This window comes from Zingiber officinale, chromosome 1B, assembly GCF_018446385.1.
Source record: "Zingiber officinale cultivar Zhangliang chromosome 1B, Zo_v1.1, whole genome shotgun sequence".
In the NCBI taxonomy this organism is placed as follows: Eukaryota; Viridiplantae; Streptophyta; class Magnoliopsida; order Zingiberales; family Zingiberaceae; genus Zingiber; species Zingiber officinale.
The window spans coordinates 142,982,302-143,044,046 of NC_055986.1; the positions used below are offsets into that span (position 1 = coordinate 142,982,302).

Genomic DNA, 61,745 nt, shown 5'->3' on the forward strand with positions numbered 1-61,745 from the left:
AGTGTACCGGGAGATGAAAGCATTGCGCTCCCCCATTTATGATTTGGGGTAGGAGTACGTATGTACTCCGACAGCATCCCGTCCACTCGATCACTCATCAGGAGTAGTGTTGCTGAGTGCACGGTTGTCACAACCCTACCCACTTGGTCTCACTTTTGTTGTGAGTTGGCTGACTGGCGTCAGGGGTGACCATGACATTGGCATCATATGCATGATGCATTTATTGTTTGTGATTGTGTTTGCTGCATATTGTTTGGATACCTATCTTTGACATGCATACAGGTCTTCTATTACTTTCGGACTGTTTGTCCTTATACCGGGTCCTGGTTAGTACAGATTCTCTCCTGTCTTCTTCGGTTTGCATTTACCTTTATCTTTATCAAGAGACTGTACGCATGATTAGTGCTAGGTGTTATTTCTTTACTTTGCATATCAATTGTACCTGCTGAGTGTTGGACTCACCCCGCCTCCATTGTTGTTATTTTCAGGTTGATGCTGTCAGGAGGGAGTTCCAGTCGCTAGTCCCCACTGCACGTAGTGCTAGATCCCCTGCAGACCTCGAGGATTGATTGACTTTTGAGTTTTCTTCTCGTTTGTCTATGTTTAGACTTGATTTGTTTGATACTTGGACGTTGTATTTATTATTGTGATGTCGATGGATTTTATTTGGTCTTATTCTACTACATGCTTGCCGGGTCGGCATAAGAGGTGAGTTTCGTCGGATTTGAGTTTTACGAGTGTAGTTGAGTAGGGTAGTTTTCGAGTCAGAGTATTACTGCTTTGTTTGATTATATATAACTGCGTGGATGTTTGTGTGGTTGTGTCATATTTATTGTTATTATTCCAGCCGCATGTGGCTGAGGTATGGAGATATGTAGAAAGTTTCAGATTGTCCGCCGTACAGGGGAGATGCTGCCGAAATTTCTTCGGACGGGGACTCCTCTGGGGCGTGACAATTATCACAATAAATTGTGATGATTTTGGGCAAACCAGGAATCACATCTAAGTTCATTAGAAAGTTCCTAAGCCATACAACTTCTTTGGTTGCCTCAGAGGCTGCCACATACTCAACTTCCATGGTTGAGTCTGAAACACATTTCTGCTTAACGCTCCTCCATGCAATGGCTCCACCTCCTAAAGTAAACACATAGCCTGATGTAGACTTAATATTGTCCCTATCTGATTGGAAGTTAGAATCCGTGTAACCTACAGGGAGCAAATCATCTGCTTGGTAAACTAGCATATAATCTCTAGTCCTTCTCAGGTACTTTAATATATACTTTACAGCAGTCCAATGTCCTTATCCAGGGTTATTTTGATATCTACTAACCATGCCCACGACAAAACAGATATCCGGTCTCGTGCATAACATAGCATACATTAGGCTTCCTACAGCTGAAGCGTAAGGAACTGCCTTTATGTCCTCTATATCCTTTGATGTCTTCGGAGACATCTTTTTAGATAAAGCTACTTCATGTCTAAAAGGTAGAAAACCTTTCTTGGAATCTTTCATGCTAAAATGAGCAAGGATTGTATCGATATATGAAGATTGGGACAAGTACAACATCCTTTTCTTGCGATCCCTTATTACTTTGATCCTAAGAATATGTGTGCATTCTCCTAAGTCCTTCATATCGAATTGCTTGGACAATCATACCCTTACTTCCAACAACACTTTGATATTGTTTCCAACTATCAAAAATGTCATCTACGTATAGTACAAGAAATATCACCATGTTTCCATCACACTTCTTGTATACACAAGACTCATCCGAACACTGAATAAATCCATATGACTGGATTACTTCATTAAACCGGTTATTCCAAGATCTTGAAGCTTTCTTCAGTCCATAAATCGACCGATTGAGCTTATAAACTAGATGCTCTTTGCCCTTTGCTATGAACCCCTCTGGTTGTTTCATATGGATGTTCTCTTCAAGACTTCCGTTAAGGAAAACTGTCTTGACATCTATTTGCCAAACCTCATAATCTATATGAGCGGCAATAGATAAGAGTATCTAGATAGACTTAAGCATGACCACCGGCAAAAAAGTTTCCACATAATCGATTCTCTCTTTCTGAGTGTACCCCTTCGCAACAAGCCTTGCTTTGAAGGTTTCCACCTTCCCATCTGTCTCTCTTTTCCTTTTATAGATCCATTTACATCCAATAACTTTTACACTATTTGATGGTTCTACTAGCTCTCAGACTTTGTTAGAATACATAGATTCTATTTCTGAATTTATTACTCTTTGCCAAGATACTACATCTTTATCTTTGGAGTACTTCATCATATGTTCGGGGATCAGGTTCATGTTCACCAGGGATCAAGTCCGACGACTCTCCCAAAAACATGAATCTTTCAGGTTGCCTAACAATCCTCCTACTATGACGAGGTACTGTCTGTTGTTGTGTACGTGTTGCAGTTTCTTGTGATATTTCATCTTGCACTGTTGGTACTAAAGTAGGCATGTCCTCTCTCATTTCTTCTAGAACAATTTCACTCATGGGCTTATGGTTTATTACATAATCTTCTTCTAAAAATCGAGCATTGGTGCTAACAATGATCTTCTGATTTTTTAGGATTATAAAACAAACTAACTTTCATTCCCTTAGGATATCCTACAAACAGACAAACTTTTGTACGTGATTCTAACTTGCCAGTATCTCCCTTCAGCATATGTGTTGGACTACCCCATATCCGAATATGACTCAGACTAGGCTTACGCCTATTTCATAATTCCATGGGAGTAAAGAGTACTGATTTAGAAGGTACCATATTCAGAATGTATACTATTGTTTCCAGAACATATCCCCAAAATGAATTTAGTAATTCTGAATAACTCATCATCGATCTAACCATTTCCATAAGAGTTTTATTCCTTCTTTCTGTCACACCATTCTATTGGGGTGTACCAGCTGTAGACAATTGTGATTGAATCCCGACCTCTGATAAGTAATTCATAAACTCTCCAAAGAGGTATTCGCCACCACGATTAGACCGTAGTGTCTTGATACTTTTACCATAATGTTTCTCCACATCAGCCTTGTACTTTTTGAATTTATCAAAGCATTCAGACTTGTGGCGCGTCAAGTAAATGTACCCGTATCTCGAATAGTCATATATAAAATAGACGAAATATTCGAAACTACCTCTTGCCTGGATAGTTATAGGACCACACAAATCAGAATGAATCAGTTTCAACACATCTTTACCTCTATACCCCTTGGCCTTAAAAGGTCTCTTGGTCATTTTACCTTCCAAGCAAGATTCGTAAGTTGGAAAGTTTTCCAACACTAATGAACCCAAGAGTCCTTTGAATCCTACTCAAGTTAATATAACCTAGCCTTAGATGCCAAAGATATGATTGGTTATTTCTAAAGGTTACTTTCTCTTATTAGAGTTAGAAGATGTGTTATTAATTTCCATTTGTTGTATCATGAGAGTTATTGGATTTAGAATATACAAATTGTCAATGAACATACCAGAACAGATAACTTCCCTATTTATCTTAATAACACCTTTGCTATCATAAATAGACAGAATATTCATCCTTGTATTGTATAGAAACTTAAATCAAATTCTTTCTAAAACTTTGTACGTAAAGATAATTTCTTAAAACCAATATTTTATTCCTATAAACATCTTCCACTACAACAGTTGCTACTTCTATAGCATTGCCCATGTAAACAGTGATTTCTCCTTCGTGTATTTGTCGAATTTCCTGAACCCCTGCAATGATTTGTAGACATGATCAGTGGTTATCATATCTACACACCAGGTACCGATAGATAGCAACACTAAACATGTTCCAACTACTAGAGAATAAGATATACCTATATTGTTCTCTTCTTACGAGGGCAGTCTGCCTACAAATGTCCAGACTACTTGCAAATGAAGCACTTACCTTTCGGCTTCTTCATGTTGGGGTTGCAAGGTTGCAAACATAGTCCCATATTGGAAACACATGGGAAAGATCATGGGTTTATAAGAGAAAAGATATCTCCATTGGCATGAGGCCTTTTGGGGAGAGCCCAAGAGCAAAGCCATGAGGGTCTAGGCCCAAAGTGGACAATATCATGCTATTGTGGAGATATCTAAATCCTTTTCGATCCTACAATTGGTATCAGAGCCCGGACTGCTAGAAGGTTTAACCACCGACTATGCAAAAGAGCTATGGTCTGATTGAACCATGTGAGTACAATATTGACCTCAAATAAAGAAAGTGGGTGGTCCTATGTTCGGATCAAGAGGACCAGACACCAGGCAGGAAGTCCTAGTTGCGGCTAGGCAAGGAAGTCCTAGTAGGTCGGGTGGACCGAGGGGCAGGAAGTCCTAGTAGGTCAGGTGGACCGAGGGGCAGGAAGTCCTAGTAGGTCGGGTAGACCGAGGGGCAGGAAGACCTGGTGGGTCGAGGATCGGACGTGGGAAGCCTATGGTCCTTTGTTTGAGGGGGGGGGATTGTTGGGGTTGCAAGGTTGCAAACATAGTCCCATATTGGAAACACATGGGAAAGATCATGGGTTTATAAGAGAAAAGATATCTCCATTGGCATGAGGCCTTTTGGGGAGAGCCCAAGAGCAAAGCCATGAGGGTCTAGGCCCAAAGTGGACAATATCATGCTATTGTGGAGATATCTAAATTCTTTTCGATCCTACACTTCATTCCTGCTTTTAGTGCAGTACTTAGAGATTATACAGTCTTGCCTGTCAGCCTGATTCTAGTGTCCGAAGAGTTCCTTGAGATTGTACATCATGTCATGGCCAGTAGGCATGGTCTGATGCTGATGTTGCAGCACATTTGATATAAAAGTCAAATGTAACTTCGCGCCATCTCATATGCCTTGACCCATTTCCTATAATACTCAATCTCCTCTTTACTAGAATCTCTATTAGGCACATTAGGGCAGACCTCTAACAGTACAAACTTATAGCCTTCAGTAGTTAGGACAATGTCCAGGTTTCTTTTTCAATCTATGTAATTGGGACCAGTAAGTTTGTTCTCTTTCAGTATAATAGTCAGTGGGTTGAAAGTCATTCTAAGAATAATAAAATAAACTTTTAGTCAAGACTCTAAATTTAGAATAATATTGATTCCTCAAACAATACTATTTAAATTTACCAACACCTCAAAACATCGTGAATTTTGCATGTCACGTTAGTGTGGACGTATACAAATTCAACATTTGTAAGAGGAGGGTATTACCCATTAATTTTATTATCTTATCATTCTCAATTTATGACAAATAAAATTAATAGTTGGTATTCCTTTGGTCACACAAATAATAGCAGTGACTCCGTTGGGAAGGATACTATTAAATGTGCCTAAGTGTATACCATTACTTGATACTTAGTCCATTAAATAGAATTGTGCCCCTTCAGTTGGAGAAGATCACACGCTCCTAAATAATTTCCTATAACCATCCATAAATGAAGTTTAACCTAGTGATCTGCAAACAAACTCATCCGTTGTGGAGGGAGGCACTCAGAGCACGCAAGTTTGTTGCATCACTTACAAACCAGTAATGGAGACCGTGGAATTTATTTACTAATCCCTCTCCCACTTAGTTATTTAAGGTGAGGAATTTTAACTATGCACACACACATCACATCAAATAAAGCAATAAATATGGAAAACAATTTTCCAACTATTATGGCATTTTCCATCACTGTCCTCCGTGTGCTGCCAACCCTAGCTGCTACCATCTTTAGCCACCGCAATCGGGTCTAGTCGCCGCATCTATTTTGCTTCCTTTTCTGCTGCGCCTCTGGTCCACAAATAGTACCATGCCTTGCAAGGATACGATCCACAACAAAAATAAAATTTTACATTTATCAATCCTATATTCCACGAAGGAATGTACATGTAATCTAGATCAAAACAAAAATGTAAAATCCTAAAACTAATATAGCTCCTGCTGTATTTAATACATACAATCATGCACACAAATAAAATGCCCTTGACATTTCCAAGGGTCCAATCGCACACAATCTCTATAAGCTATAATAGTTGGAGCCTGCAACCACAGAGTTAGCATATCCTACTATTATCTTGTTTAAATTATGTATGACATGTGCATAATTAAACTGAAAACCAAACACACAGAGGCAAACCCTAGCTCTGATACCAATTGTTGGTTGCTATTCCGGAATATCGTACTGGTTCCCCAATATAAAAATTTTGTACAAGTCCTGAACCATTCCTAACAACCTATTGTGTTCTTTAGAAATTAAATTTGGAATTGTAAACAGAACTTAACATTATTGATTCCAAATTCAACTTATCTGTTCTTAGAGGTTTAGACTTGGATTGCAAACGATGCTTAACATTATTGATCCAAATCCACCCATGTTACAAATTCTATTAAATATTAATTTCAGAGATCGGCTTCCAGGTTAAACATGGTGAGGCACTAGACCTTCTTGGGTATGGGAGCATCCACCACTTCCTAGACAAAGCCTTTCAACGAAATTCAATATTTAATTTCCTTATAGTAACCCTAGGTTTAACCAAAAAGAACAATCGAATCACAAGTTTGAAAAACAAAAGAAACACAAATTGAAAACATAAATTCGATAACCTAGATTCATTAGCCTATTGTGTTTGGTATTTCAAGATCTAAATGAAAAGATGAACTAGTTATGATGCAGAAACTAATAACTAGTTATACCTTTTATAGCTTATAGACCTCACGATCTTCTGTCATATTCCTCTTCTTATCTCGGACGTCGTGTGGGCGACGATCTACCGAGATGAGAATTCACCCAAGCTTCCTTCTTCTTCAAGCAAGTTTTGGTCAATCAACAAACTCCTTGAGATGAAGAACTTCGGCCACCAACCAAGCTCCAAGGGATGCAAGGAAACAATGCCTCCAATCTCTTCTTCTTCTCCAAGCAAAATCCGGCCACCAAGATCTCTCCAAGAAGATGATGTCGCCGGCCACTTAAGAATAAGAATAGGGGAAGAGGAAGAAGAGAGGGTCGGCCACCACAAGGAAGAGAGGAATAGAAGATAGATTGTTATGAGGTGAGACACTTCTACTCTCTCTTTTATATTCCTTGGTCTTGGCAAATAAGGAATGTTTTAATTAAAACTTCGTAAATTTTCTTGCCATTGAAAAGGAAAATTTAATTTAAAATCCCTTTTATTTATTAATGTGGTCGACCCCTACAACTCTTCCAAGTAAGGAAATTTTTAAACACAAAATTAAAACTTCCTAATTTGTTTCAGTAAATTCTAAAATAAAAATTTCTCTTTTAAAAATTCCCTTCATGGTTGGTTATAAAAGGAAACTTTTATAAATTAAAATCTCAATTAAAACATGTGAATGATTTACAAAAAAAAAAAAGTTTTCTCTAAAATTAAAATCTTCCTTTTAATTACAAATAAGGAAATATATCAAATCTTTCTCTTAATCTTTTGTAGAAAGCTATAAAAAAAATATTTAATTTTAAAACTCTCTTTTAAAATCATGAGCATTGTTACAAAAGAGGAAAGTTTTATCAAAAATTAAAATCTTCCTTTTAACTACAAATAAGGAAAGATATCAAATCTTTCTCTTAATCTTTTGTAGAAAACTATAAAAGAAAATATTTAAATTTTAAACTCTCTTTTAAAACCATGGCTTCCACATAAGAAAATATTTTTAAAAATAAAATCCGTTTAATTTATTGTGGTCGGCCACCTAAGCTTGGGTTCAAGCTAGGGTCGACCACCTCTTTAAATCAACTCACCTTGGTTTGGCCGGCCCTAGCTTGGGCTCCAAGCTAGGCTTGGTCGGCCACCTTATGGTGGGTAAGAAGGTGGGTATGGGTAGGTATAAGACTTTATAAATAAGAGGCTACGATAGGGACTGAGAGGAGGAATTGGTTTTGGTCTCCCGATGAACTTGAGCTTCCCGTGTTCACCCCGAACACCCAACTCGAGTTCATTAATAATAACTCATACCACTAAAGAGTTATTATTGAACTACCGCACCAATCCCAGATTACTATATGGGCTCCTTTTTATCATGAGTGTGTTAGTCTCCCTGTGTTTAAGATATAAAATGTCCACTAATTAAATGAGTTACTGACAACTCACTTAATTAATATCTAGCTCCAAGAGTAGTACCACTCAACCTTATCGTCATGTCGGACTAAGTACACCTGCAGGGTTTACATGACAATCCTTATGAGCTCCTCTTGGGGACATTATCAACCTAGATTTCTAGGACACAGTTTCCTTCTATAATCAACAACACACACTATAAATAATATTATTTCTCAACTTATTGGGCCTATTGATTTATCGAGTTAAATCGTACCCTCTGATAAATTAAAGAAATAAATACTAAATATATGTGCTTGTTATTATATTAGGATTAAGAGCACACACTTCCATAATAACAAAGGTCTTGTTCTTTTATGCAGTCAGTATAAAAGAACTTACCTTAAATGGTCCTGCTCAATACACTCAGAGTGTACTAGTGTAATTTTATAGTCAAGATAAACTAATACCAAATTACACTACGACTATTCCAATGGTTTGTTCCTATCCATCTTAGTCGTGAGCTACTGTTTATAATTTATAAGGAATTGATAACATGATCTTATGTGTGTGACACCACACACCATGTTATCTACAATAAAATTAATTGAACAACTACACTTAGCATATAAATGTAGATATTTGACCAATGTAATTCTTTATTTCAAAATACATGTTTATAAAAAGCTAAGCTTTTAGTATACACTTTAACATCGAGTACACTCTTAGCTATTATTTTCAACTTTGATATCATCTTATCACATGTTGTATTAGAGTCATCATATATTTCACCTAATGCTTGTACTTCTACCTTCTTAAATATATTTTGCTTCACATCCTTTAACTTCCATGTATGTATTTTCTTTCTATTAATACTATGTTTGAGGCGTACATCCAACACTACTAACCTATGTTGGGTAGTTAAGCTTTCTCCAGGGATGACTTTGCAATCTTTACAAATCTTTATATTCTTATTCCTAACCATAAGAAAGTCAATTTGTGATTTATTATTCCTACTTTTGAACGTGACTAAGTGTTCTTCTCTTTTCTTAAAAAACATATTAGCTATTATAAGGTCATATGCTATCTCAAAAGCTAATATAGTTTTCCCTTCCTCATTTCTCGTTCCAAATCTATAACTCCCATGTACCCTCTCATATTCTTCATTTTTCACTCTAATATGCCCATTTAGATCACCTCCTATTAAAATCATTTCATTTGGTGGAATATTTTATAATATTTCATATAAGTTATCCCAAAACTTTGATTTGGTAGTTTCATCTAATCCTACTTGTGATGCATATACGCTAATTATGTTCATAGTTTCTTTCGTCGCTATTATTGATGGATCGAAAGCGCTAGAGGGGGGTGAATAGCGCTCGTAGCTATTTCGTTTTCCGAAATCCGTAAATCGTACGTGAGACTAATAGAGTAATAAGCAGCGGAATAAAGACAGTCAAACACAGAGACACAGGGAATTACTTCATTCGGAGCCTAAGGCGACTCCTACTCGAAGGCCTGCGATCCTTGATCGCTTCCGGTGGGCAACAACTATAATATCATGAATAAGTACAAGGAATTAAGTACAACTGGAATTGAAATAATACCGACAACAAAATAATAACTGAAGCTTTAGGTCGTCGGCGACTGTAACAGCACTTTAGAGTTGTTTCTTGAGCAGCGCACAGCAGAAGGAAAGCTTGTTGAATCGTTGTTTTTGAAGCTGCACCTCAACCCTCCTTTTATATGAGGTTCAGGGCGCCTGGATCCTTTCCGGGCGCCTGGAGTGTGACGTGGCCAACCAACCAGGATGCTCCACGTGGCGAAGTCGCGCAGGGGATAAAAGTTGGTCCCGGGCGCCCGGACCTCCGGGCGCCCGGATCCATCCCGAGCGCCCGGACCTCCGGGCGCCCGGATCCATCCCGAGCGCCCGAACCACCTTCTTCCAGCAGGTTCCTCACCTACAAACAAAGGTTAGTCCGAGCAAAATACCCTGCAAGACAGTGTTAGAATCTGATAAAACACAGTAAGTAATAACTGACAGTCTTCGGACTGTCCGAGTCTGACTTCGGATTTCCAACTGGAAACCCTAGGTCGACTCGACGCCTACTGTTCCCTCTACGGGGAACGCGTCCTCACCTACTCCCCTCAGGAGAGATTACCTGATACCAGTCCGGTCCTCCAGACCGACTGGACTTTTCACCTAGGGTTACCACCCCCTATGACCTAGGGTTACCGCCCCCTAGGGTTTTTCTCCACCTAGGGTTACCGCCCCCTAGGACCTAAGGTTACCGCCCCTTAGGGTTTTCCTCCACCTAGGGTTACCGCCCCCTAGGACCTAAGGTTACCACCCCTTAGGGTTTTTCACCTGCCTAACCATAGCTAGGACTTTCCTGAAACACTCATTCAAACATGTTAGATCACACACTAACTTAACTTTGAATCCTTTGCCATTATCAAAACTAAGGTTCGATCGTCGGATGCTTCCTGCACCAACAATCTCCCCCTTTTTGATAATGGCAACCGAAATTCAATGTTAAGTAAAAAAAATATGCAGTTATATATAAGCACAAGACACAAGATAAGCGTGATAGCAAGATAAGCATAAACATAGCACCTCCTTAATACAAGCTCTCAAATAATTTCTCTACTCTTTCTTTGAATTTGAATTTCTATTTTTATTTTTTTCTTTGAATTTCTCTACTCTCCCCCTTTGCCATATATCAAAAATAAGCTAGTTTTGAAAAAAAAAAAAACTTAATTTTTCAAGACAGAAATTAGCAGAAAACGTTTTAACTTAGTCAAGGAGCAAGTGAAAGGCAACACCTTAAAATAGCAATAGTTTTCAAAATTTTATCAATTGAGAAATTTTTAACTTCAAAAATTTTCAACCAAAATTTTCAACTTAAGAAATTTTCAACCAAAATTTTCAACTTTAAAAATTTTCAAACAAGATTTTCAACTTAAAATTTTTTTCCAATTTTAGCAATTTTTCAAACAAAATTTTTTAATTTCAGCAAATTTTCAAACAAAATTTTCAATTTCAGCAAATTTTCAAACAACATTTTCAGCTTCAGAAATTTCCTAACAAAATTTTCATCTTCAAAAATATTCAGGTGTTTTAAGGAAAATTTCCAAAAAAAATTTTTAACTTAAAATTTTCAAAGTTTTAATTAATACTGCTTTAAAAGAAATTTTTAACTTAAAAAAAAAATTAAAAGTTTTAAAGAAAATAATACTTAAAAACTTTAAAGTTTTAGAGAACACTTGAAAGTTTTAAACTTGGAGAGAGTTTTTGAGAGAGCTGCTTAAGACATGTTTTTGAAATGTATTTTAAGAATAGTTAAGGCAAAGGAGAAGGGATGACCTTATTTTTAAATAGCTTGCCCTTTGTTTTAGTAAGGTATCAGAGCCCTAAAGTCCAAGCATGAGTCAAGATTTGTTTTGATCAGGTATCAGATCTTTTAAGTACAGACATGCTTAAACTTCTTATTTCCTTCACCAACTGTCTAACCGTTTAGCTACTTGCTGATTGCCTAGAGGGCAACGGTGTTCACTTAGTTAGTCAAGTCAAGTCAATTGATCCAGTTAGATTTGACTAAGGCTGGAAGACTTGATTTGATTACTGTTAATCATGTATTTAACGCCCAGACTCATATTGATGCATAGAAATAAGCATTCTCGAGTCCAGACTGTACCCTATGCATCTCACACCGTTCTATGTTTTACAAACACAATCAAGGTAAACCTAGGTGTTTGTGAGATGCTCTGGCTGAGTCCTGGGAGAACATGATTTCTAGGGGAAATCCTAGGCTAAACCCAATTTTTGAAAGTCTAGTAAAGTAGGGATTTTGAAAAATCATGTTTTGCCTAGAATTTTGAAAATATTATTAAAAGACTGATCTATTAGATTAAGGTATAGTAAACAAGTCTGAAGTAAAACAGTCTATTAGATTAAATAGTCGACATAGATGACAGAGTCATAATAGAGCTGCTACATGCTGTACTAGAGTCATAATAGAGCTACAGTCAGAGCTACTGAGATGATGAGGGAGGTGGTCCGGAACCCAGCGACCGGAGTAGTGTCAGGAGCTCAGTGTGACGAGCCCGATCGTCCTCTCGTAGATCTCGGCGCAGGTCGGAGAGCTCCTGCCGTACGTCTCGTCGTAAGTCGGAGACCTCCTGTCGGACCTCTCGTCGAAGATCGGAGACCTCTCGCCGCATGGACTGATGAAACTCGGAGCTCTCGTGTTGGAGACTCGACATAGCCCTCTCTAGTCCGGAAACTCGATCAGCTAGAGTGCGGGGAGCTGGGTGTGGTGCTCGAGGTGGTGGTGGGGCAGGAGCAGCCTCCTCAGGAAATAGTGCCAACATGAACTCATCTTGCTCTGCCTCCCCTGTCTGCTGGTGCTGTGCCCCCCTACGCCAGGACATGGTACCCTCATTGTCTATATGGATATTTGCTAGGGAAAAGTTCCTAGCTCCTATGATGTCAAACTCGGTCATGTGGCGGATGTCACCTCCGGTGACATCAATGTGCAATGAGGACATGTAAGCTGTCAGAATGTGACAGTAAGGCATATGCACTCGTCTGCTGGTCACGTATCCAGCTACGTAAATAATAGTGGAAAAGATGTGTAGGCTGATGTCTATGTCTAACCTATGACACAGGGCATAGAGAAGAAAGGAGTGAAATGGACGCATCACCGCAATGTCGTGAGTGGTCAGCGGTAGAATACAAAGCACTAGAACCCTATAAAGGGCGTAGTCCTGAATTCTAAGGTTAAGTGACCTAAACTGGGTCTCAGTGGGATCACGCTGGTCCTCAAAGAAATACGAATAGATCGTATCAAGGGTAATATGTGAGTAGGGATCTCCAAAAGGTAGCTCCCTAGGAGGATAGCATAAAAAGGTGCAGGGTGACTCTCGTAACCCTAGAAACTCACGAATTGTAGTGGGAGATAATGTGATATCCGTGCCAGCTGCCCTAGTGGTATAGGAGTAGTCGTCTACTTTCACTAGGTTGTTGTAAAATTCGGCACATAAACTTATGTTTACTGGGCTGGTGCACTCAACAAGGTTTCGCAACCTATAGTGGTTTATGGCCTCGGAGACTGGAATACAAGAGCGTAAAAAGAACGATCTATCTATACATTTGGTTCTAATGGCCATGTAATTGGTTGACATAAACTTAATCCTAAGCTCGTCGGTGGGAAACCTAGGGTCAATGCTAGGTGTAGAGGGTCCAGCACCAGATTTAGTACGCTTCCTAAATTTGAAACTAATATTACACTAAGAAAAGAAAAAAAATTATAAGAAATAAAGTTTAGGAGGGGATAAAAATTTTACCGAGGAGCCATTGTTAGAAATTTTAGAACTGACGACCTCGGTTGAGTTACGACTTCGTATCAACCGCGGAAAAATTTAATTTTGAAAGTCTTCGCAGGGAAGCTAAGAAGAAGCTTAAGGAAGACTTAGGTGCAAGGGTAGGGGGCGCCTCCTGCCCCCTATATATAAGGGAGTCCGGGCGCCCGGACCTGTTCCGAGCGCCCGGGGTATTGTGAGGCGGGGCGCCCGGGTTCTCTGCGGGCGCCCTGAGTCTGAATACCGGGGGCGCCCGCCCCCGATTTTTGACCTTGTTTCGTTCGTTTTTTTTTTAATTTAATTTATTAATAACATTTAATTTGATTAAATTTATCAAAAATGTTTAGAAAAAAATGTTTGATCTAATTTGATTTTAAAAATGTTTAAGTTGAGTAGTTTGGAGATTTTTGAGTTAATTTAATTTTGAAACAATGTTTAACTTAACTTAAGTAAGATTTAAAATTGAGTTTGCTTAGTCATCTCACCCGATCTATGTTTTCAATCAGGGGCTCCTATTATTCTGTGAGATGAATTAGTTCAATTTATAGGATTTTGTTTAACTTTATGTTAGATTCGGGTTTAGCGTTGGGTTCAACAAGTAAGCGTTCTTTGGATAAACTTCTGGGCTATGGTGAGTCACAAGGAGCTCATTAAAGTAACCATGCCTTCGAGGTTTCCCAAATAGTCCTACCCATTGAGCTTTAATACTAAACCTTGGTCTAACTAGTTAGGATCCATTTAAGGGTAGCTTCGGTTAGTTCCACTTGGCCAAATGCACTAGGTCGAAGTCATATCTTCTTAGACATGCGATGCCCAAGTTTTCCTAACGTACTATCATCCAAAAAATTTCACCAGTACTGTGCTTCAAGTTAAAATTTAACCCTTTTTAATCTATCCCTATTTACCCATCCGGGTGATCTACTCTTGTTTACCCATTTCGGGTAGATTAAGTTCGGTTACCCTGTCGGGTAAATAGATTTCGAAGTTGCCAGCTATTCTGGACCCTCCTTCTATTTGATTTTTAAATTTTAAATTTTAATTACGAATTTTGAGTTTTGAATTAATTTTGAATTTTGAATTTTTAATTCCGAACTTGAGTTTTAGATTAATTTCGATTTTTTTTTTAATCTTTAAGTTTTAGATTAATTTCGATTTTTTTTTTAATTTTTAATTTTTAGATTAATTTTGATTTTTTAAATTTGAGTTTTTAGATTAATTTCAAACTTTTAAATTTGAGTTTTTAGATTAATTTTGAATATTTAAATTTGAGTTTTAGATTAATTTCGAATTTTTAAATTTGAGTTTTAGATTAATTTCGAATTTTTAAATTTTAGATTAATTTCAAATTTTTAAATTTGAGTTTTGGATTAATTTCGAACTTTTAAATTTGAGTTTTGGATCAATTTCGAATTTTTAAATTTGAGTTTTTAGATTAATTTTGAATTTTTATTGTTTTAGCTCCCCCTGGATCATAGCCTCGATAAGGTTTATTGAGGTAATGTATTTGATCCTTAGGAACCCAATAATGTCCAAGTCCAACTTGATTGATCAGGTTGGATTTGACAACCCATGCTTGAACCACTTTTCTATTTGGTTTGTTTATTAAGGATAGGTAAGATTTATATTTCTTTTTATATCCTAGTCCAGTTCGATTGTAGATTGGCCTTTGTGTTCCAAGAATCAAGTCAAGATTCTTGGATCCTAAGGAAAATCGTTCTATGGTAGTTTTTAAATCCTTTACCTGACTTTTCAGATTGGAATTCTCTTCCTCAAGTTTTTGAACTTGAGTTGAGGTTCTAGTCTGAACTTGATCAGTTAAGGATTCGTTGTTTGGCGTTTCTTTAAGGAGTGTTACTTCCTTCAGAAGCGCTTTGATTTGAATCTTGGACTTAGCTACTTTATGCATTAAATAATTAATTAAACTGTATAAACAACTTTTACTTACAGAGGGGTTCGGCCCTTCGGAAACGGATGCGGATCCGTGGCTTCTCTCGGACTCGGCTTCCGATTCGTCCTCACTTCCGGATCCGTCGGTGAAGTCCCGGGCTGTCAAGGCAAGAAAGTTCGTCTGTTCTTGTTCTTCGTCGTCGGATTCCTCGGAAGAAGACTCGTCCCATGTTGCCTTCAATGCCTTCTTTCTTTTGAGTTTCTTTGAATCCTTCTGGTTCGGGCAATTTGCCTTGATGTGACCCTTCTGATTGCACCCATAGCAGGTCACTTCGAATTTAACCTTCGAGTTTGGTTGGGCTTCTTTAGACTGGATGACCTTTCTGAGATCCTTTTTGTTGAAGCCCTTCTTTTTGCAGAGCTTCTTAACTAAGTTGACTATCTCGGTTGTAAGTTCATCGTCGTCTTCTGAATCTGGTTCTTCTTCTGATTCAGGTTCGGTTCTCCGCTTGATTCTTGATTCGCGCGATCTCCCTGTTCCTGCAACCAAAGCCAACCCTTTCTCGGTCGGGCGTGCATTAGTCTGTTCGTGAAGTTCGAATTCTGCAAACAGTTCATCTAATTTAATGGTGGATAAGTCCTTGGAGACCTTGTAGGCATCTACCATGGATGCCCACAAGGTGTTCCTTGGAAAGGCGTTTAGAGAATACCTTATTATGTCCCGGTTGTCTACCTTCTGTCCAATCGCATGAAGTCCATTGAGCAGATCTTGAATCCGGGCATGGAGTTGTGCAGCTGTTTCACCTTCCTGCAATTTGATGTTAAATAATTTATTAAAAATTAAGTCTCTTTTACTTACTTTGGTGTCGGATGTCCCTTCGTGAAGTTCAATTAGCTTCTCCCACAATTCTTTGGCGCTGTTGAAGGGGCCGATGCAGTTGAGTTCTTCTTTTGATAGGCCACACTGGAGGGTGCAGGTTACCTTGGCATTAGCTTCCACTTTCTTGATTAAGGATGCATCCCAGTCCTCGTACGGTAGTGGTTTGCCGGTGGTGTCAGTTGGCAGTTTGAATCCGGTTTTGACAATCATCCAGACTTCAAAGTGAGTCTGGAGATATGCCTCCATCCGACCCTTCTAGTACCCGAAGTCGTCTCCGGTGAATAGCGGAGGGCGGGTAGTACTGTAGCCTTCTTGAAGAGCCATTTCAGTTTTACCTAAAGCGAAAAAACAACCACAAAAAAATGTCCCAGGACTTGGTCCTGGCTTAGTAGTGCGGAAGGAAAAAAAAAAAAAAAATCACGAACTCGGGTGGTGTTGCACCAATTCCGAGAAAAACTAATTCGAGGGAAAAAGAATTAGAATATAGCTATGAGGCTAAATTCTAATCGACTCCAAAAATAAAAAAAAATACCACGAAAAAATTATTTTGAATGGTGGTTGCACCGATTCAAAAATGTCCCCGCTCTGATACCAATTGATGGATCGAAAGCGCTAGAGGGGGGTGAATAACGCTCGTGGCTATTTCGTTTTTCGAAATCTGTAAATAGTACGTGAGACTAATAGAGTAATAAGCAGCGGAATAAAGACAGTCAAACACAGAGACACAGGGAATTACTTCGTTCGGAGCCTAAGGCGACTCCTACTCGAAGGCCCGCGATCCTTGATCGCTTCCGGTGGGCAACAACTATAATATGGTGAATAAGTACAAGGAATTAAGTACAACTGGAATTGAAATAATACCGACAATAAAATAATAACTGAAGCTTTAGGTCGTCGGCGACTGTAACAGCACTTTAGAGTCGTTTCTTGAGCAGCGCACAGCAGAAGGAAAGTTTGTTGAATCATTGTTTTTGAAGCTGCACCTCAACCCTCCTTTTATATGAGGTTCAGGGCGCCTGGATCCTTTCCGGGCGCCTGGAGTGTGACGTGGCCAACCAACCAGGATGCTCCACGTGGCGAAGTCGCGCAGGGGATAAAAGTTGGTCCCGGGCGCCCGGACCACCTTCTTCCAGCAGGTTCCTCACCTGCAAACAAAGGTTAGTCCGAGCAAAATACCCTGCAAAACAGTGTTAGAATCTGATAAAACACAGTAAGTAATAACTGACAGTCTTCGGACTGTCCGAGTCTGACTTCGAATTTCTAACCGGAAACCCTAGGTCGACTCGACACCTACTGTTCCCTCTACGGGGAACGCGTCCTCACCTACTCCCCTCAGGAGAGATTACCTTATGCCAGTCCGGTCCTCCAGACCGACTGGACTTTTCACCTAGGGTTACCACCCCCTAGGACCTAGGGTTACCGCCCCCTAGGGTTTTTCTCCACCTAGGGTTACCGCCCCCTAGGACCTAAGGTTACCGCCCCTTAGGGTTTTCCTCCACCTAGGGTTACCGCCCCCTAGGACCTAAGGTTACCACCCCTTAGGGTTTTTCACCTGCCTAACCACAGCTAGGACTTTCCTGAAACACTCATTCAAACATGTTAGATCACACACTAACTTAACTTTGAATCCTTTGCCATTATCAAAACTAAGGTTCGATCGTCGGATGCTTCCTGCACCAACAATTATCTTAAGAGCTATAATTCTATCCCCTTTTCTAACTACTTCTACAACTTCATCTTTTAACAAATTATCTATAATAAAACCCACTTCAATTTTTGCTTTACTTTTTCCAGTGTACCATAACTTAAAACTTGAGTTCTCTATCATCTTTGCCTTCTCGCCTACCCATGTTGTCTCTTGTGCACACAAAATACTAATTTTTCTCCTAATCAACGTATCTACTACCTCCATTGATTTACCAGTGAAGGTTCCTATGTTCCATATTTTAAATATTAGATTATTAGTTTTCCTATCATATTTGTTCTTATCCAACCTATGGTGTGAGAACTCTTGTCTATTTAACACTACACTTAAGTTCTCATGGAGATGTAGCGGTCCTTGCTGATACGTTACAGTCGAATCTTATAACGTAAACTCTTGCATATTTAGCACTACACCCGAGTTATGAAAATGTAGCGGCCCTTGTCGAGACATTACAATCGGACCCTGCAACGCGTTCCTATGGAGAATAACCTAGTATTGGAACAATAGTTTAATGGATCCATTCATTGAATATTTGTCATAGTTTTAACACTGACTGACAGCCTAATGCAACCCTCCTCCTTTATTCGTGTTGGTTAGTCCTAGGAAGATCGTACCGATTCCACTGTACAAAAATTTTGTACAAATGTCGAACCTTTCCTAAATAACCTATTGTATTCTTTACAAGTTAAATTAGGAATCGCAAATGAAACTTAACATTATTGATTCCAAATTTAACTTATCTGTTCTTAATGGTTTAGACTTGGATAGCAAGCGGAACTTAACACTATTGATCCAAATCCGCCTATGTTATAAATTCAATTAAATATTAATTTCTAAAATTGGCTTCTAGGTTAAACATAGCGAGGCACTAGGCCTTCTTGGATATGGGAGCAACCACCACTTCCTAGACAAAGCCTTTTCAGAAAAGTTAATATTTAATTTCCTTATATAACTCTAGGTTTAACCAAAAAGAGCAATCGAATCATAAATTCAAAAAATAAAACAAAAGAAACTCAAATTCGAAACAAATCCGGAAACTCTAGAATCATATGCCTCTTGTGTTTGGTATTTCCAAAAATAACTATACAAAGAAAACTAGTATGATGCGGAAAACAATTACTAATTATACCTTTCTTTGTAAGCAAATAACCTCTTGATCTTCTACCGTATTCCTCTTCTTATCTCGGATGTTATGTGGGCAACGATCTACCGAGATGAGAACCACCAAAGCTCCTTCTTCTCCTTGCAAGATTCGGCCACCACAAGTACTTCAAGAATAGATGTGGTTCGACCACCACCACCAAGCTCCAAGGGATGCTTCCTTTCTCTCCTTCTTCTCCAAGCTAGAATCCGGCCACCTTCAAGCTCCATGAGATTATAAGGTCCGGCCAATGAAGAAGAAAGAAAAGGAAGAAGGAAAAACAATAGGGTCGGCCACCACCAAGGAGGAAAAGAGAGGAAGAAAAATAGAATAGAGTCGTTCCTTTGAAGGCACCTCTACCCTCTCTTTTATAATCCTTGGCCTTGGCAAATAAGGAAAGTTTAATAAAACTTTCTTATTATTTTCTTTGCCATGAAAAATAAATAATTAATTGATAAAATCAATTTTCTTTTCTCTTATTAAAGTGGCCGGCCACAAAGAATTCTCCATCAAGGAAAGTTTTTATTCACAAGAATTAAAACTTCCTAATTTTTTTTTGGAAATTTTTAATAAAAATTTCTCTAATAATTTTTCCCTTCAAGGTGGATTATAAAAAGAAATTTTATAAATTAAAATCTTTCTTTTAAACATGCGGATGATTTCCAAAAAAGAAAGTTATCTCAAAAATTAAATTCTCCTTTCAATCTACAAATAAGGAAAGATATTTATTCTTTTCTTAATCTTTTGTAAAAACTTATAAAAGAAAATATTTAATTTTTAAACTCTCTTTTAAATCATGAACATGGTTATAAAAAAGGAAAGTTTTCTTAAAATTAAAATCCACCTTTCAATCTACAAATAAGGAAAGATTTCAAATCTTTTCTTAATCTTTTGTAAAAAGCTATAAAAGGAAAGATTTTAAATTTTAAACTCTCTTTTAAAACCATGTTATCCACATAAGAAAAAATTTAAATAAAATCCCTTTTATATTATATGTGGCCGGCCACACCTAGCTTGGACTCCAAGCTAGGGCCGACCACTAATCTTGGCTCAATCCTTGGGTCTTGGCCGACCCTAGCTTGGGTTCCAAGCTAGCTTGGCCGGCCACCAAAGAGTGGGTAAGAAGATGGATATAGGTGGGTATAATTCTCTACATACAAGAGGCTACGATAGGGACCAAGAGGAGGAATTAGTTTTGGTCTCCCGATGAAAATAAACTTCCCGTGTTCTCCCCGAACACACAACTTAATTTCATCAATAATAATTCATACCACTAAAGAATTATTATTGAACTACCGCATCAATCCCAAATTACATTTTGGACTCCTTCTTATTATGAGTGTGTTAGTCTCCCTGTGTTTAAGATGTCGAATGTCCACTAATTAAATGAGTTACTGACAACTCACTTAATTAATATCTTAGTCCAAGAGTAGTACCACTCAACCTCATCGTCATGTCGAACTAAGTCCACCTGCAGAGTTTAACATGACAATCCTTATGAGCTCCTCTTGGAGTCATTCTCAACCTAAATTATTAGGACACAGTTTCCTTCTATAATCAACAACACACACTATAAGTAATATCATTTCCCAACTTATCAGGCTTATTGATTTATTGAGCTAAATCTCACCCATTGATAAGTCAAAGAAATAAATACTAAATATATTTATTTCTTATTATATTAGGATTAAGAGCACACACTTCCATAATAACTAAGGTCTAGTTCTTTTATCAAGTCAGTATAAAAGAACTTACTTAAAATGATCCTACTCAATACACTTAGAGTGTACTAGTATAATTTATTAGTCAAGATAAACTAATCCCTAATCACACTACGACTTTACCGACGGTTTGTTCCTTTCCATCTTAGTCGTGAGCAACTGTTTATAATTTATAAAGAACTGATAACATGATCTTCTGTGCGTGACACCACACACCATGTTATCTACGATATAAATTAATTGAATAACTACACTTAACATAAATGTAGATATTTTTGACCAATGTGATTCTTTATTATTTCAAAATAAATATTTACAAAAGCTAGACTTTTAATATGCATTCTAATAATTCGAACTTAGGATTGACCATAATCGATCGCCATGGGCGGAATTTCTCTGTAGCATAACAGAAACAAATAATTTCAAAATAGATTTGGACAAGGAAATATTCACCTCATCCCCATTTCATGCAAAGTTTTGATAAAATTCTGAAAGTGGTTCTTATATCCAGAGATATAACTGCCCAACATAAAGAGACGCATTCAGAAGTCAACATAGTACAAATAGCTAGTAAGTTAACCAAGGGAGAACATAAAAGAAAATATATAATTTTGCTATGAAATGAACAAAATAACAAAGCAAGGTTGAATAATATAGCCCAAGATAAATACATAAGTTTTCTAGAAAATTGACAAGATAACAAAGCGAAACTGAATAATATAATCAAGGATAACTGCCACAATGCAAATAGATTATAATAATAGAATTCGCAATATAATTTGCAGAAATCTATCCAAAAGAGATACTGGCTGTGAGATTCTCTAGTGGTTCAAGTCTAGCATGATACTTTGTCTAGTTAAAAACTCCTAATTTTATTTATTTCAGCATAGAGCAGCCTTTGAACACACATTTAAATTGGGAAGAAAAACAGGAAAGACAAATCCCAATTATAGAAATTCAGGTTAAGGCACAACTTTTCTTATGTATATTCTTAAAACAACACGCTAAGATGATTAAGACTCCTCATCCAAAAAATATTGGCCTCCTCTAAACCACCAAGGTAAGCATTAAAAAGTACAATTTCATGGTTTAAATAGGCAAAAACGAAATAGACAAAAATGAGCATAAAGGTAGCTTACTGTTACGTACCGTAAGTATACGATTTCATCGTCAGTAATAAAAAGATATCAAATCCACAGGGACTGTTGATTAAATACTAGTTAACTTTACACGACAAATTATCTAGACAAATGAAAGGTTTGTTGAGAAATAGAGTAAGTAAGAGAAAGGTTAAGGAGAAGGAGAGAGAAGGAGTAAGGGATGATCTTAGAATGGGATGGATGATAAATTTTAGGATTTCAGTTTCGTTATAATGCTAGTTAATATCCCTATACATTGTTCATCTACCTAACTCCATGTTTACACTCGTGTAAAGATTCTAACTAAAGTCTGGCATAATCCCGCGCAAATCGAACCAAAGAATTTACCCAAGTCCTAACGTCATTAAGTAAAGAAGCAATTCTAGAAAGTCCGATTAAAAGGTTACCCTCTGTCACAAGGCTCCCCTGTCATATATTCCTTGAGTTATCTGATTTGCTTCCTAATGGTAGATTAATGCAATTAAGTAGAAGAGGCCCCCCGGTCATACATTACCTTATCTAAAAGGTAATATGCTATGAGCACATGAGCTTCCCCCCACATTTGCTTTGGTAATCCAAAACTTAATAGAAGAGCATTCGTCATCTCTTTCAGAGTATGATTCTTTCACTCTGCAATTCCATTTTGCTGAGGCGAATAGGAAGTCGTAGTTTCATGTATGATCCATGTTCAGTATAAAACTCAACAAATTGTGATATATATTTACTGTCTTGGTCACTTCGAACTACCTTAATTTTCTTATTAAGTTGGTTTTCGGACTCAGTCTTATAGAATAAATTTCTCTATAGCTTCATCCATACTTTTTAGTAGATACATATAATATTTATATTATCATCTATAAAAGTGATGAAGTACTTATTCCCACCATATATCGGTGTACTTTTTATGTCGCATACGTTAGTGTGAGTTAGGTCAAGTGGTTCAATGCTTCTTTCAACATGTTGAAAGGATGACCTTATCATTTTTTGCTTCAACACAAGTCTCACACTTGTGTTTTGAGTCAAGGTGGAATGTAACTATGCTCTGCATGTTACATAGTCTACCTAAGACATCGTACTTAACATGTCCTAATTTATCATGTCACAAAGTGGAAGACTCAAGCATATACACAGAAGAGCTTTCAACTTTATTTATCTTAGGTCAAATGACCATTACATTGAGCTTAAACAACTCATCATGTATATAGTTTCTTCCTACAAACATTTCATTTTTAGATAGTACAACTCTATCCAACTGAAAAATAATGCGGAAAATAGGCTTGCTCAGAAGTGATTCGGATACTAGATTCTTTTGAATCTCCGAAACATACAACACATTATTCATCTTGAGTTCCTTATCCGAGGTCATCTTCAGTACCATTTTACTTTGGTCTTTTATATCTGAGGTTGCTGAATTCCCCATAAACAGTTTGTTTCCATCTTTAACTTCTTCAAAGTTGTAGAATAATTTCATATTACAACTTACATGTCTGGTGGCATCGGTATCGATCCAGCATTTCCGTGAATTGGAACCTATCAGGTTCACTTCAGTGACCACGGCACAGATGTCATATTTTGTTCTTCTGCCAGCTTGACCTCTTATCGTTTTACTTTTGAGTCAACCATCTTGTAGTCCAGGAAACGGCCAATAATAAACTTTTTAGCCCAAGCATCCTCCGATTTTTATTTCTTGTCCAGGGATTTCCATAGTCCTCTTGTCGTTTTCTTCTCACAGTACATAATGTACAGCGAGTCGGCAAGACTGTTGAGGATGTAATTTCGACAGAGGAACTCAAACACGTTCTATTTGTCGACTGTTAAGATAGTTTTCACATCATTTACAAGCTCAACCAACTTGAGAGGTTCCTCGGTCAAGAGACGTGCCAGATTCAGCATGGTCAAGTAGAAGAACATCTTATGCTGCCAACGCTTAAAGTTCAAGCCTATGAACTTCTCTAGTCTTTCCCCATGTGTGATTGGGACAGACCCAATCGGGGCGGAGGAGGTCGGCACCTGTTGAGCTTGTTGCATCTCAACATTTTTTGCCGCCATTGCAACAGAACGAATCTGTTTTAAGTTTTGTTGGGTGTAAACCCGTTACAATCTTTATGATCATCTCAGAAGCTCTATTTCACGCTTTTGAGTTTGTGTCGGATGCAGAGTGACTTACAGGTACGGTGGCTTAAGTAGATGATCTCAAGCTGTCAGCTGTTGCAAGCCGATCACCCGAGCTCTTTCGGGATGCCGCTAGTAGTTGCATGAGCTGAGTCGTTAAGTGCTCTGAAATTCGAGTCTTCGAGTGCTTTGTCGAGAGTCGACGAGGAGCCAAGGGGCTTTCCCGACCCGAATGGATGCAGAGTCGATGCGTTAATGCTTCTGAGTCGCCGACTGGATGCCAAGAACTGTAACATGAACATCAAGTGGATGTAAGTCCTGCAGGATGCAGTCTCCTTAAAATATATTCGTCCCCTCAGTTGTGCTCTAAGATTTAGATGGACGTCAGTCTCCCAGATAAAATGGTACAACCACGATATCAACCTAGCACTTGTTGTTGTGACGATTTGAACAATACCTAAACATTATCACTGTTTCTGCTGAGTAGAAAAAATGCAAGGCAGAATGAAAAGATGAGGGGAACAAATGCTATCTGTTGCTTCTCACATCACAAGCTCTCTTCACAAGCAAGACTGTGCTCTCTTATTCGTCTTCACTGTGCCTTTATGTGATGAGATGAAGCGCTTAGAGACGTGTGCTTAGGCCACAAGCAACGTTTTCTTGCTTCCCAAACAACGTTGGATTCCTTCTGTATCCAGTATGCATGCAAGCTCTTTTGCTTATGACTTGGCATCAAGTGTGAATAACCAATCACGTAGTAAGCTATAAGGACATCTTCAATGTAAAATTTATAAGAGATTTATAAAATTAAAAAAGTTGAATAAAAAATTTTGAATCACTATATATATAGAAGTGAGGTTTGAGGTTTGTGATTTAAGAATAGTAACGAAAATATAAATTTACTTTTTTATCAAATTTGATACAATATGTATGAAGTCATGCAATTCATATTATGATATGGATCATAAAAAAAATTCATTTAGAACTTTAATCATTAAAAATATTTAATAAGTTTTCATATTATTAATGTGGTATATTGGGATCTTAAAAAAAAAATTATTTAGAGTTCTTATATTTGAGATGCTCTAAGTCATGCTTAGGGCTGTAAATGAACCAAACGTTCGTGAACAAGCTTGGTGTTCGGCTTAGTAAGAGCTTGTTTATGTTCATTCAATATACATTAAATTAATTAAACAAACAAGCTTGAACAGCTCGTTAAGTTAAACAAACAAGCTTGAACACATATGTGTTCAGCTCGTTAACGTTCGTGAACAACGTTCGTGAACAATGTTCACGAACAATATTTATTAATAAAATTCTTTTCAATATGCTAAATAAACAATAAAATAAATAAATAAATTTAAATTATCAATCTTAATAACCAATCAAACAATTAAAAGTTTCAAACTATCAAACAAGCTTGGATTGAGAGCTTGATAACATCTAAATGAACCAAGCTCAAGCCAAACTTGAATTGAGAGTTTGATAACATCTAAACGAACCAAGCTCAAACCAAGCTCAAGCCAAGCTCGAACCAAGCTCAAGCCAAGCTTAAATTGAGAGCTTGATAACATCTAAACGAATCAAGTTCAAGCCAAGCTTCAAACAAGCTTAAGCTCATAAAAATAAACCAAGCCAAGCTTGAACACTCATTTCAAAAGCTTGGTTCATTTTAAGCTCGGCTCGGCTCAGCTCAATTATCTTATCAAACAAGCTTGAACATCCCAAAGTTCGGCTCGGCTCGGCTCGGCTCGGCTTGTTTACAATTTTATTCATGCTTGTGGCTTGAGCACCAAGTTCAGCAACAACCAATCACATGCATGGCTTGTTGCATAAGTCATGCATGCGACAAACACGAGTTACGCTACGTGTTTCCAAGTATATCGAAGAGAATGTTGGCAAAGTGTAACTGATTCACATGAGAATATCATGCTTTGACCGGTCCACTACAAGCGTTCACATCTCATTCGAACCTTGAATATATTCATTTTTTACCATAATAGTAAAGCCTCTCTTTCATTGTGGGACCCCACTAAAATCTACACTTCGCGTTTCCATTCACAGTTTTCTAACCCATCCAAATCACAAGTCGTGCAATTTTTTCTGAGGTCGACGCACGCTAATCTTGCCGCAACTCGTGCAAGCAAAAAAACGTATCCAAAATTCGCTACTATGGTTTTAAAAAAAAGCTCCTTATTCTTCTTTCAAAAGGAAAAAAAAAAGAGACAATTTGGCAACAACCATAAGCGAGCTCATTAAAGCAACAAGGAAATCAATCATTTAGGGCTAGTACTTCCTGAGGTGAACTCGTCTTCAACCATTGAAAAGGGAAAAAAAAGGTTAAGACAATCACGACTACAGAAGCAGCGTATATGGATGCTTTACTAACGCAAAGGGAGAGGGCTCAACGAAGAGAGCAATGCGGCGAGGCTTGCAGTTGTTCTCGGGGTCCTCCAGCAGGGGAGGCATCTCCTCGTCCCCCACCAGCGCCTCCTTGATCTCCTCGATGACAGCATATTCTTGTGAGAGGAATGAATCCTGACGCGAGCAGTTGCGTCTTGATATCTTCTGTTGTCACGACTTAACACACGAAAACTTGGTTTATGTGTCATTAGCGACAATGACGTAGGCAGCACCTTCTAAATCAAATAGGACGGTTGAAAGCATGGCGAATATGCTTGACACATAGGAAAATTTTAATAGCTTTTAGCAACAATGCTTTCAATTCATAGCGTGAATTGGCTTTGATAGTCAGAACACATTCTTTCTTTTAATATTAGGCTTCGTTATCAATTCACTTAAATCATATCGTCTTATTATTACTCTTATTTTGGAAAAAAATAGAGCAAATCACAAAACAACGTGAAGAACAGCATTAGGTATGAAGAGGTTTCGATTTATATCTATAATCATGTGCAATTTGAATTTCCAAAAAAAAAAAATCTTACAACAAATAATTTCACTTTTGAAAGTTTATTATTATAATTTTATTAGTTTAATTGGCATGATTAAAAATCATAATAATCCATGCTTTTATAACAGATAACACAAATAATTAACATGATCTATTTAGGAACGATTAGTTTGTGCCATGCATCTTCCCTCTGCCTTTGTTCATCTCACATTCAATTCCCCTCCCACGCTCCCTACAGCAATATTTAATCCCTAATTTTAGTAAATAATCTCGACAAAAACTAACCGTTTTATGATTTCTCTCTACGCTTTCCTCTCCCAACCCCACAAATACGAGGTGACCGTTAATTACTTCTTCACCTCTCTGTTATTGCATGCAACTCCATCGTTTCCCCTGCATAAACAAATTAATCGGCTTCTTCGTTGTGCTTCGGAATCGATGAGATCGGCAGGTAGATAGACTCCTCGATTCATTAATTCATTAATTAATTAGATGGATTCTCAATAATCTTCTTAATTCTTTTATTTTTGAAGCTGACATGAAAACCAAAGCTACAACAGAAGAACCTAATTCATTCGATCACAACAAGCAAGCTGCTGATTCAAGAACCAACTCTTCTGCGACTGGAAATGGCAGCACTTCGAAACCATCACGTAACAAGAGAAATACTGATCAGCCGATCTCCAAGTCCTCCGGCACAGGCAACGTCGCCGACGCGGCCGCCAAAGCGCCATGTTCATCAAGCCCGAAACAACACCAAGCAAATAACGCTTCCAGCAGGTTACCTATGATTTCCGAGAGCGCCTCTACCTCCACCTCCGCAAATTCGGCGACGACGACCTCCACGACGACTACAATGGCCGCGGGCGCCGCCAAGAGCAGCGACGCGAAGCTGAGCGACTCCGTCAGCCATGGCAGCAACAGTAGCAACCGAAGCGACAGCATTGACAGCGTCGCTTCCACCCACATAAGGCGCCACACCGGGGGCGACTGCCGGTGGGAGGCCATTCAGTCGGCCAACGCCAAGGAGTCCCCTATCGGTATCGGCCATTTCAGACTGCTGAAACGCCTGGGCTACGGCGACATCGGCAGCGTGTATCTCGTCGAGCTCAGAGGAACCGGTGCCTACTTCGCCATGAAAGTGATGGACAAGGCGTCGATCATTAGCAGGAACAAGCTCCTCCGAGCTCAAACCGAGAGGGAAATCCTTAGCATGCTCGATCACCCCTTCTTGCCGACTCTGTATTCTCACTTCGAGACGGAAAAGTTCTATTGCTTGGTGATGGAGTACTGCAGCGGCGGCAATCTCCATTCTCTCCGGCAGAAGCAACCTAACAAGCATTTCACGGAACAAGCTGCGAGGTTTCATATCCCAGTTGTTATGGCATTTGTGTGACAGGCATATATCAAACTAGCATTTGTTCTGTTTCTCAAACAGATTCTATGCATCGGAGGTGCTGCTGGCGCTGGAGTACTTGCATATGTTGGGGGTTGTGTACAGAGACTTGAAGCCGGAGAACGTGCTGGTGAGAGAGGAAGGCCACATCATGCTCTCCGATTTCGACCTCTCCCTGCGCTGCTCCGTCGATCCCACGCTCGTCAAATCATCGTCGCGCTCGAGCAGCAGCGAGGCTGGCAACGCCTCGATGATCGAAGGCGACCAGACTGTGCAGAGCTGCATTCAGCCGTCGTCCTTCTTCCCTCGCATCCTCCCCAAGAAGAATCGCAAGTCCAAGTCCGATTTCGGAGTCGGCAGCAGCAATAACAACAACAACGGGAACGCGGACTTGGAGTTCATGGCGGAGCCGACGAACGCGCGGTCGATGTCGTTCGTGGGGACGCACGAGTACCTGGCTCCGGAGATCATCCGCGGCGAGGGGCATGGCAGCGCCGTGGACTGGTGGACCTTCGGCATCTTCCTGTATGAGCTGCTGCATGGGACGACGCCGTTCAAGGGCTCCGGTAACAGGGCCACGCTTAACAACGTGGTCGGGCAGCCGCTGAGGTTCCCGGAGACGCCGCTGGCGAGCTTGGTTGCTCGGGATCTGATACAGGGGCTGCTGGTGAAGGATCCGAAGAGGAGGATCGCGTACCTCAGAGGGGCGACGGAGATCAAGCAGCATCCCTTCTTCGAGGGGATCAATTGGGCTCTGGTGCGGAGCATTACGCCTCCACACGTTCCTGACCCAGTCAACTTTAGTCAGTTTGCGAGCAAAGAGAAGAAGAGCGCCGATGGTGGACTTTCAGGTGGGAACAAAGGCAATCCCAACGACTCGTCGTATCATGATTTTGAGTATTTTTAGGATCACATATTGTGAAATTTATTTTATTTTATTTTATTCTTTTGTGATATACTGACTGAGAATTTTACGTAAACAAAAGCGCGAATATTAAATTTATGAGTCAGATAGCATCACATTCAATTGTTAAGGAACTTTTGGCACTGCCAATGCAAGTAATTTCAATGCATTGTTCTCATGTTCTCGTCGAGATAAAAGGGGATACTTTAACATCCTCCTGGTCAAACTGATCATCACATTTAGCATATTTATGATTTTAACAATTACAAACTGTAACTGAACTTCGATAATATTATTGGTTGCCTTGATGATGATGTGAGCTTCTCCGATGATGCCTGTATTAGGAATTAGCCAGTTCATATGTGCCAGCTGCGGATAATGTACATTGTTTTGGGGTGTTTCTTTTAGCTTCTGATACCCTTCAACTCAAAAGGATCGATCAACCAGTGGGGCCGTGGTTTGCAATATATAGTTTTTTATAACTGAGCATGGTGACAAGTCAGGGAAAAGCCAGGATGAGCAACACAAAAAGAAAGTATAAATCTGAAAGGAAATAATTTTGCACAAGAATGAAGTTTTGAAAAATGATAAATACACACAAAAAAACATCAGAACTACAATGACAAAAATACATATATATCAAAAGAAACCTTAAAAGGACCATCACTGATTCTACATGCTCCACAAACTATTAGCAGTAGGTTTACTTTGCTTTGTTTTTCGCCATACTAAGGAGGTCACCGAATAGTTTATCCTCTGCCTTCGGCATCTTGTTCATTGGTTGCAAGTAAGAGGGCACTGAATTCGTATTAGTCTTATTGACAAGCATGTGATTATCTTGCACAGAAAGTCCATGCATCATCTGCGAAAGTTCATGTGGATTAGAATAGCCGCCATATGCGGCACCTCCCGAAGCAGAGAATTGAGATGCTGGTTGCTTCGAATACCCACCATAACCAGTCAACTGATTGCTGTAGAGAGCTTGCTGACTAATGGTAGGCATATGACTACCATATACCTGCTGTGGATAGATAGCACTCATCTGGCCATTTTGCATTGGTGCATACATGCCAACATATTGATTGTTCTGGACAAGCTGTGGCTGCAGACCTCCAAATTGATGGCCTGCCATAACTTGCTGATGCATTACTTGAGGGCCTACCATAACTTGCTGATGCATTACCCCCATAAAACCACCACTGGGCATTGGTTGGGAAATTTGGGGTGGAAAGCTTCCAGATTGGCCAGTTGGCCCAGGTAATGAGGTGTTACCTGCAAACTGACCATGTTGTAGCAGTTGAGGCTGCAAAACAGGGAAGAGACTGGATGGAGCAGATTGAGCTTCCCAAGGTGCTAGAAGAAGAACTTCGCTTTGGTTATTTACATTATAACCTTGTGCTGGCTGCTGGGATGAAAAGTCTGTAGGGACTTTGTTGGTCAATATAGTATTTGTTTGCTTGAGTTGTGCAGGCTGTTGTATTTGCTGAGGATTCACCTGGAGTGGTGTTGCAGAAGTATAAGCCGGCAGGGCAGACAATGCCAATTGGGAATCAGATGGCCTTGGGGGATTGCTACTGTTCACTTCAGTATTGGCATTTGAAAACATGTCCGCAAGGGCTCGGATGTTTTGGTTTGACGGAGAATTACTCAGTGATTCGCTGATAGGTACCAAGGTTAGATTCTCATTTTTGGGTTTATTGTAATCTTCGCCGCTGAGAAAGTCAATTGTTGGGTCAATTATAGCTAAAGAAGTTGCCGAACCATTGAGGGCTGGAGGAGCAGGTAACGATAATTGCTGAAGTGGAGGTTTGTCACTGGCTATCGTGCTTGTATTTGACCTACATCACATGCATTAAAAACTCATCATGCTAAATATGTAATCATAAGCAGTATTTTCTCAAGCCGCTAGGAAGTGCCAGTTCCTAAGCACAAGTAGGGGTGGGTATCCAAAGTCAAAATCCCAAAAAAAACAGATTTTTGGACAAAAGCCAATTTGCAGAAAATTTAGAAAAATCAATTTATCGGAGTGTCAATTTGATTTTGATTCAAAAAAAAGAAAAAAAATTTCCTTGCAATTTGGCACAGTCATCAACGGATAGAACAAAAATGATACCAATAAAATTATAGAATATATTTATGTATGCTAAATATAATAGATATAATAGACCTAGTCCCTTCCCTAATCATAAAAAAATAAATATATATGATCAATTAGTTGGGCGCAAAGATAATGCATATCTGGTTGTAATCCCCTTTGGAATACAAATTAACAATAGATTTTCTACTCGGTAGTAGAGTCAAACCTATTCTACCTCCACAGTCAGCCACTACCACTTTGTGAAACATGGTAACTTGGTAAACACAATGGATAGGATAAAAATATATATATATATATATATATATATAAGTTGTAATCCTCCTCAAGATACAAATATAATAACGGAAGCCTTATTCTCCACTTGGTATTCAAAACCCTATTCTAACTCCACAGTTGCCACCACCGCTCCCTTTGTTGTTCTCCTCACTCTTTTGAATATTGTTGTGGAACCTTTTATTCTACCTATTGTGTATTACCTAAGACATTTGACTCTCCTGTTAGTCCTCTTATTCACAACCCCTTACTAGTGGCATCAACATCTTGATTATCCATTTGCACTTATAATAAATGAGTTTGTCAGGTTTGCAGCCTCGCTAACTAAGTTCCCATGTGAAATATGTGAGCTTAATAAACATCACCTTTTCCTTTTAACATTCACGGGCAACTTGTGACATTGGTCAAGTTCATTATGTTGTTTAGGGACTAGTCCTATTTACAGTAATAGTGGTTCATGTCATCTTTTTTACCTTTCTTAATGTCTAATCTTGTGAGATATGATTCTATGTATCAAAAACTCAAGATGTCTAATGTTTTCAAAATATTCTAAAACAAAGACAATTTGTTATTTATACCATATGTTACAAACTGAGAATGCTCTTGCATACATTTAAGCAATCTTTACTTGTCTCAAACGAGTAGTGTTATTGCAAGAATGATCATCAACTTAATCCTGCATACATATGATGCTATATAAATTATACCCTAAATAATATTGAGGAATCTCATACAAATAGTATTGTTGAGTTGTGCTTAATAGCTCTTAATCTATTGGTGTTGTTGACCACAAGAATGGCCATCCACTCAATCCTGCATATATATATATATATATGATGTTTCATATACTTCTAACCTAAATAATATTGTGGAGATGCAATTCTCACCTAAAGTTATTAATCTTGTTCCTTTTTAATACTCAGTGGTAGAACACCTTTTGCATGTCTTATCTTCAACAAATTGTCTTTTCTTTACATCTAAGAGTTTTTAAACAAACATAGCCCTGATCCAATTGCTTCATCTTTATCTGGTACTGACACATCAAAAAAGCTACAGGTGCTAATGTACTAATGTATCTTTATTGTCACAGTTTTTTGAGACTAGACTATTTATTAAGTTTTTCATCATTTGCTTTCTGACTTCATATCACTTCATAGCTAACTCATTCTACCTCCCTTGGAAGAAATGCACTGCTCCACTATAAGTGTATTGTTCGCCTAGTGAGATACCTTTATTAGATTTCAACTGCGAAAATAATTCCATCCATTGAAACTCCATCTTTGCTAAGTTTTCATCTGACTTTGCCTTTTGCTCTGAAACAATGGCAAGCACACTTCCATTAAGCATTCTATTACGGTACCAGTTTTCTTGATATAATGATTACACACGAGTATCGTGTTACTCAAAAATATCAGTATCACATTGATTAATTACATACACTTTAAACTACTTAAAGTATGTAAAGCATTTAGACTCCTGGATTTTGTTTTTTCTTTTACTTTTGTCCAAACCATGCATATAAAAATCTACACGAAGAATGATAACAAGAGATTTGATATTTATCGTTAAGTGCATTTTTTAGCTTCTTGGGCCTTTGAGAAGGTATGTGCCATAGTATTTTAGGTAAAATGTCTTCCCCTCAACCATTAAATGCATCTAGAGTACAGATTCTAGGGACAAGGCACACCTTTTAATAACACTTATCACAATTCACAACTAGTAAATCTTACTGGAAACTAACGCAGAGGAAAAGGTTAGAAATAATAGATTTGGCAACTGAAAGTAAACACCATACTTTTGCGATGAATTTGTTAAGAGAAATGGGAAGGGCAGAATCATTTACCGTTGACCTGTCTCTTTGTTTTCTGTTGAATCATCAAGATCTACAAGTGCCTGAAGGGATATGGACTTCGCCACCTGGACAGCTATCCCTGCAGCAATAGAATCATGTTTTGCAAGTACGCGCTCCAAGTCATCATTGAGGGCAAGTGCTTGACCGAGTAACTCCTCGTCTCTATTATAAATAGCAAAACAGGTAAATTAGCCAAAATGCAATGTTCCTAATCTTTTCAAACTGGTATGAGGAAACAAACTGAATAAACTTTATGAGTATATTCTAATATAGAGAAAAGAATCTGGCTCAGAATCTAGACAAATCCTTCGAAGTAGTTGGCATGAACATGAGTGTGCAGAAGACTAGGCATGAACAAAAGTCATCATGGCTGAACAATTATATATGGGCCAAACTTGCAAAGAACCAGATATGCAATCTTCAAGCAGACATTTGAGATCCTATCTTGCTCAGACCCAAATACAAGAGGATCAGACAATAATATGGATCTAGATGGCAGACCTTTTTTCAATAAAAGAATTCTTTACACCTGGTCAGTAGGAGAGTCGGTACCAGAGAAAGAATGGTAGATAAAGTGTCAAAGTAACATACTAAACTCCAACATAATTGTCATTTGAGACCAAGTTCCACTGCTGTCTTCAATCGAAGCCTTCAACTTATACACCTTGCTTCTCCTTATTGCAAACACCTCTTGAGATTCATTGCTGGTCTCCACCTCCAATCAACCCATTATGGTCATTTCCGACAATCATTCAGAATCCCTCTAAGGTATCAAAATTTCTAAGTAAAACTCAGATAATGATTCTGATTTGAATCGGTCTATTTTAATTGATTTCCTAAACTATGGATCAAAAGCCTTAGTTGAGATGCAATAGAAAAATTGAGACATCTAAAGGGCCAAAGAAATCTAAATTCCATCTAGGTACCCTTTCACAAAGAAAATATCAAAGTAGAGGAAATTGCAGGCACAACATACAAGGTTTTGTTAATGAGCTGCACCACTCTCTGCTTGTAAGTATGGCACTGATCAACGAGGTCCACAATTACTTCCTGCTTGAGCCCCTAAATATAAGAATTAGAACACATGCAGTTAATTTTCTGCCAAGAGATCATGTCCAATATCAAGAGAATAAGAAATAAATTTAATCTTTAAGACAGCACTTAATTTAGTACCAAGTTCAACATGACTAGAAAAAATATCACTAAATTATTCAGCATACTAACCAAGCATAACCTAGTTGATACATAATGCTCTATGGTTCAAAATAAAGAAAAGAATGTTCCATATTATTAACAAAACAAAAAGATTTTGTTCTAAATTCCAGTGTCCAATTGCTGATACCTCTCTGTTTCCAGAATCTATAGCATTCAGCATCTCAGAAAGAACATCCATGAGGCCACGAGCATTTTGAATTTCAGCTATGCTGCAAATTTTAAAATGCAATTAGTCTTGCAGCAGTTTTAACACACCAGAAAACAGTATGGAGCAAGAAACTGAAGTAAACATTTATGGGAAAAAATGGTCTTCAATTAAACGTATTTAAATGGTTGATAAGTTTTTAGAAGGGTCACAAAGAACAAAGAGGCGTTTGCGATTTTTTGGAGAGGTTGTGTCACCGACAAGTCACACATTTGTTTACAAGCATATATAATTTCCCATTTACATATCAATTTAAGGTCATTTTACATGCACTGTATGTGTAAGAACTATTGAAAAATCACCATCAAAACATGAGTGGCGCACATTAATCTTCATCTGTGCATGGAGACATGAAATTAAATGTAAACTACGCTTAGGGAATGATAATGGCATAATTTGTTATAAATTGGATGTGAATTCACAGAGTATACTTCATGTGACATAGGTGATTAGTATAATAAACAGTTAAAACAGAGAAAAAGATAGGTGTTCTCCCTCTTTGGCTGAGTTATATTAACATAAAGACTTGTATATTTAACGTTGGAGTTTTTATCTATCGGTAAAAAAAAATGACGCCGAAACTATACAGTTCTTGCAAGCACAATCTTCTATAGAAACACAACAGAGAAAATACAAGGGTTGTGCAAACACCTCAAAGCAGGCAAATCAGCTCCGGCCGAAGGATCAAGAACTTCATGAAAATTGACACTCTGTCCAGATGGAGGATACAAGCCCAAAGGTTCCTTTTGTGGAGTGAATGTAGGGGCAGACCTCCCAGCTCTCTGAGGAAATACAGCTCCAGCTTGCTGAAACACAGATATAAAAAAGAGACTAAGAAAACCAACAACTAAAATATGTTAACAGAGAATTGAGATGAGTGGGATAACTCTAATGACACAAAATTATCAATTTAGCAACTCTTCTGGGAGTCAAATATGCAGTTGAACTTGAAATTGACAGACAAGATAATACTTTTCTGATACACAGTAAAGATCTGATGTGCAATATAGCAGTTGTGAACAAGAACAGATCAGGGAATGACTCATTGAGACTTTAATTGTCTTACTGTATAACAAGAAAAATGTTCTGTCATCCTTTCCCTTTTACATCTAGTACAATTTTTGGCTGTGTTTTCACTTTCTATCCAGTGTAGTTTTTGGTTAAATTCATCATCATTACCAATTCATGTTACTCCAACTAACTATTTAGAGTTAACTACATCGATTGTATCCCTCTACCAAACTCGATCGAAAGCTATATCACTAGTAATTTTCAGATATCTTTACTCATTTTCTTATGTCATTCACAGGAGTTGTCATTGTTCTTCCTACACCCTTTAGGCCTTTACATGTTTAGCTATCAACTCAATTCGTCTAACTATACAACATATTAATTGCCTTTGAACATATCTAACCATGATAACAATTTTATTATACATTTAATTATCTACGCCTAATTGTTGTTGAATAATAGTATATTTCTACTTTAACACTCTCATATATTCATTTCAACATTTTCATCGCTACTTAAATTGACGTTTTGTAGATATTGCTTTCTAATTACCCTACACTTTAATCCACAAAGTATAGATGATACTACAATGTTGCTAAATTTTTCTTGTAGACTTGAAGGTACATGATAATGATACAAGATTCCAATGATTCGTTAAAGTCAATGATATCTTCATCAATATCTCCTTATCAAATAAAAATTCCAAAGCTATCTAAAACCTTAGCAAAAATTTTGTATTCATCCAATTCAATATCTCATTGAGCCATGTCTCACTATCTAGCCAGAAAATGTTGTCACCCTTTCCTCATTTCCATCTAGTACAGTTTGTGGCCATGCTTTCATCCACTGTAGTTTTTAGTTAAATTCAGCATCAGTATCAAGTCGTGTTAGGTTCCAATTATTTAGAGTTGGCTAAATCTATTGTATTCCTCTACCAAACTCTATCAGATGATATACCACTAGTAATTTTCGAATCTCTTTATTCATTTTTTATGTTGTTACCAAGAGTCCTCATTGGTTTTCCTGTAACTTTTTTGTCTTCAACTATAATCAACACAACTTGTCTAACTACACAACACATTAATTGCCTTTGAACATATAACCATGTTAACATTTTTATTACACATTTTATTATCAATTGAGATTACACTTAATTGTTCCTGTAGAATTTTTTTTCATTTTAACATAATCTCACAAATTCATTTCAAAATTCTCATGATATATTGAGGTTTTATACATATTGCTTACTAATAGCCCAACACTATAATTTACAAATATGATAAATTATGGTACAATATTAATAAATTTTCTTTTAGCAGTGGAGGTACACAATGATCATACAAGATTTCAAAAGCTCATTTAAATTTCAATATCAATTATTTATGTATTCAATGATATCTTCGTCAATATCTCCCTGTCGAATAAAGAATCCAAAGTTATCTAAACTAAAACACATGCAATAATTTCATATTCATCCAACAAAGGTTGTTCTCCAATTGTTTTATTAAACTAATTTTTTAACCAGATTTGAAATTAGTGTCATGTTGGAGTTTCAGTCTAGTTTCCTTGCTGTGTTGTGCCAACACATTGCATGTCATCACACTTCCAAGTGTTATGCAAGAGATTCAAATAAGCTTTAATCTCATACTCTTCAAATATAAGTGTATATCAATTAAAAGTAATTTAAATTAAAATTTCAGAGTAATAAGTTATAAAATATTATTGACATCTCAATTATTTATTACACCTAGTTAATATCAAAGTGATGCTATGCATTGGAAGAGCGCAAGAATTAAAGTACCATTCCATGCAAAAGTTACGATCCCTAGCCGAAATAGTATCATTTCATCACCATGTTGTGTCAACACTCAAACCTCTTCAGTTAGTCCTTATATCATTTCACATAGGTCTATTTACTTCTTTAAAAACTATATTTAATTGAACTAAAAATTTATTGTAGAACCATATTTTTTTTAAAAAAAAATAATGTGTTAAAATGAGCCAAGATGAATTCATATGGATTTTACTCATTTAAATCACTTTCACTTGGCTAATCAATTTTTAATATGTGTATATCATTAGATAGTTGAATTAAAATGCAGATAAGTTCTACAAATTTTACTTTTATAATCTTCCTCCACTTAACTTGTTACTCCTGAAAATTAAAAAAAATTAAAAAAAGTATAAAAATTGAATAATCAATAGAATTAGTATTTTAAAACGATTAGTAACAAATTTTTTTGAATAGTCATGATGCATGGCAAAGCGTGCCAAGAGTTGGTACAACAAACATGGGCAACTCAAGAGAAATTAATTGTGTTGACCTGTATAGGATTTGGGTAATTTACTAGAGGTTCTACTGTGTCACCCAACACAATGAAACAAGATTTCAAACCATGGCTTTAGATATTCAATTTGTGTCGCTTAATTTTAAACCTTTAGTTTATAAAATCTCACGATTAAAATTTCGTGATTAATTTCTTAATAATCTCATCAATTAACACAATATCAATTGTAAAGTAAACAAAATTAAATTTCATAAGTTATCAAAAAAATGTTTGAAATCACATGGAAAACATTAGAATATGGAAAGAGTAACTGCTAGCACACATATATTAGGCCAACATTTAACACATTTCGAAAATTGGAAGGGCATTATGTCCTATGAATCCATTTTTTCAGTTTCTGGCGTCCAGAGGGAAAAAAAATGACTAAAGCAACTTAAAAGTCAATAAGTACTTCGGAGTGCTAAAGCTTATTTGCAGCTAGATAAATGAATATATCAAGTTTACCAACAATTCTTGATATGCGGCATTATATTGGGGGCACCGCCCACCAAGAGCCTCTTGCCAAGTGTCAATTAGAACTAATATCTTTTCTTGGACTTGTGGATCTGGCTGTAAATTGGAAAATCTCATGATTTGAAGGAGAAATATTTTGAAACTTAAATCCATACATTACATCAAAGTTTTAACCTTCCTCTTTACAATTTTGACCATCTTGCGTAGAACATCTTTCTCAGCAACATACATGTGGACAATATCACCACAATTTTTTATCACTGTCTCCAGCAGCTGTCAGATCAGGTCAAAATAAAGACTTGCATTACAAAAACAAACATGCAGAAATGTGAAAGCTGCAACAAAATAACAATATGAGATAAATAAATTTATCGATAAAATGGAAATTAGCCTAGATATACAGTGTGCAGCTCATGGAGTTTATCCTTAAACAAACATAAACATAAAAGAGAAACCGTGGACAAAACATTAGCATTTCGATTGATTGATTCTGTTCAAAAATTAACTCTTCTGAAACCTTGAGAGCAGTATGAACTACTTTTCTCCTTTTATTGTAGTATTTCTAGAAGCATTGATCCAAGTCAAAAAGAAAAGGTCAAAAGTCTAGGCCACTCTCTTATGATGAATTTGAATCACACATGTTGAAGAATTAATAAACAACTAGCAGTTGTCCTGATCCTCATTGAACAAACTTTAATATCTGATTCTTAGTATAGATGTGTACTACTAAGATTACAAAAAATTATAATTATAGACCAACAGTCTAATCAATCCAAACCCAGATATTTTAGCATTTGTTATAAGTGAAAACAATTCATTTGTCAAGACAAGAAAGTTTGAACTTTCTGGAAGTTAATTAGACATTAAACTCTCAACTTCAGTTCATACTCCATTGTCCGTTGTTTAAACCTCAAATTAAATTGCCATAATTTAATTCCCACCAATTATCTTAAATAGAATTCCTAGGTGTATCCAAAATCAAGAGACCAAATCAAGGTTAAAAATCTCGAGCCATGCCAAAGTTTTGGTTCGGTCTTTGACTAGAACGATAATGTTTCAATTTCATGTTAATGTTTTGATGCATGGTGTCAACAATGGATAGAAATTGAAGAAGAAGATGAAGCATAGGAAGGAGACATTGTCTATAACAACCATGATTTTAAATCTTATACCATATCGGTAAATTATTGAAACTCGATATCATTCACCATAGATAATGTCACCTCTCTTTGTTTCATCTCCTTCATCCTTGATCCTTCAACCTCCAATCTATCACTAACACCATGCATCGGAATGTCGACACAATACTGGACCAATATCTTTCTGGTCAAATACCAAAATTGCAAGAATGACTCGAGATTTTAAACCTTGGTGTCGAGTGGTATTGAGTTTCGGTGATTTACTGGAACAATACGTTTCACCCAGCATAGTATGATATCTCAAACCATGGACCAAATATGCAATGAAATTTTAGAAAATTATTGACAAGAGTGCAAGTGTTACCATAGATCCAAAAAAACTAAGAAAAGATAAAAATGTCAAGATGTGAATTAAAGTTAAGGGGATAGAATAAAATATGACTCATAGTCTTAAGGATTATCCAATTTAAATGAAATGCATATCAAAGATCCACAATCAACAGATTGAATAAAATCATTATTGATGCATGTCTAAACAAGAAATTGATATGCAAATTTAGGGGAAGCACTAATGCCTGGACAAAATAAATGATTTATTATGTCACAAACAAAAGATTAAATCTAGTATATCTACCAACTAATGATAAACTGATATACTTCTAGTTTTTCTGATAAATGATTTCATGCTCCAACTGATATTTTGCCTGTTTAAAATTCAAATGAATCTACAGTTAAATACGTTTGCAAGAATCAGTCAACTTCAAGATCTTTTTTAAGGGAAAAGGAAAAAAAAAAAGCTAGAAAAGTCAAATCAGATAATCGATGATTTTGCAATCAAGAAACAGTATCAGAGTCTAATTTAATTATATTTACCAAAGTCAACCTGAACCAATACATGCATCCTTAGTGCAATTAAGTGTAGGTCAAATTAGGTAATTCTGCACTTCAACACTCATGTAAGGGGTTGAAGAATCATGCCTTTGCAAACAGATTGAACCAATACAGATCTGGGGGCAGTATATATCAAGTTATGCACCTTCATCTTTATGTCTAGAGACCATTGTCATTCACAAGATCACTTTGCCAATACAAATAAGAGGTACACCCTATAATACAAATAGGAGAAAGAAAAAAGATACCCACATAAGGACAATAAGATAAACAATTGCCATAAATAGAATTCCATTATTAGGATCAAACACAACAACCACATTTAGTTATGAGACAACCAAAAATGGATACTCATTAAAAAGATAGATATTAAATCACCACCTGTGCGGCAACATAAATATCGTCCCTCAAGCGCAATTTCAAAAGTGGAGAAAACATGTGCTAGTTTTATACTTACTGTTAGTGCAAGTAGCTGAACTCTAGGATTTTTATGACCAATGCGCCTCTTGAGTCCTTTGATAACTTCCTTTGCCTGCCTGATAAGATTACAACCAATGTTAAGTTAGTGTTAGAGAGGTTCTAACTATAACAACGAAATCACTCAATAAACAATGTAAAGAAAGTCCAACCAGCCATATAAGCAAAATCGTGCAGCAAAGATTTGAATTATGGTTAAGTATGGCTTTGATAACCATTCTGTCGGCATTATGTTGTTAATCCATACTACTTCATAATCTACTTTAGGTTTTTATTTTAGAAGAACTATCATGCCACAAATGAAAATAATTAAAATAAAAAAGTTCATGTACTAAATCTATTAGGTTGATTGGCATCCACTAATTCACAATGGTTCCTTGTTTCTAAAGTACATGAATTTTGTCCCATTGATAAAATAGTCATTTTTAAGGAATTTGTGGCCATGTAACATGGAAAAGCACCAAAAAGTTGAACAATATATAACCTAGAAACTTGACACTACGAACAAAATTAAGCATGGTTCAAATGTTGGAAAACATGGTTCAAATGTTGGATGATGATTAGCTCAAGGAATAAGTTTATAGATTCAGGTCAGATTTGGTGAATTTTATTAGAGAAATAGGGACCTAGAAGATATAAACCGGGTGTGTTTTATGCTTTTCTAGTCAATAAAGCAGAGATGAGAATGTTAAAATGGATGTGTGAGGTTATGAGAGCAATTGAGTGTTAGCTCCAATAGATGATAAAATGAGAAAGTAAATTAATATGATATGGGCATATTCAAAGGCAACCAATAGAGTTTTTAGTTAGACGGATTATATCAATTAAAGTTGAAAAATCTGAGTAAAGAAAACTGAAGAACACTCTCTTTAATATAACTAAATATTGTATAATAGGACAGAGTATTGCTAGTGATATAGTTTGCAACTTCCATAGAGTATAGTGGCAAGATAAGGTTCATGTAGTCAACTACAAGTAGTTGAGAGTAATGGCTTGTAGTTCTAACACCAATAGTTTGACTGCAAGTTACAATTATTCTCATTATACACTAACGGTTGACATCACTAATGAAATGTACTGAACAAAATAAATTATTTGGTAAAACAAGAAGACTATTGATGCAATTTATCAATGTTTTTTGTAATGAGTTATTGTTGTAGACAAATAAAATTTTGTGGCTTTCACAAGGCTTTAGATGCATAGTATGATATTGTTTAAAATAGATTCAATATAAAAACAAAATCTAAAAAAATGCCAATTAAGCATAAAAAAAATTACAATGGAGCATTCACATGATATGGTATAGTCAAGTCAAATAAGGAAAAATAAATACAGTCAACAAACATTGCCTTGAATGGAGATCAATCAAGCGAATAATATGTAGGTAGCTGATTCCAAATATTTGGATAAACACAGCTTGATGATGAGGATGATGATCAAACAGTCAACAAATATTAAAGCAAAGAAAGGGTACAAGCAAATAAAATGAAAGTATAAACTTGTTTTATACCAAGTTTTATATCAGCATTACTGGTTTTTCTAAGTGCTTTAATTATCTTTGTCATTATCTTTGAAGCTAGCAATAATAACCAGAGTTGTTAATCTAATTAATTGTAGTGCAGATAGTAGAACTAGCAAGCTAACTCAAACAAGACATGGTGCTCCTATTGTAGCAAAAGGTGATTATGCCCAGATTATGTGAAGGGAGGTAGATCACGGAGTCAGCTTATAGCCTACCGCCAAGTTACTAGGGGGTACACGGTGCTCCTATACATTTAGCCATTAGTTAAATCCTGTGCTGAAATCAACATAATATATAAAACAAATTGTTTAAAGTAGATTGGTGGTGGTGTATAACGCTCCACAAGAAAATCATTAAAAAAAGATTCAAGCTAATTTCTGAATGGATGCTTAAATGCATATTCACTCAACCACAAAGGGATATCTAAAGTAATTTAAATATAGTAAGCTGAAAAAAATGGTTTTTCTTTCAAATGAAGACTAAAATTTGAAGATTTCGTAGTTCAATGTTGACAAGTTCATGAAAGAAATAGAAAAAACAAGTATAACAAGACCTTAGAAAAGGAAGTGTCTGACTGTAGAACATGATACGCATTCCATACAATATTCCAAACAAAAGTTGTATCATTCACCCTACTACCTTTTCTGAAACTCTTTCCAGTTATCATACGAATGCACAAGGAAAACATGAACTGCACAAGTAACTATCCTAACAACTAAATATGAATTGCATGAAGCTGAAATTTAAAGTTTAAAAAAAAAATTATCTTGCCACACACTTGAACATGATGAAGCAAGATATTCAAACCTAAGCATATTCTACTTCCAAGGACTCATCTTGTGTGTCAAACTGTAGTTGAATCTGATCCCATAGGAGAACTTCATATTTATCCTATAAAGTGCATATTCATAAACTTGATTGAGTGAACACTTACTGCCAAAGAAGTACTACTTGCTTGCTAGAGTATCTAAGTTGAAGAACAGATAATAGCTGCGCGCACAAGGATTTTAGGCGTCTCTCTTCCACGAACCATAAATAGCTATCTAAGTTTGAGAAATTCTTATTCGAAGTTACACTGGCTAAAACTCATAAGCTCCTAGAAACTCTATCCTTTTCGCCAAGGAAGACGAAGACCAAGAATGCATGAAGAACAACAAAATTGCAAGAAGACCAAGAATGCAAGAAATTAGCAACAAATAAGTTCCTGAAAAGATTCCAGAAAACAAAAACGCCAAACAAATTAACTATCGCATTGATTCAAAAGTGAATACAGTCAGTGCAACAAACACCGACAACATCTAAGAGCCGCGTACCCAGGATCGCGATTGAGAATATCGCAGATCTGTACGTTCATCGCCCAGTCAGGGCCGATAAGCATATCGCTTGTCGCGCGATCCACCAGCGCGGCAGCCATCGCTTCTTTTCCAAAACCTCGGAATGCGACCGACAAATATCGGGGCGACCACCTAGCGAGATCCGAGCAGATTAAGAACCCAAGAGAACCCGCTGACCCTCGCCTGGGATCGACCCCAAAGCAGAGAAGCGAAGGGAGGAACGAGGAATCCCTCCCTCGAGGAGCAGACAGCGTGCTCGAGCAGACAGCGTGCAGTGGATCTAGTCTCCTTTTCCTTTTCCAGCCGTGGGGTTTGGCCGTCGGATTGACCGCCAGCCAAATAATTTAAATGGTTGAAATTTTATCAATCTATGGCGGGTCCAGACGGACCGAATTGCCTGGACCCGTGATATGCACGGATTGGTGCGGTAGGCATCATCAAAATTTTAAAAATTTAAAATTTGAAACTTTTATATATATATATATACTTTTATCGGTATCTTTGCAATGGGGAGACCTCCTGCTTAAAAAAAATAAAAAAGTGTGATTGCAGTCGGATCATATTACGATTCGATCGTAATTAATTACGATCCATAGGCATTGACTATTAAATAAAGAATTATAAATTTAAGACGTTGACTATTAAACAAGGAACTGCTTGTGCTTCCGGATTTATCAAGTGCACCGAGCTTCCAGATTTGTCTAGTACACAGGTGCAATAGACAATGTTTCCAAACCATTTGTGAATTATTATCACTTTTCCCTCCCTCCGGGCCTCCGATGGTTGTAAATTGCCATCAGCTTGGTGGAATCAAAATATCATTAATTGGTCATTCTTACAACTAAAACAGATTTGCAGGTTTCTGTCTATTAGCAACTCTCTCGGGAAAAGAATCACTTCTCATTGAATGATGGCAAAAAGATAGAACAAGAGTTGTACATGACATAAACAAGAAAAACATGACTAGTACCAATCACCACTTAAGTATGACCTACATTACAGGTGAAGCCGAGAGCATAATGAGTCGGTTAATATGGCAGGTAACAATCCTGGTCTAGTTCCATCTAACACTCGCAACCAGATGACTGCTGTTGGGTTGCACGTCCTGCCACATCGATTGTATCCGGTAGATATCTGCATGTTTGATATTGAAAAAATTACATCAATATAATAACAAATTAGTTGAAGCTAACTTCAGTAACAGTTGAACTGCTACAGTTCAAAACCCAGATCAACAATGTAAATGCTATGGAAAATTTCATGTCTTCCCTATGCAGTTATGTAAAACGCTGATTACTTTAGGTGTCAATATTTCACTTGGAGAAGATAGTCTTATAATTATGGTTAATGAAGGACAATGCAGATGATAGCAGTGATACTTACATATCTTCCTCTGGTTCATTCTTTAGGGCATTTTTGGCAATACACTGAAAAGCAGCTTCCACATTGAACCCTTCTTTAGCTGACGTCTCAAAATAGGGAATGTTTCCCTTTGAAGCACACCATGCCTTCACTTTCTTTTCAGAGACCTGAAATCACAGAAATGGAAAGAAGCATTTTAAAACACGTATAGTATCCTAGTGTTAATCAGTCAATTTTATCTTTACCGGACTAGCATTTTCTCAAAAGAATGCAATAGAGTTAAACGTATCTATATTGTTTGCTTGGTGTTTAGATAGACACATCTATGATATTTCACTATTGTGCTGGACTTGGATTCATACATTGAAGGTAAAGGAGAGAATGACTTACCACACGGCTGTTGCCACCATCAATATCAATCTTGTTACCCAAAACTATGAAAGGGAAGTTCTCAGGGTCTGATGGACTAGCCTGAAAATGAGATAACCGCGCAGATATAACATAACAAAACTTTCATTACTCTTTATCTTGTTGCAAATCACACAGTGAAGAGGGTCAACATCATTTACCTGAACCAGAAATTCCTCACGCCAATTATTCAAATTATCAAATGATTTCATAACATTAACATCATAGACAAGGACACAACAATCAGCTCCACGATAGAAAGCCACACCAAGGCTCTGAAACCTTTCCTGTCCTGCTGTGTCCCATATCTAAATAATAAAACATAGCAAATGAACTTATAGAAACTACTACAATATACACAACCAATAATCTAAGGAAAAGATTACGTGAGCTCTATAAAACTTTATTAGAAATAAAAGCATATTAGAATGAAATCGCCCGTCATTGCTTTTGCTGAACACCCATGACCTGACCTCTCCCAGTGCCCAAAAAAAATCAAAAAAGACAAAATTATGAAGAACATATTAGCTCACTATTTCAGCTGTTATCCCTTTTATTTCTAAGACAATGATGAGGCTGTATTAATTTTTACTAGTGTACTTTTCCAGCTTGTCCTTAATTGTAAAGTAAAATATCGAATCATAAAAATGTTCCAAGAGCAAGAACATTTTTCTGTTAACTGATAGAATGATAGAACAATCTCCAGGATCCAAAAGTTATCTAATATAGCCACTATCACCTCCACGCCTGACAATGTATATTACCTAATTCAGAACTGCAATAGGGGACAACAATAATAAAAGTAACAACAATAGATCCAATAAGTTACCATAAAGTCAGAAACAGTTGCTAGCCAAGTTTGATATAATATCTAGTTGAAGCATTTGCACTTTGCTATCCTCTATTGTAACTTTGTAAGAAATGTAATGGCATTCTAGGTACATTGTCTTAACTATTCTCTTGTACATTTCATTGATCAATAAAAATGTTTTGAGCATGGTATAGCCATGGTTGCTCAAAAAGAATACCAATTCAGAACTACATTCATCATAAGTTGGATAAGCATGGGGAAAATAGGATATTCAACATGAGCGCATCATTTACTACAGTACAGAAAAATATGAAGTGAAATTGTTGCATCAAAATCCAACCTAGGAAATATTAATATAGGGAAATTTATCAAATCAGGCCTCTTAAATATCTGATTTCTGAACAAAAAAAAATGTGCATTTGAGTTGTTTCCATCCTATGATGGCTATTAAGGGGTTTCTCATACCTTAGTCTTGCATACAGTTGAGATTTTGACTTTGCAAAGTAGCTTGCATGATGAAAAATGTCCCACAAGATGATTACCAAGACATAGAATCACAATAAAAATTAGATATTCGAGTGTCTTCTAACCTAAGATGGCCATTTTGAAAATCTTTCATGCCTTAATTCTGCATAAACTTGAGATGTTTGACCCCATGAACTGATATTAATTGTTGTCATTTTTCACCATGCAAGTTGGTTCTCAAATCAACTTCTAGGTTTAGAAACCCATGTTCGAGAACAATAAGATCTAGGGAAACCCACAGTGACATCTTAGACTGGAAGGAACTAATATATCTATTTTTTTATTTTAAAAATCATGTCACAGACTGATATGTATATCAGCTTGCATTTGAGTTTTGGAGGGAAGTTTAAAAACCAAAAAATTTAAGACAAGGGGCTTGATTTACTTAACTAAAAACCAACAATGGAGCATGATTTGATCAAAAGCACATAAGAGGGGTGTGATTTGGTAAAAATAAATTAATAAATAGTGTAGAGTTTATCAGTAATCCTCATGATAAGCTTCCCTATAGATTTTAATTCCATAAAATAGCAGAAATTTCAGAAGTCCAAATAGTTAGAACTTATGGCTTGTTAATATAACCACTGTTTGCAATTAGTGGACATCAGTGACGTGGACCATTCTAATTATGAGTAGAATAAAAGGCAATCAGAAATTTTTTTTTGTGTTTGCACATTCAACAAGTTGAGTAAATAATATTATGAATAGAGATGTAAGTTTCAAGACAATAACCATATTAACTTGGAAGATCTAGATGTTAGAATAAACAATAGCATCAACATACGAGAAAACCCACGCAAAAACAACGAAAGGCATATTTTAGGAACTAAATGCTAACTTTCTCTTTTTTACACGGACATGTCTGCAGTAGATTGCCAAAAGAAAGCACAAAACCAATAAATAATAATAATAACACAACAAACATAAATGTTATATCAGTGAACTAGTATCATTCATAGGAAAAAAATTAATCAAAGAGATGTAGGACAAGAAAGCTAACAAAAAACCACATTGTGAAGTTCTTTACCTGCAAGGTGAACAATCTATCATCGATCTGGACTTCCTTAGTCAAAAAATCGGCTCCAATGGTGGCTTTATACTGATTGCTGAACTTCTTGTTTACATATCTAATGATTACCATCCAGTTCCAAATTACGCATCACAAATACGATAATTCCACCAAAAAAAAAAACAAACCTTTTAACCAAAATTAAGATAAAAAGAGGGCGAAAGCAAAAAGGGAAAAAGCAATTTGAGCGTACTGATTCATCAGCGATGTCTTTCCAACCCTAACAACGAAGACAATTTACGCATAAGAAAACATTCTAAGTTATCGCATACAAAAAACATTTTTCCGAGTAAAGGAGATGGAAATCACACCCGCTGTCGCCTAGTATGATGACTTTGAGAAGCATACGCCGCCGGGACGCCATGGATTCGCAGATAGGCAGCGTCGAGAACGAGGAGAAATCCTCAAGGACCCGCGATCAGGATTTCTTCGGGAGTCTTGCGATCAAGCCGGCGAGCCCTATAATTCAGCCGGGGGAAAGCTTTTAGGCCCCTGATTTTTACAAAACTACCATTACAGGCTTCATTTTCCAAAAACTCCTAGACAAAGATCTCATTCTCCCTAAAATACCCCCATTAAATCCAATTCCCCTCCCCGCTTAATCATCCCACTCGTCCAATACAAACTTGCCTTGAGAGTGCAAGAAATTTTAAAAAGTGCATCCTTTCTGCAGGGTAAAATTATCAATTTCAATGGAACCTGTTGGTTGATTTGAGAGGATCAAAAACTTCCTAAGTAGCATCGAAACCTCGGCTGGTTTCTCCGGAGGAGGAGGCCGGCCCAATAGTCACGCTGATGTTAAACCCACCAATTGCAAGAGTTAAAGCTTTGGATAATACTTCGTGAAAAAGACGTCCTTTAGACCGTAGGTCTTAATCAATTATTTAGCCAATTGGGAGACCAGAAGGTAGGCCAGCTGTGACACATGTCTTCTTCCTCCTCCTATTATCCCATACTTGGAACGGTGATGGACAGGCAGCAGAAGATGATGAAGCCATGAACAGCCAGAATCAACATGCTCGCTCACTCACTAACTTCGCAGCGAGTTATGCCACCAGCAACCTATGCCAACACATGGCATTGATTGCAAATCCTTATCGACATCGGGATTCCTCCAACAAAAAACGACAAGATAATAGGAAAATGATTATAGTTTTCTCTTGTCTGCTTTATATATAGGTGTAGTTGGAGGACAGCGGAGTGTTTCAAAGCTAGCTCAGCCCTTAGATATTTAATTGTTGTATTTTATGGTCTACGTATTCATCGATTATTAACGTGTTAACCCATCTATAACTCAAATTTGTTTATTTAATCGTAAAAATTAATATGAAGAATTGAATGGAGAACTCTCAGAGATCCAAGGAATTGAGTTTTTGTCATAGTCTATTTGGTAACCTCCATATGTATTGAGCCTTGAGCGCCGATCTAGCTCCGGAGGTTAGTCCTTTAGCCTAGAGAGTGATATGCCGACTTAGAATTTTCTAAAGGGGATTAAATGCCAATCTGTCTTTAAGAGATCTGACCTTTAGTCAGAGAACTTCGATCGCATGTGTGGCATGCTAGCTTGGTGTGAAACCAAGTATGTATATGACCACTTAGGTACGGCCCCGATCATGATATTATCTAATAGGTCACACAAACTGTCCAACTTGTTGAAGGATTAAGCACGGTTCGCAGGAGTAAGATGACACATCCTCATACATGATATGTCATGTGAAGAATTATTTATTTATTTTCTTTCGCAAGGCATCCAAATTTTAGAGCGGTAGGTGGACGTCCCGATTCCACATAACAGCCCTCTAATAAATTCGGAAAGTATGAATGCATCCTGATATGGCGCCTGTTGCTTCAAGTGACAAAAGATTATTTGTTTGTGTTCAGTATCTCTGTCAATTCTTTCATAAATTAATACAAATAAGGTAAATTATGAATAATTACTATAAATTATGAATAATTACTATAAATTAGTGTAGATGATCAAAATATGAAAGAAAACATATTCAGATATATCGAATTTCAACTCAAGATCTTATATAGTAACATTTTATATCTCAGTCATCATATCATCCGAAGAGATATGCGGTAAAAGATGATTCGTTCGTCTCCAGCACTCCCGCCAATTTGTTCCTATGCCAACAAGTAAGAGGTAAATCACGGATGGTTACTAGTCATTAGCATATATAACAATATATAAAATAAGACATGTTCAAACACGCCAAATTTTAATTCTAAAACATCATAAAATAATAATTCATATCTTAATGATCGCATTACCTCCCAAAAAAAAAAAACAAAAAAAAACAAAAAAAAAAAATCCCAAGAGACATGCTTCAAACTCTGCGGCCGTTTGTCATGTGATGATTTAGCAATCCATATCGAAGCATCAATTTTAGAAACATCATTTTCTTATTTACTGAACGTGGCATGGATGGGACGCCATCCAACATGTGGCAATGACTCGGTGAGCTCAGTTAAAAATCCTTTAAAAAAAAAAAACTTTAACTGATATATTGGATAATGTTGCTTAATCCTAAATGAAAGATGTAGTTGATTGATGATAGATTTAACAAGAATTAGATGAAAAAATAATAGCTTACAAAATTCTCACTCGGTTAAACACATGGAATAGTTTTAATTATAAGCTAACCGTTTAAATATATTTATTAAAATATATTTACCTAGTGTATTAATTTAATAATTGCAAGATCGAAAGATTTTTTTTTTTCTGGAAAATTACGGAATCACGTTGATGAAGTTTAGGAATAATAGCGTATCCAAGTTTTTAAATAATTAAATCATGTATCTTACACTCATTTTATGCCTCCGTGTTTACCTCACTCGATTGCTAGAGTTTGGTGATCAATTTATGAATTTACTATGCTGATGAACAATATTTTAAATCTATTAAAATTTGGTTTCATGTCATTCTGAATTATATATCTAAATTCATCAGCCGATTTTAGTTAATTTCAATCAAAATCGATTGATACATCTAAAGAGCTCGAAATGATATGAAATTAGATCTTATATGTTTGTCCAATTATCTTGACTATATTCATACTCTTAAACATTAATTTGACACATTATATTGAGTGCATTGATTTTTTAAACATAAATTAGAGTTTTTGAACACATTTATGTTAAAAAAATGTTGCTCTCAATATGGTGTATGGAAATGACATTTGAAGGTGTGGATATAATAAATAAAACTATACGAACACAAAAGAGGGTTTAATGTCATTATGAATTTTTTAGGTCCATCCATTGATTTTGATTATTTTTAACCAAAACCTGCCAATGGATCTAGAAAGCTCATAATGACATTGAACCAGATTCTATCTATTCATTTACTTCTTCTGATTATATATATGCCCTTAAATATTGATTTAATCCACTCTTTAAAGCAATGATTTTTTAAATATGAATTAGATTTTTCAAACATATTCATGTTCAAAAAATCATTGTTCTCAATATAGTATGTCAAATTGATATTTGAGGACATGAATATAATCTCGAGAACTAGACAAACACATAGGATCAGATTTTATATCATTCTGAGTTTTCTAGGTTTATCAATCGATTTTGACCAATTTCGGCCAAAATTGGCTGATAAATCTAGATAGCTCGGAATAATATGAAATCAAGTCTTATGTGTTTGTCTAATTCTTTTATTATATTCACGCTCTCGAACATCAATTTGACACACTATATTAAGAACAACATTTTTTTAAAATGACATTTGAGGAAGTGAATATAATTAGGAGAATTAGACGAACACATAAGACTTAGTTTTATGTCAACATGTTCTATATGTTCCTTTAGTTCTCCTGATTATATCTGTGCACTCAAATATCAATTTGACCCACTATATTGAGAGCAGTGATTTTTCAAACATGAATTAGATTTTTCAAACATATTTGTGTTTTAACAATCACTGCTCTCAATATAATGTGTCAAATTGATATTCGTGGGCATGTATATAATCAGAAGAACTAGATGGCATACATAAAACTTGGTTTCGTATCATTCTGAATTATCTAGATCCATCAGTCAATTTGGACAAGTTTCGGCCAAAATCGATTATAGATCTAGAGAACTCTAAATGATATAGAACCAAGTACTATGTGTTCGTTTAGTTTACTAATTATATCTGTAAGTACCCCGAGTATTTTGATGTGGTCAACAAAGTTCAATTAGATCCTATTGTATTTATTCCTTGTGTCTAAGTGTGCAGGAGCTTAGGAACACAAGAAGTCGAGTGGAAGATGCAACTAGCGAGAAGAATGGTAAAAGAAGGGAGTCGACGGACTTGGTACATCCGAATGATGAGATGCTACGGAAGAGTACGCCAACCTACGAGAATGACACGCGTGATGGTCCGAGGGACGAGAAGACAGGAAGGAAGGTTGCTCGAGGAGAAAGTCAGAAAATGGGTTCGGGTGAGCAATTGAGAAGTGTGGGTGACCCAAATCACCCAAGCAAGTAAAGCAGTGGAAGAACCAATGGAGAAGTGTGGAGCTCGATTGCAGCCGTTGAAGGCGCCTTCAATGGTATTGAAGGTGCCCTCGTGCCTTTCTGGTGGAAGTCGCCTTCAACCCTTGAAAGCGCCTTAGACTAGGCAAACAATAGCTGTTAGCCGAAGATAAGACTTTATTTTTGGTGATAAGCTTTGCCACACTGGAGGCACCTTCCACCTTACTGAAGGCGTCTTCCAGCCTCAGATAAGATTTTTCAAAGACTATAAAAAGATCCTTAGATCTAGGAAAAGAACAATAACTAGAACAACAACTTCTGTATTAATTTTTCTAGTCATTTCTAAGCTATTAACGTGTCTAAAAGGCTTCTCCGCCTTCAACGAAAAGTTTCTTAGTGAGCTTTTCAACGCATTGGATTAAGAAACACCTAGGTTGTAACCAAGTAAAACTCCAACCTTTTACCTTATCCTTTAAGTTATTTTCGTTAATGTTTATTGTTTATATATTTACTTAATTTAATTGTGCATCTTTGCTAAGCAAAAAAAAGAGATTCATTTTAACTTTGATTGTAGGCAATTCACCCCCTCTTGTCGACCCTGCTGCACCAACAATTGATATCAGAGCCCAACCGCTTCAGAAAAACTAACCACAGGCTAAAGTACAAAGACGATGGCCGAAATTAGCATCCACCCACCAATGTTTGAGGGGAGTTCGCGTTTTGGAAGTGACGAATAGAGGTATTCTTTAAGATAGATTTTAATATTTTATTAATAATGAAATATGATTTTGAAGCACTAAAGAACAAGAACGAAGAAGAACTTGAAGAACATCTCTGGACCAAAAAAGCAGTGCGATGAGTTTATGGTAAATAGTAAGGCTGATAAAATTGGCAACTACAAGAGTACAAAAGAACTTTGGGAAAAGTTCTTAAAACTCTATGAAGAAACAAAATAAGTCAAATCTAACTCCTCGATAGACACCGAGTCGTTGTTCGAAGAACCTGACACCGAGGAAATTGCTGGAACAACATTTTATAGTTGAATACCTACCTGAAGACAAAGGAAGATCATCCGAGATAAGAATCGATGAAGGGAATGCGTCTTCGAATGGAAGAAAGCAGCGATGAAGGGGAGTATCAGACAACAAAATCGTAACGATAAGTAAGGTATGTTCCCGACCTCCTGAGGAATTATTTAAATTTATTAAAATACTTTCTAAAAATACGGTGGATTTAGAAAAAAAAGAATGTAAAGTTAAAATTGACTTTAACAAATATATGTGGTCCGGAAGACTTTGATAAATTGAAATTTGAAAATGATAAATTAAAAGATAAAATAGAATGGCTAGAAAAGGACAATTTATGATCAAATTATTTGCATGCTCTAAAAAAAATTACAAATATCATCGAAAGCTTAATTGATATTTTAGATACCATAAGAGCTAAATTATAAAAGTGGAAAGACAATTAATTCCCAAAAATATTTGGTTAACAGACAATTTATTTTGGGTTAATCTTATTTAGATAATTAAATAAATTTTTGTTTGTATGCCTAAAGTATCTCTATCTTATTAGACAAAGTAATAATTTAATTTACATTTATTATTGTCAATAAAATCAATCAATTTTGTTAACTTTCTAGTCAAATTTTTTACTCAAAATTTTATCTGTATAAAATGGAAATATTATCTACAACCATAAAAAATTCTTTAATTTTTTTTTTTATATTGAGTTTGTTTTTTTTTTTAAACGATACTTTAAAAATATTTTGCAAACTTATTTTTAGAAACTTTTATTTTTCTCTAATAAAAAATGGTATTTTATATAATAAAATTCTTTGATATTTTTTGAATTTTATTTTAATTATTTTTTTTTTAAAATATTTTTTTAATATAAAAAATTTAGAAAAATAGAAACTCTAGAACTTTAAAATTTTCTAGTATTTAACAATGTGTTTTTTATATCCAAAAAATTTTCAGAGTTGAAAAATATTTTTAAGATTGATTTTTACAAGATTGATTGTTCTAATGAAATAAATCAATTATGTTCGTTAAACTAATATTTTTCTATGAAAACCTTTCTACTGATAAAACTTATTCTATTTAAGTTTGACAAAAAAAAAATAGGATTTTTTGAAAAAGATAACGGATTTCTAAATTATTTTTGTTGAAACAGAAGATTAATTAGTAAAGATAGAATATTTTTAAAAATTATATCTAAAACATATTAACTTATTGATAATTCTTGTTAAGTACCCCTAGAATTTTTTTCAAAGTTTTTTAACTGTTTATTGTATTTTTTTCTATTTTTTTATGTGACCAAATGGAGAAAAATAGATACAAATTAAGGAGAATTTTTTGGATTTAGAATTTTTTTACTTATTTACGAGCAATTTGTTATCTACTTTAGTTATGTTATTGCATTTTTAACTTAGGTTGATGCACATCAAAAGGGGAAGATTGTAAATATTCTGGGGTAGTTTTGATGTGGTCAACAAATTTCAGTTAGGTCTTGTTGTGTTTAATTCTTGTGTCTAAGTGCAGGAGCTTAGGAACATAAGAAGTCGAACGGAAGATGTAGCTAGCGAGAAGTATGGCACAGGAAGAGAGTCGACGGGCTCGGTGCATCTGAAGGACGAGATGCTGCGGAAGAGTACACCGGTGGACGAGAAGGATGCGCGCGGTGGCCCGAGAGATGAGAAGTCGAGGAGGAAGGCTGATGAAGGAGAAGGTCAGAAAATGAGTTCGGATGAGCCCTATTCCGGATGACTGAAATCACCCAAGCGAGCGGATAAGTGAAAGAGCTAATAGAGAAGTGTGGAGCTCGGTAGCATCTACTGAAGGCGCTCTCGCGCCTTTCTAGTGGAAGGCACCTTCGCGCCTTTATGGAAGACGCTTTCAACCCCTTGAAGGCGCTTTATACTGGATAAATAGTAGTCGTTAGCCGTGTTGGGACCGAAAGTAGCTAGAGGGGGGTGAATAGCTCGTCGCGTGCCCGGTGTTCGGCGTTGCTTGTTTCTTCGAAGATGTGCAACGGAAAATACAGAAACAAATCACACAACGCTAACACGGTTGGTTTACTTGGTATCCACCTCACAAGAGGTGACTAGTCCAAGGATCCACACCAACACACACACCCTCCACTAATGAAACTCTCCTTTATGGTAACTACCAAGGGCGGAGAAGCCCTACAAGACTCAATACAAGAAGAAGGAAGGGTAGTAAAGAAATACAAGCTTACAAGCTTACAATGAGTGCACAAACCCTAACCCTAGTTTCTTCTTCTTGCTTTGATCCGCCTCTTGACTTGGAAGAGCCTCCAAGAACCTTCAAGAACTGGCGATCTCGAGCTTAAGAAGAGTTGTGGAGGAGCTGGTGAAAATCTGAAATGAATCTGTGAAGAGATGCCGAAGACAACGCTCGCCTGCGGCCCAAATACGACTCAACGGTCGGATCCCAATCGATTCGATTATTCCCAATCGATCGGGGAGGCTTTGGATCGATCCACAGATCGATCCAGAGCGCCTCTGTGCTCTGGAAAAACGCCTGGATCGATCCACGGATCGATCCAGCGCTTATCGTGCGAAGCAGCAGCGTCCCAATCGATCCACTGATCGATTGAGACCTCTGGATCGATCCACTGATCGATCCAGAGGCTTTCTGTTCGCTGGGAAAGGTCTGGATCGATCCAGAGCCTGGATCAATCCACTGATCGATCCAGCACTTGGTTTTTGCCCAAAACCAAGTCCCAAACCTCCCAAACCAACATCCGGTCAACCTTAACCTGTTGGTACGTCATGCCTAGCATCTAGTCACTCCCTTGACCTGCTAGAACTCCCTCACCAAGTGTCCGGTCAATCCCTTTGACCCACTTGGGCTTTTCTTTCATGCCAAGTATCCGGTCACTCTCTTGACCTACTTGGACTTTCACCTAGCTTCACTCACTAGGGTTTTCAATCTGCCTAGCTTCACTCACTAGGTCTTTCACACTGCCTAGCTTCACTTACTAGGTCTTTCACCTGGCTTCACTCACCAGGATTTTCATCTGCCTATCTTCACTCACTAGGACTTTCACCTGGCTTCACTCACCAGGATTTCCATCTGCCTAGCTTCACTCACTAGGACTTTCACCTGGCTTCACTCACCAGGGTTTCCTTCCAGTCAGGTATACCTACTTGACTCTTCTTCATTCACACTGATCAGTCCCTGATCAGAATTTCCCCATATGAACAACTGCACCTGCATTGTCCATGTGTCTACATGTATTGTCAAACATCGAAACTATGACCAAGACTCAAACTTGGTCAAACCAGTCAACCTTGACCTAAGGGATATTGCACCAACAATCTCCCCCTTTTTGATGTTTGACAATACCTTTAAGTTTGGACCATTCTGAGTTAAGCTAATCTCATAGCCTTAACTCCATTCATGCCAAAGTATGAATGTTAGTTCCCTTCATTCTCCCCCTATGACCTCCCCCATAGGTAATGAAGGCCTAACTTAAACCACACATTCTCCCCCTATTGGCACACATCAACCCATCTTTGAGCACACATCAACCCGTGCCTCAATTTTGGGCACACTTCAACAAATGCCCCATTGTTGAAAAACTCTCCCCCTGAAGAGTTGCTCATCGTTGTTCACAACTTCACTCGTTGTGACCAACACGATAATGAATGACTCATTCCCTTCATTTTCAAATAATGCTCGCTCTGGAGCATTAACATGGTCTAATGACTCAAATGAAGGTCTCATACCCTTCATTTATCCTTAACCCTACATTTTTCCTCAATGTAGGCAAATGCCCATCCTTGAGCATTATCCACTTAACGGAAGGTTAACCACTTTCCAAGGTTCATGAAAAATAATTTTCATGCCTTTAAAGAGTCCCTCCCCCTAAAAACATGGTGGTAACTTCTGTCATTGCACCAACAATGACTTGGAATCCCTACTCCTTTAGGAAACCCAAATTTAGAAGCTTTGAGGTTCAAATATTCAAAATTTGAAACAAACCTCACCCTAGAACTTCAATATAGTCTTCCTTAACCAATATATCCTTGTTTTCAACACGAAAACACCCTTTTTATGTATACAAATGTATTTTGAGGGGTTAGAAATGGTTACCTAGACTAAAATAGGTTAAAAATGCTGAAAATAAGCTTTCCCAGCCAAAATCAGCATCTTCAATCGATTGGAGTTGGGTTTCAATCGATTGAACCCTGCTGAATCGATCCACTGATCGATTCAGTCTTCTTGGATCGATTGGCTGATCGATCCAGCGAGCTTCTGCTCGTGAGAAATGCCTTCTCAATCGATCGGCTGATCGATTGAGGCACTCCAATCGATCCACTGATCGATTGGAGGTCTGAAATTGCTGAAATTCAATTTCAGCCAATTTCAGAAACCCCTAGAAAATTCTACAAAATTCCAAAAATCGTAAAAATTTGTGTAGACATTATTTAAGGTATAATTTATCATGGAAAAATAGTTTTCTATGAAAATACATCATATTTTCAAAGATTTACACAAACTTGAGAACTTGCAAAAACTTTAGTGTTTTCTTCAAGTTTGTGTCTAACTATTCAATGGTTATTACTATCAAAAGATAGCCTTCACCAAGGTTTTCCAAAATTATTTTAAAACATTTTCAAAACCAATATCCCACCATGTTCCTTGGGCTTAATGCACATGACTTGTACATTAGCTTTCCCAATGATGGGAAAACACATAACTATGTGTTTTGATGAACCTAAAACTCAAAAAAATGCACTAAATCAACATCTGGAGTTTTGTTCATCTTCCTAACATCTCACTTGTACCTAATGTGCACTAAAACACATACAAGTCACCTTATAGTCCTTGTGAGATGTGAGATTTTGGTTTTGCCCTATTCTAAGGATCATGCATATATATCTATGCATTTTAGAGATATTAGACATCCACCTAGGATGTCACTTGTTAATAAGTATTGTTAAATGCCATTTGTCCCTAATTACAAGGAATTAAGCTTAATGCATGAATATGTTATGGCATACATCAAAAGGAAATAATTTTTCAAACGAAAATATCCTATAACTACATGATGTATGAATGTCATGACATGGTATTTTTGGATTTTTTATAATAAAACATGAATGCAAAAATAGACATGATGTCATGACATATGATGGGCAAACAATCATGGCAAGGTTTAGCATAAATAAAATATACCTAGATTGCCTATCTAAGTATCCTTAATCACTTAGCTATCTCCACTTGTTTTTAACTTAAAACGTTAAACCTAGATTGCCCTAAATGCCTAAACCTAAATTGTCATTTCTATTTCTCTTGATTTGTTTATGCCACTTAAAAATTAAGCATATCCTCAAATGTTGGCATATTCCATTTTTCCTCGAGAGTAAGCACATAAATCAAGGCCCGGAGTGCCTTAAATTCTTAAGAGAATACCAAAATCCCAACTTGGTATTTCTCTAGATTTTCCCAATTTATGCCATTAAAGATAAAATCAATTTTTCCACCTTTAGGCATATTTTACTCTTTCAAAGAGTAAATAATAATTCCATTTCATTTTCAAAGGTTAACAATGTTGGTTGCTACTCGGAAAACCTAGAGGTTCCACTGTACAAAAATTTTGTACAAAGGTCTGAACCTTTTCCTAGCTACCATGTGTTCTTTTAAATTAAATTTTGGATCGCCTGCGGAACTTAACACGTTTGATCCAAAACTTAATCTATTTGTTCTTTAAGGTTTAGACTTGGATCTCCTGCGGAACTTAACACGTTTGATCCAAATCACCTAAGTTATTAATTCCATTAAATATTAATTTCCATAATTGGTTCCCAGCACTGACGTGGCGAGGCACATGACCTTCTTGGATATGGGAACAACCACCACCGACTAGACAAAACCTTTTATGGAAAGCTAATATTTAATTTCCTAAAATAACTTTAGGTCAACCAAAAAGAACAATCAAATCACAAAGAAAAGAAAAATAAAAGAACACAACTTCGAAAAACATATTCGAAATACTAGAATCGTAAGCCTCTTGTATTTGGTATTATTTCCATAAATAACTAGCATGATGCGGAAAGGAAAAATTACTAGTTATACCTTCTAAAAAGACCTCTTGATCTTCTACCGTATTCCTCTTCTAACCTCGGACGTTGTGTGTGTTGATACAGTCTGACCTGGCTGTTGTTTTGATGTTGACACTGATTTAAGTTTGTATCAGATAGTGTTTAAACTCAGAATGACTACTGATCGAGGTTGATCAGTTGGGAGGGAAAGTCCTGGTGAGTGAAGCCAGGCAAGGGGAATCCAGATGGGTCAAGACATCTGGTGAAAAGTCCAAGCAGGGAGCTTGGCACGGGAAAAGTCCAAGTATGGTGACTTGGCACGGAATGGTCAGAGAGGGCTCGGTAGCTCGTTCTCTGGACCGGACGAAGTCGGAGAGGGCTCGGTAGCTCGTTCTCCGGACTAGGTCAGAGAGGGCTCGGTAGCTCGTTCTCTGGACCGGACGAAGTCGGAGAGGGCTCGGTAGCTCGTTCTCCGGATTAAGTCGAAAGAGGACTTTCATGGCACATTGGATCGGTCGTTAGACCGATCCGAAGAAATCGATGGATCGGTCGACGATCGATCCGGAAACAAGTTCCACGGATCGGTCGATGACCGATCGATGACACTCGAGAGCACCGAGTGAAATCGATCGGTCCGCATCGATCGAGCACATCGAGGTGCAATCGATCGGCCGAGAGACCGATCGGAGAAGAGCAGAAGAAGAAGAGGTGGATCGGTGCGTGGACCGATCCACTCATCTGATCGGTCTACCGACCGATCGAGAACACCGATCAGAGAGTGCACCTGATTGGTCGTGAGACCGATCAGGGAGAGACGCAAAGAAAGAAAGAGGTGGATCGGTCCGTGGACCGATCCACACTCAATCTGATCGGTCACTCGACCGATCGATGAATCTCGCATCGATCGTTTCTGATCGGTTCAGCGATGATCGGTCCGTGACCGATCCACACACTCGATTTGTTCGTTGTATCAACGATTCCTTCACCGCTTTTGATATATCTCATTCATTTATGTGATGTAATCCTCTGTGCTGTTAGCTTTTGAGTTTGCAGGTTAACAGGTATCATTCCAAGCCTAATTTCAAATTAAGTTCGTAAGAGGAATGCGACAAATGGTCTTTCTGTTGGTTTCAGCGGCGCATGGTGCATTTCAGGCATCAACGGATACTGCTGTGATCTGGCTGCGATCTGCTTGACTCCTGGGGATTGGTTCGAGCTCAGAAGACGCCAGTGTTGACTGTGATATCATTGGTGTGAGTTCAGAGAATCAGAGAAGGAGGAAAAGGGATTGGCTGCAGCGCTGATTTGCGCAGTTTGGACCAGATTTGCAGCGCTGATTTGCGCAGTTTGGACCAGATTTGTGACAGCAGAGATCAGGTTTTGAGAAGCAGTAAAAACAGCGAGAGGGGAACAAGAACAGAACACGAAAGAAAGCTTGAAAGAAAAGTGTGTGCTGTTGTGCGAAGTTCTTGAGCTCTCGGGTGAACTGCGATCTCGGTTTTCTGCTACTAATTCTCGCGTGGTTGTAAGCATTTCCATTCTCCTTTGCCACCGAGTTTCTGTAAGTCTCGTGCTTTAAATTAGATATTTCTTGAGACTTTGTGGGAAGGTTACTCCACCTAGAAGGAGGATCTTTAGCCGGAATTCTTCCGGGGTGCGATCTACCGAAGATCAAGGAGTCGTCCACCTTACGGACACGCCGAGGAGTAGGGGCAAGTTATCCCCGAACCTCGTAAATCTGTGTATCAGTGTTTGTGTGTTTGTTCTTGTTTCGTTTTAGTTTGTTTATTCCGCTGCGCTAACTAGTGTCTGTGTAGAACTCTTTGCTTAAGTTTTTAAAGAGGCTATTCACCCCCCTCTAGCCATCTAAGATCCCAACAAGTGGTATCAGAGCCTGGTGCTCTTCATTTCGGCTTAACAACCCAAAGAGCAAACAAGGATGGCTATGAAAGAAGGCTTCAGCACAAATTGACCACCCTACTTCGAAGGAGCAGATTTTCAATATTGGAAGG

At 37.1% G+C, this 61,745-nt stretch overlaps 3 protein-coding genes across 3 annotated transcripts; 1 reads left to right on the forward strand and 2 right to left on the reverse strand.

The window, feature by feature from the left end:
• Window positions 1–27,430: 27,430 nt before the first annotated feature.
• LOC122042991 (serine/threonine-protein kinase RHS3-like) lies at window positions 27,431–29,195 on the forward strand. The gene is made up of 2 exons (XM_042603412.1): window positions 27,431–28,254; window positions 28,331–29,195. The coding sequence occupies exons 1-2, from the start codon at window positions 27,431–27,433 to the stop codon at window positions 29,193–29,195; spliced, it is 1,689 nt and encodes a 562-aa protein (XP_042459346.1).
• Window positions 29,196–29,730: 535 nt separating this feature from the next.
• On the reverse strand, window positions 29,731–44,328 carry LOC121982885 (TOM1-like protein 9). The gene is made up of 9 exons (XM_042535909.1): window positions 43,990–44,328; window positions 41,135–41,213; window positions 38,822–38,920; window positions 38,639–38,743; window positions 35,487–35,641; window positions 34,758–34,839; window positions 34,392–34,477; window positions 33,407–33,577; window positions 29,731–31,030 (listed from the first exon to the last, which is right to left on the reverse strand). Exons 1-9 carry the CDS (start codon window positions 44,088–44,090, stop codon window positions 29,896–29,898), a joined length of 2,013 nt encoding a protein of 670 aa, XP_042391843.1. The 5' UTR covers window positions 44,091–44,328; the 3' UTR covers window positions 29,731–29,895.
• A 563-nt stretch (window positions 44,329–44,891) lies between these two features.
• Window positions 44,892–48,658, reverse strand: LOC121982898 (ras-related protein Rab7-like). The gene is made up of 7 exons (XM_042535915.1): window positions 48,497–48,658; window positions 48,379–48,405; window positions 48,144–48,243; window positions 45,942–46,088; window positions 45,763–45,843; window positions 45,394–45,539; window positions 44,892–45,144 (listed from the first exon to the last, which is right to left on the reverse strand). Exons 1-7 carry the CDS (start codon window positions 48,547–48,549, stop codon window positions 45,075–45,077), a joined length of 624 nt encoding a protein of 207 aa, XP_042391849.1. The 5' UTR covers window positions 48,550–48,658; the 3' UTR covers window positions 44,892–45,074.
• Between the last annotated feature and the right edge of the window lie 13,087 nt (window positions 48,659–61,745).

Bases quoted from the DNA above. Each gene is read 5' to 3' on its own strand.
- LOC121982885 (XM_042535909.1), bottom strand. From the start codon at position 44,090: ATGGCTGCCGCGCTGGTGGATCGCGCGACAAGCGATATGCTTATCGGC. The intron at 34,840-35,486 runs GTGTTTGCACAA...TAAAATTTGCAG, and splicing joins GCTGATTTGCCTGCTTTGAG to CATAGCTGAAATTCAAAATG. The intron at 33,578-34,391 runs GTATGTTGTGCC...TATTTATAATAG, and splicing joins CAGCTCATTAACAAAACCTT to AGACGAGGAGTTACTCGGTC.
- LOC121982898 (XM_042535915.1), bottom strand. From the start codon at position 48,549: ATGGCGTCCCGGCGGCGTATGCTTCTCAAAGTCATCATACTAGGCGAC. The intron at 48,244-48,378 runs GTACGCTCAAAT...GGTAATCATTAG, and splicing joins AAGACATCGCTGATGAATCA to ATATGTAAACAAGAAGTTCA. The intron at 45,540-45,762 runs GTAAGTCATTCT...CTGTGATTTCAG, and splicing joins ATGGTGGCAACAGCCGTGTG to GTCTCTGAAAAGAAAGTGAA.
- LOC122042991 (XM_042603412.1), top strand. From the start codon at position 27,431: ATGAAAACCAAAGCTACAACAGAAGAACCTAATTCATTCGATCACAAC. The intron at 28,255-28,330 runs GTTTCATATCCC...TTTCTCAAACAG, and splicing joins TTCACGGAACAAGCTGCGAG to ATTCTATGCATCGGAGGTGC.